We start from the raw sequence: 72,089 nt of genomic DNA on the forward strand, positions 1-72,089 counted from the left end.
AGTGAGTTACGTTACAAAAATGACCCAAAGTTTACTTTTCAACGAGATTTTCACAAAAAAATTATAAACAACTTACCGTATGACAGCAGGGACACGCTTCAGCTTTATTTTCCCTGAGGATGGAGCAAAGACAAAGCTGTTTTGTTCACCCACTCGCGCTCAACACCTGTGTTTGCTCATCGATCTGATTTCAGCATCATCTACTCGGCGCGAACAAGCAGTTGTCTTCATCACAGGTAATTCGGAGGCCACGCCCCTTTGCGAAGCCGATTGGCTGTGGTTGTAGCCATTATCTTGCGCTGGGGATTTTAATTGGCTGTTGTGACTGTCGTTCATTTTCTACTTTAGCCCCAGATGTGGGTAACTTGCGTTGCTCGGAGCAACCGGTGTTTGCACACGTAATGAATAGAGATCAGCGTTTGTATGTCCAAAACAAATAACGTTTATTTAAGCATCAACATAATAACAGCTGACTCATATTCTCAGTAATTAAATAATATGGCTCTGGAATGTTCTTAACAGCTATTATCTTTTCTAAAACTATTCTATTCTGAACATGGTTTTTAATCTTTGAAACCACAGTCATGGAATTAATAAAAAGGGCACGAATGGTATGGAATATAATATTGCATTGTATAAACTGAACCTCTAAAGATGCAGACACTCTGTCTAAGCTGCCACCTAGTGTAAAGGCACAGTATGATCATGCTGTCATAGCTAACAATGAACCAAATAATTATGTCAGTTTTTAAAAACAAAGACATTTGACATTGACACAGAGGAACTGACAAAAGAATATAATCAAGATGGCGAAGTATATTCTTCTTTGTTCAAGAGTACATAGTCAGCTGCAACCACTGTGAACAAAAAAAAGCAAAAAACAAAAGAGAGTTATATAGGAGCTAATTTAGGAGATGATGTTTTTTGTGGTCTTCAATTATAGTTTGCATACAGTACCTCTTGAATGTCGACTTTAATGGTGCCATCGTTGTCTTTATCAAGTGTCTTGAAGGCACCTTTAAAAAAAAAAAAAAAACATTAGTGAGGCAATTTATGCTGAAACTTGAAATACAATGATCTTGTGATAAAAGAATATGTCAACATACGACACATAGCATCCAGGCGCACAAGACACCCGATGTAATTGTCAAAGTCCATGTTGCCCTTTTCATCACTATATCGCCGGACGATCAACTGGAAAAGCTGATCATTGAGTGGGAACCCTAATGGAGGGATGAGAAATTGTATATTAGACCCAGAACTACACTAACAGTCAAACGTTTTTGAACAGTAATGTTTTTAAAAGAATTCCCAGGAATTTTCCGGACTCTTTAATAAATGAGAAAGACTCAAAGATCAGCTTTTATCTAAAATAAAAAGCTTGTTATAGACATTAATACTTTTTTTTTTTAGCAAGGATGTTCTTCTGAACTGTCTATTCATCAAAGAAACCTGAAAAAATCTGCATTATAATAATAATTTAAAAAAATGTTTTTTGAGCAACAAATAAGAATATTATAATGATTTCTGAAGTATCATGTGACTGGTCTAACGATGCATAAAATTCAGCTTTGAAATCACAGGAATAAATTATATTTTAAATATATTTAAATAGAATACAGTTATTTTAAATAGTAAAAATATTTCCCAATTTTACTATTTTTTCTGTATTTTGCATTAAATAAATGCAGGCTTGGTGAGCAGAAGAGATTATTCCATTCTATTCCAATCTGACTTGCTGACTGTGAATAATGACTGGTAGACGTACTGGTATTTTTCCACAACATTAAAAAAAAAAAAAAAAAAAAAAAAAAAAAAAAAGCACACAGCATGCCTTTCAAAATAGCAACGCAAACGGCAACCATTTCAGTGCTGACAACACTACTCACCTGCTGCTTTAAAAGCTCCAGGTAGCTCATCGGATCCAATCAAACCAGAGCGATCAGCATCAAATTTCTTGTAAATGGTCTGGATTAAATAAAAACAGGTTGCAAACTTATTATTAAAGCAATTTTTAAAAACATCTTGATAGTTAGTCCCCCCTAAATATACATTTGTATACAATAAAAGTATAAAATTACCTGCCACCTCTTGATGTTATTCCAAAGATACTTAAATTCCTCAAAACCAAGTTTTCCAGTACTGTCACTCTGAGAGCAGATAGTTAAGGCAAAACTGACATACAGTATTTACAAAATGTAATATTCAGACCCTTTCTGTTAAAGGGATAATTCACTCAAAAATGAAAATTCTGTCATTAATTACTCACCCTCATGTCGTTCCAAACCTGTAAGACCTTCATTCATCTTTGGAATACAACTTGAGATATTTTTGATCAAATCTGAGAACTTTATGACCCTGCATAGACAGCAATGCAACTGACACATTCAAGGTCCAGAAAAGTAGTAAGGACATCAATCAAATAGTCCATGTGACATCAGTTATTCAACCTTAATTTTATAAAGCTATGAGAACACTTTTTGTGTGCAAAGAAAAAAAAACAATGACTTCATTGAACAACTTCTTCTCTTCTGTGTCAGCCGGCGCATTCATGAGAGTACAAGGCCCTGAATGTGTCAGTTGTGTTGCTCTTGGATTTCATTATAAATATCTTAATTTGTGTTAGGAAGATGAACAAAGGTCTTACAGGTTTGGAAGGACATGAGGGTGAGTAATTAATGAAAGAATTTTCATTTTAGGGTGAACCATCCCTCTAACGTGATTATATTGTAGGATACGTCCATTACTGCCACCATGCTTCTGCAGGACTCAATAGAGAAACCATCTGTCTTCAGATCGCCATCTAGAGGTAAAAAAACAAGGGATCATCTTATTGAAATCTTTTATATAACGGCTCATTTATGTCATACATATATGTTAAAGAAACTCACGTTTGCCAATAATCTTGTTAAGGATGCCCATCAGTTCATTAGGGCTCACCTCCATGTCCTATGATTGGAGGAAATGAATGAAAAAGTCAAAACGGCTGGTCTTTCAGGTTTAAAGCAAAATCATTTTTAAAATAATTTAGAGACTAGCAATGTCTAAAACACTAAAACAGAACATAAACTTGCATATATGACATGTATTTTATATCAGTTAGTTCTCAACCCAGGGGGCAAAGGGATGGGAGGACTTAAAATAATTTACATTTATTCATTTACCAGATGGTTACAAATGAGGAATACAGTCAAACCAAAATTTATTCAAACACCTTCAACATTTCTTACATTATCATGATTTATTCACTATAGTTTAGAAAATGGTAATTAAATGAGAAAAACTCAAGAGTTAAACTGTGTCATAACAAATTCATCTTAATATTGTCAGACAACTTTGATAAAAAGGTATGTTACAAAATCAAAGTGTCACATCAAATTTTTGGTACAAAATTTGTATCAATTTTACTGGTAGTCCACTGTATGATTTGTAGGTATAATATGTATGTCACAGTTTACTATATTTTGCACCCACTAGTAAAAAAAAAAATCAAAAATTATATCTGGTGTCTGAATAATTTTTGGTTTGTCTGTATATCAAGTGATTTATCATAAAGGAAGCAATAACATGAGGAACAGTGATTTTTTGTTAATAATTGTAATTACTTTAGTAAATTCATTCAAACATGCTTAAAATGCTGAAACACACACACACACACACACAACCAGTCAAAAGTTTTTGAACAGTAATATTTTTATTGTTTATTTTTTTTATTTAAGTCTCTTCTGCTCACCAAGCCTGCATTTATTTGATCCAAAGTACAGCAAAAACAGTACAATTTTGAAATATTTGTACTCTTTAAAAAAACAACTGTTTTCTATTTGAATATATTTTTAAATTTAATTTATTCCTGTTATCAAAGTTACATTTTCAGCATCATTACTTCAGTCTTCAGTGTCAGATGATCTTTCAGAAATCATTCTAATATACTAATTTGCTGTTCAAGAAACATTTTTATTATTATTATTAATATTTAAAACAGTCAAGTACATTTTTTTCAGGATTCTTTGATGAATAAAAAGATAGGCATTTATCTGAAACAAAAAGCTTTTGTAACACTATACACTATACCATTCAAAAGCTTAAAGTCAGTATTTTTTTTTCTTAGGGAAAGAAATTGTAGAAATCAATACTTCTATTTAGCAAAGATGCTTTAAATTAATTAAAGGTGATGATAAAGGCATTTATAATGTTACACAAGATTTCCATTTCAGATAAATACTTTTTATTCATCGAAGAAAGCTAAAAAAAAAAATCTACTCATTTATTAATAATAATAAATGTTTTTTAACAGTAATGATGCTAAAAAAAATCAGCTTTGAAATCACAGGAATAAATTACATTTTAAAATATCAGTTATTTTCCTGTACTTTGGATCAAATAAACGCAGACTTCAGCAGAAGAGACTTCTTAAAAAAAAAAAAAAACATTAAAAATCTTACAGTTTAAAAGCAACCCACTGTTTGACAGGAAAACACACTTACATGATCTCTCTAATACTAATCATGTTTGGATAGTAATTTTCCACTAGCGTAAAGAGGAAAGAGTGCTCTCTTTAACATTAAAGAGCACTCCTGCATCTAATGAATCCAATGCTCCAGTAAAGCATGCTTCCACACCCCTCTCTGACTCAACACAAACCAAACCCATCGGGACAGTCTACTTCACAATGGCAGGAATGTGAAAAAGAGGAATATCCAGTCATACTTCTTGCCCATGGACTAGTTTTGTACGGTATAACCACACCCACGTTGTCAGTTTGAAGACCAGTAACTCTGAATAACATACACAAGCCTGTATCACGGCAATAAACTTTTATGAAAACAGAGGGAAAGCCTTGCTGGGTGGAGCGAAGTGATGGAATGTAGACAATGCCTGTGGAAGTTGTGGAAGTTTCTGGGTTGAAACAGAAACATCTAACGAATGTGTTGAAGTGCCTGATTTGTAAGACTGTAGTCAAACTTGTAGTTAAATACCTTGATGCACTTTTGTATGCAGGTGTAAGGATCATTAGAAAGGTACGGGAGAGTACAGTAAGTCCCAAATCATTTGAAAAAACAAGAGAATGATGAGCATAGAAACTCTCTAAAAGTGAATTAGGCTCCTGAATGCGTCATTCAGACACTGCAATAAAATGGAAATTAAAAACAACATTGAAAAGAACAGATAAAAGCTCTGCGGCCATGGCAGGTTTACTCACATCTCCTGCAAGTTGTTGAAACACCCTGCGAAACTGCCTCTCTTCATCAGTTTCATTCTGGTTTACATATGCGAGTGGTCTTCTGGGAGGAGGCTGGAAGAGCAGACAAGTACTGTGAGAAATGCATTAAACTTTTTCAAGGTAAGGCAAGCAATCAATGGGCCACTATATTTGACTTCCTGGATCCACCAAAGTGCTTAATGACATGGCACAACCTCAACCATTCAACACAATATAAAATTAATATAGGAATATGCATACTTACAGGGTCAGAAGGAACAAACTGGTCGATGTTGCTGTGATGCATGAAAAAGAAGATATCAAAAATTAGTTATTAAAATTTATTTGTTTTTCTTCGGACAAGCAATAGAGAGAGTATAGGCTTACCTGACAACATCTACCAGCCCTTTAAAAAGTTTGCCGACCATAAACATCTTGAGCACTATGAACAAAATAATCAGACATATGGTTATGCAATATTTTAGATTTTTGGGAGTAAATACACTGCACTAGATACAATAGCTGTGACAGTATGAAACTCCTTATGATTACATAGAAAACAATTAATGGTATTTATCTCTGATTACCATGGTATTTTTCTCTTGACTGACTAATGCACTGAATAAACTAACCATTTCCTGCATTATAAGAACTCTACAGGCCTATGTGAGTTTATATAAACACATGACTTTATCACGCGCTGCTGTCTTGGATTAACTACTGTGAAATCAAATTTAAAGTTAAAGTTTAGCAGGCCGTTGTGGTTAAGTCCTGACGCACTTCAGAACTGAGTGATGTTCTCTGTTAAAACTACGATTAAATGAGAACTTACCGGAGAAAAGACGCTGAATAGGTCCAGCGGAAAAGTACAGAGGAAGAAAAGACTCGCTGCTCAGGTAAACAGATGAAAGCAGAAGCAGTTTACCAAAGGCGATCTGTTCTTTTTGGATAGAGCAGCTCTCCACACCCAGTTTATGATTTGTCAAACTCTGGGTCCTAAAACCAGCCAGACAAGTTTCATGAACACTGAGAGGACGTTATGCGCCAGTACGTCAGTTTGTAGGCTGACTAAACCCGTAGGTTAATTTGCCAAGGCTATTTTAAATAGGTGTGTATGAAGCGCTCCCTAGTGTGCAAATGTTGTATTACATCCTCGATGTTTGAAAGTATTTGTAATACTTTACAATAAGATTCTTTAACTACTTTAGTTAACATGAACTAAGAATGAACTACAGCATGTATTAATCTTAGTTAACATTAATTTCAACCTTTACAAATGCATTATTAAAAGCAAAAGTTGTTCGTTAGCATTAGTTAATGCACTGAACTAATGTAAACTAACAATAAACAACTGCATTTTTATTAACTAATAAATAAAGGTTAATAAGTACATTGTTCTTGTTAGTTAATACTCTAATGTTAACAAATGACACCTTAGTGTAAAGTGTTACCAAAATAAATAATTACAAATAAAATGCAGTGCTTTGCCTGAATAATTTTCTGCTGTTTTTTTATAATAGCACTTTTAGATTTCGGATTTAGTTTTAAAATAAATGTAATTGTTGTAACATTACTTTAAGAACTTTAAGATTTGAATTTTGGAATAACACAAAAATTCCAGAAAGGCTAATAATGGTTTAATATGTTATTCTTATGTAATAAATAAGTAAATAAATAATATAATAAAAAATAATAATTAGTGATCAATTATCAGATTCGACAAAACGAGGAAAAAAATATGAAATCTAAAATACATTTATTTATATATTTTAAAATGACATAAAATATGGTTTGAAATTTTGAGAACTTTTTAAGCTGACTGTAATCTTCAAACTTTCACTTCACAAAAAATCTAACAATACTAATACCAAAAAAACTAATGGTGGTTTAATATGTTATTTTTATATAAAATAGTAATGAATAAAGTAAATAAATAAATATAATAAAATATATTATACACACTGATAAATTATCAAATTCGACAAAAAAAAAAAGCAGGAAATCTAAACTACATGTATTTATTTATTTTTTATATTGATTTAAATGTTTCTTAAAATATGGTATGAAATTAGAGAACATACTTTTAAACTGACTGTAACATTCAAACATTTAAGTTTGCAAAAAAATTAAACAATACAAATACCGAAAAGCCTAATGGTGGTTTAATATGTTATTATTTTATAAAAAAAAATTATTTAAAAAAATTACAAACAGGAGTAAATTCTCAAATTCAACAGACAAAATTGGAAAAAAACACAAAAATCTAAAATGTATATATTTTTTAATTTAGTTAAAATGCTATAAAATATGATATAGAAAAATTTAAGAATTTTAAGAAAATTAAAGATTTTTATTATTATTATTATTATTGCCAATATTTAAAACAGTTGAGTACATTCAGGATTCTTTGATTAAAGGAAAGATCCAAAGATATTTTATTTAGCAAAGATGCTTTAAATTGACCAAAAGTGATGATAAAGACAAAAAGAAATATTTCGAAAGATTTCTATTTCAGATAAATTGTGTTCTTCTGAACTTTCTATTCATCATGAAACCTGAAAAAAATATATGCTTTTATGTTTTCAACATAATAATAATAATAAATGTTTTTTGAGCAGCAAATCAGAATATTAGAATGATTTCTGGAGGGTTTTGTGGAGTAATGGATGCTAAAAATTCAGCTTTAAAATCACAGGAATAAATTACATTTAAAAATAAATTCAAATAGAAAACAGTTGTTTTAAATAGTACAAATATTTCAAAATTTTACCGTTTTTGCTGTGCTTTGGATCATTTATTTTGCCATTGTACTCATTCAGAAATTTTACAATAAATATATTTAGTGTTCAAAACCTTTTTTAAGCTTTTATTTAAATCATATATATTATATTTATATGTATGTATGTATATATATATATATATATATATATATATATATATATATATATATACATACATAGAAAGTCTCTTATGCTCATCAGTGCTGCATTTATTTAATCAAAAATATAGAAAAACAAAACTGTAATATTGCGAAATGTTATTACAATATAAAATAATGGTTTCTATTGTAATATACTTTAAAATGTAATTTATTCCTGTGATGCAACGCTGAATTTTCATCAGCCATTACTTCAGTCTTAAGTGTCACATGATCTTTCAGAAATAATTCTAATATACTGATTTATTATTAGAATGATCTATATTGGATCTATAATGGATTATATATTGCAACAGTTTTACGTATTTATTTAGAAATTGTGATATTTTTTTCAGGATTCTTTGATGAATAAAAAGCTCAAAAGAACAGCATTTATTCAAAATATAAATATTTTCTAACAATGTAAGTATTTGCTATCACTTTTTATCAATTTAACATACCCTTGGTGAATAAAAGTATTAATTTCTTTCAGAAAAAAAGAAGAAATATATATATATATATTTGTTGACATATTTAAGGACTGACATTGGCACCATTAGACGATTTTTGAATGAGAAAGCTATAAAGACTTTTCTAACAAGACTATAAGTATTTATTTAATGTTTATACCTGATTTTATGCTTATTCGTATTTTTATGTTATTATTTTTATATTACTTGTAGTAGTTTTTTCTCTCTTTCTTCTTTTTTTCTTGTTCTATGTTATGTTTGTAGACATATTTACAATATTTTGTGTTTCCGCCCACCAAGTGACGTCGAACAGGATGTAGATTTGCACAGGGAAGTGTAGCTCTCGCAGAAGTTGTAACGTCAACTGCTTCCTTAACAATGGCGACTGTCACGAGCGAGTCATTGGTGTCGACGAGACTTAGAGGAATACTGCTTGTTGTCATTCTTAATTTTGTATTCATACCACCGCTGGCTGCTATTTCCGAGCCGGGAAAATGGGTCCTGGATGTGGCTAACACTGTAAGTGCATCACCACCTGCAGTATCCAGGCTAAGTGAAACCTTGACGCTCGTATTGTATTGTAGTGTCATGACAGTCCATTGTCTTTACACACACAACAGCAGTTGACAGCTACTATATATGAATGAGTAGAATTGAGGAATGTGTTGAATATATATTGGGACTCGATTATGTGATTCGCGTACAGTGAACATTAGTGAGCTAAGCTATAGGCAATAGCTTTACAGGATTTCTGTCTGGTCCTGCCCTAATATAGCTGATTGCATACTAATCTTTTTTATTATAGTTACAGTTACATTTCTTATATAATATGTGAGCATGAAGTATGTCATTTTAAGAGTAACTAGTGAAACCAACAAATTGTGAATCTTCATTTTTGTGTATTTTAGGATATTCCTGAGAGGAAGCCAAAGTTCTACTATTTTCCGAAGACAATGTTTAATAATACTGTCATTGAAATAAAATGTGAGTATGCACTTTACTTTCTATGTTTTCTTTACCATTTTTTTCTACCAGTTTTCTGGTGAATGTTTTGTTAGCACTGAAAAGAATTATAATCTAACAAAGCAAATGCCAAAAGGTCAGTGGGTTAAACTAAAACACAGAATGGTAAGTACACTACCAGTCAAAAGTTTTTGGACAGTAAGATTTAAAATTTTATTTAAAGAAGTCTCTTCTGCTCACCAAGCCTGCATTTGTTTGATCCAAAGCACAGCAAAACCAGTAAAATTGTGAAAAATTTTACTTTGTAAAATAACTGTTTTCAATATGAATATATTTTAAAAAATATAATTTATTCTTGTGATTTTTATTGAATTTTTAGTATCTTTAGTCCAGTCACATGATCCTTTAGAAATCATTCTAATATTCTGATTTGCTGCTCAAAACCATTTATTATTATTGTTATGCTGATTTTTTTCAGGTTTCTTTGATGAAAAGAAAGTTCAGAAGAACAGCATTTATCTGAAAAAATTTATCTTTTATAAAATTATGAATGTCTTTACCATCACTTTTGCTGAATTTAAAGCATCCTTGCGAAAAAAAAAAAGTATTAATTTCTATAACAAAAGCTTTTTATTTCAGATAAATGCTGATTTTTGAGTCTTTCTATTTATTAAAGAATCCTGAGAATTCCAGTAAATATGAATATATTTTAAAATGTAATTTACTCCTGTGATTTGAAAAATGAATTTTTCTGAACATTACTCTTTTTTTAACATTATAAATGTCTTTATCCTAATTTTTGATAAATTTAAAATGTCCTTGCTAAATAAAATTAATTTCTATAATTTCTTTCCCCCTCCTATATATATATACTTTTGAATGTTATAGTATTAAGTTATTCTTTTCATCAAAGAATCTTGAAAAAGATGTACTCAACTGTTTTAAATATCGATAAGAATAAATGTTTCAAATCAGCATATGCATACTGTATAGATTGATCACAAGAATAAATAACATTTTAAAATATATTCAAGTAGAAAGCAGTTATTTTATTTTGGATCAAATAAATGCAGGCTTGGTGAGCAGAAGAGACTTCTTTAAAAAAACATTAAAACATTTTTCTGTCCAAAAAACTTTGACTGGTAGTGTAAATAAATGAAACTAAAATATAGATTTTATTTATGTATGCTCTTTCTTTAATTTATAACACCCCTCCCCCAAAATAATAAAATCCAGTGAATGCAATTTTTTAGCTGCTCTGAATTTTATTTGTATTCTTATGCTGTATATATTTCAGGGCTCAGTGAAGAGTGTTCTGGTTCTGTAAACTTCACTATAGCGTGGTATTTGCGGAGTTCTCCTTGCTACGATGAAGTGTTTGGACTTGATGTGAGTGTTTTTTTTTTTTTTTACCGAAAAGTGCTAATTGTGAATTTACAGCAGTTTAACATGCATTATTCTCTTTCCTCAAAAAAAGCCTGCTTCGGCATCACTCTATTTTAACCAAAACTATGTACAGCGGGATGGAAGCTATGGATTCTACTTATACCACAAGTATGAACCTATAAAGTGCGAATCAAGTATTGCTGGAAATAAGGTACATGGCATCTTCACTCTATCATACATAACTTGTTGAATGAATGTACAGTTTGCCACTGCGTTGGTGAACATAAAGCAGTTAGTGTTAGTTTTTATGTTTTATGATCTGTCATTAAGGCTTTTTTTCTTCTTTTTTTGATTGGACTCCCCAGCTTGCAATAGACTTTGAGCATCCTAAACTGCTGGCAACAGTGGCTCCGGTGAGTTGAACTGATGCTTTTAAACCAGGGTTTTCCCAGAGTCAAAAATGATGGTAGCTTGTGTTGGTTGAGGACATAATTATATTTAATAATTAACACATGAAATGTGTTATGTGAAATAATGATTTGAGGTGATGATTATATAAGATAAAGACTGTGAGATACAGACTTGCCTAATTCAGTGGCACAGAATGCTGTGATTGATCAATCAGAATCCAGTTTTCCATTGAGCCTTGTAATAAGTATTTTATTTTTTAGTCTGATTGTCTGACAAAGATTTTGTCTCACTGTTTTCTGGTTTTCAATGTTAACTTAAACAGCCAATGAGCCAAAGCTTAAACAACCAACAGACTGTGCCATTAATTTGAATGCCTGGTCTAACCAGTCATTGTTTTCATTTAATGACTACCAAGGTTCATCTTTTATAAACATTGCTATTAAGCTATTGAACTATTAGAGGTGTAACGGTACACAAACATGATGATTTGGTATGTACCCTGGCTTTGACGTCACATTGTGGTATGGTTTCGGTACAGCAGGGGGGAAAACATAAGTTTTTTATTTTACTGAATAAACTGCACTTTCTTTAAATAAATTCAGTTTGAATTACATTTTTTCTTAGGGATAAAAATCAACCTCAGCTCAGCTTACGCTCTGAACTATAGTGAATCCTTTGTATGCAACGTGTAAACTGCACATAATGCAACTTCTAAATTCTAACATTTCTATTTGTTGTTGAAAAAAAAAAAAATTTGGAACCCGTGATTGTTTTTTTTTTCAGGATTCTCTGATGAATAACACGTTAAAAAGAACAGCATTTATTCAGAATATAAATCTTTTCTAACAATGTTAATCTATCCTATCACTTTTAATTATTTAACACGTCCTTGGTGAATAAAAGTATTAATTTCTTTCAAAAAAAGAGAATGAAAATTTACTGACCCCAAACTCGAACAGCAGTGTATATTGTTAGAAAACCTTTCTATTTTAAATAAATGCTGTTTTTTTTTTAACCTTTTATTGATCAAAGAATCCTGAGAAGAAAAAAAAAAAGTATCACAGGTTCCAAAAAATATTAAGCAGGACAACTGTTTCCAGCACTGATAAATAAATAATCAATCAACATATTTAGATTTTTAAAGGATCATGTGACACTGAAGACTGCAGGAATGATTCTAAAAATTCAACTTTAATTAGAGATATAAATTAAATTTTAATGTATATTAATATATAAAAACATTGTTTTACATCGTAATAATATTTCACAGTTTTCAGCTTTTTTTATGTATTTTTGATCAGATGAACACAGCCTTAATGAGCATAAAAAAACTTTTAAAAACATTAATAATCTAACAGGTAAAGTAAAATAGAAAGAAAATCGCAAAATTCTTTTCACTACATTTCATTTCTCTAGCAAATTAATAAGCTGTGGACACTGATGACATTTTGTTTACAAGCTGTTTTATTGACATCTTTCCGCTGTTGAATCACTGATTGAGCGATTACCTGAGGCATGAGATGTTTATTTTGCGTTAAAAATAGTAGTAAAGAGGAAGATATGATCACACTCACTTGCGCTCCATGCTGTATGTGTACCATTACACCTTTATAAACTATTAATCCTGCATAGATTTTGTCCAGTTTGGAATTCTGCCTAATTGCCTAAAAAAATCATTTTAGCATTAAATATTTTTAAAACTTCAAAATTTTACTTAGGCTGTATAAAACATCTCGGGAACATTGTTGGCGCTCTGTTGTGTTTCAGCCGACCATAAAATCACAAAGCAGGCGAAGAAGGGATGCGGAGAAGCCAGAAGAGCAGACGAAAGAAGTTGGTTTATAATCTGTTTAATATTTTTCAAGAATTCACTCAAAATTAAAAGTATGTCAACAATTATTCACCCTCTAAACCTGTGTTCAGGTAGAACACGAAGGAAATAGTGATAGCTTTGTTTGAGGAACAGACAGAAATTTAAGTTATTTTTAACAGGTTGCAGTCATAGTCCCATTTACTTTCTTTGAAAGATAAAAAAGTAGCTAGCTTGTATGTTAATGAGAACAATAAGAGAGTGAGTAAATAATGACAGGCTTTTATGGTTGAATTACTTTTAATGCTTTTATATGATTATTAGGCGATGGTACATTTTGTTGTAAATAAAGCCAAAATGTAATATAACATAATTTGTATGAAGTTTCATGCCAACAGTGTTAAAACAATCTTAACAAATGTTTGCATGATCAGGCTGCGGAAGCTGCATCGAGTGCTCCCAAAAGCAAAGAATCTTTACAAGTTGTTAACTCGGTAAGTATTAAAGCACAACATCATGACAAATGGTTTTTACATGTATGCTCTTTTTTTAAAAACCTGCATTACTTGTTACAGCAAAAACAGGTTAAAACAAACAATGGAGTGGCAAAAACCTGGGAAGACAGTCCTTATATGTTCATCCTCAGTGTTGAGGCGAATCCAACTACCAAAGAAACAAAATCAAGCATAAAATGTAAGATTTTTAATTAGGCTTGCCTTATCTGTGATAATGAGAATTATGTAGTGATTAACTACTGTTTCTTGTGAACGTCTGCTTTGGCCCTTTTAATGATCAGTTTTATAAATAAATGAACATTTATATTTTAATATATATTTGATATTTTAATATTAATAGTTTTAATATATATATATATATATATATTAAATATATTATACAGTGGAGATCAGGATGCACAGCACCTATCAATACATCTCAGCATCTGAATGGCCATTGATGATTGTGAGTACACATTGTCTTTGTGGGTTTTTTTTATTTCATTTTTTAATTATCTAACTGCAGTAGTGACAACACAGTATTTTGTGCAGTTTTGGGTAGTTCTTTCATTTACAAACTTCCACTTATATTTTTGTTCCAGTTGTCTGTTTTAATGCCTTTTGTCTTCAGTTCTACATGGTGATGTGCATCATCTATGTGATTATGGGTGTGCTGTGGTTGGCTCTGTCTGCGTGTTACTGGAGAGACCTGCTTCGGATTCAGTTTTGGATTGGAGGAGTGATCTTCCTGGGGATGTTTGAGAAGGCAGTCTACTATGCTGAGTTCCAGAGTATCCGTTACGATGGCCAGTCAGGTAACACAACTTGAAAATGTGCAGTTAAACCGGTTATATGTATTTGTGCAGTTGACAAACAACTTTAACTGAGACCATACTGTGCCTGAAGCTGAAATGTAATATTTCTATATGTATTACATCATAATGCATTGGCATTTAAACATGAGATCACTTACTGCACTCAAAATAGGTTGGATTTTATATGTGAAGACTGAAAACTAAAGACTTTTTTGACTGCACTAAAGCAGAAAAACACCACAGTACATTTGCAGGTATTTAGCAAACATGTTCTAAAAAACAGTTCTTAAACCATTTATTCTACTTTCAAAATGTGCATTCCATGTCGGAATGTCTGTTTTTGTTTTAGTCTGTATGATTTTGCCCACTGACAGTTTACCCAATAATAGTTTGACACACTGGGTTGCCAGTTTTGTATAAAACACAGTGTAATACCACATCAGAAATCCCGCATTCTACCTGATCTAAAATAGATCACCCAACTAAAAAGCTCTATGACCATAGCCTTATTAAAATGCGGTAAATCAACTCATCAGCTTACAGCAGGGGTGCCCAAACTCTGTCCTGGAGGGCCAGTGTCCTGCACAATTTAATTCCAACCCCAATTAGACACACCTGAACCAGTTAATCAAGCTCTTAGTAGACATGCTAGAAACTTTCAGGCAGGTGTGTTGTGGCAAGTTGGAGCTAAACTCTGCAGGACATTGGCCCTCCAGGACCGAGTTTGGGCACCCCTGGCTTACAGTGTAGCGCTCGTTGCCTTTCTTTGTCAATTGCACTCGTTTTCTGTTGCATGTCCTCAATCTGGTAACCAGAGTGTCGAGTCTGAGGACTAAGGGGCAGGAGAAACAATATTTTAAATTTGGACTCCACTAGCTGTCAGTATTACATACTGCACCTTTAACATTTAGTTTTTAATAAGAGGTTCAAGCTTGTAGTGCTAAAACCCTATTGTAATTGTTAGAAAGGCCAAGAATCTCCACATAAAACTGATCGGGCAGACCAAACCGTAAGTCTTAGAGACTTGAAACTTGGAGGGATGGTGGTACTCACCCCAAAACTGGCCCGATGTGAGCGCTAGAGCGATCAAAAGTACAAAATCAAGTATAACTCCTAAACTATTAACCGCAGACTCAAGTGTCTTATGTCGTTGGAATCCTTGGCTCATGACAAAATGCACATCTCGGATTCGTCTGTCAATTCGGAACCAAGCCAGTGCAGGAAGGAAGATTTTCAAAAAAAGTTGAAGTTTCGACTCTCCATCGCAGAGGGGTGCCAAAACATTTAACTAAAACGGCTATAACTTTTGAAAGGAAAGATGTCTTCGCTAAACTCACAACATGTATGAAAGAGCTGAATCTGAGGTCACATGAGGGGGAAAAACAATACCAGCCATAACTATGCAATAGTTTGTCCTATCGACATGAAAATTGGTACACATGGTCTTGGTCCAAAGTGCCACAAGTTGGCATAAGGACATTTGCGTACCTTAAAAAACATTGCCCTATAGGCCGATGAACTTTGAGCACCTATTTGACAAGGTTAACAGAGGTCGTTCAGAACAAAACTCTGTGTGCCTGTTTGACTTACAGTCTCAAAGACCTGTGAGAAATTTGAAAGAAATATCCAATGTTTCAAGGTCGTAAAAAACGATTGTATGTTGTGACGTTTTTCATAAATATGCACAATATTTGTATCATACAATAGAATTTCTCATTCCGAACAACTTTGCCTCTAGAACCCCTGATACCAATCAGACGGTTTGTTAAATGATTGAGAAGATGTAAAAACCCTGCTTTTGCGAACTAGTCTTAGGTTTGGAAAAAAACACTGCAGTACAATTCTCTGTACTCTCTAGGTCAATAATTATCAAAAAATGTTGAGATTTACTTTTTGGGAAGCTTTAAGTGGATCGATTAGAAAATGGGCCTGTCCAAATATACCTAAAAGCCTATAAAGCTTGAACGAAAACTCAAAACTTCACGAAACCTGGTAGGCACATACGACAGGTGATTCTAAACAAGCATGCAACATTTTAAAGAGATTGGACCACAGCTGGTGCTATTACATTCATAAACATTAAAAAATATCAAATTTCTAGGGCAAATTACTTAAAGGTTGTATCAGCGATTTCTAGCCTAAAACATAAAATGTCAATTTCAGCTGACCTTTCTTCACGATCCGCTCGCTGCCTGCCCCATAAATTGTCTGTGAAAAAAACGCGTCTCTCTGGTCAGCCTAGGGTCCGAGATATGCCAAAAAAACAATCAGCGCTATCAACTATTCCACAGATAAACAAACAGTGTTCCAACCAATCAGCGTCAGGGGTTTGGTGTTGTGGACTTTCCTACTGGTGCTGGGATGTGAGGGAGGCGGAGCGAAAGTCCACAACACCAAACCTCTGACGCTGATTGGTTGGAACACTGTTTGTTTATCTGTGGAAAGGTTGGTAGTGCCGATTGTTTTTTTGGCATATCTCGGACCCTAGGCTGACCAGAGAGACGCAGTTTTTTTCACAGACAATTTATGGGGCAGGCAGCGAGCGGATCGTGATGAAAGGTCAGCTGAATTTGACACTTTATGTTTCAGGCTAGAAATCGCTGATACAACCTTTAACCTTAAAATCTTAAAAAACATGGCAGCCATAGGCCGTTAAAATTTGAGCACCTATAAGGTTAACATCGGAGTCGATCGGAATGATACCTAAAAGCCTATAAAGCTTAAACGAAAACTCAAAATCACAACCTGGTTAGCATATACGACAGGTGATTCTAAACAGGCATAGAGATATCGGACCACAGCTGGTGCTATAACAGTCATAAACATTAAAAAACATTAAATTTCTAGTGCAAATTACCTGTATTTGCCAAAACATAATTAATTTAGGTGGTTACAAGCTTGCTAAATAATATGTAATGTCTTTTTTCATGTGCTTAAATGCTTTAAAGCGCTTGAACCTCGGTAATCGCTCCTTGCAGCTGTATTATTTTTATAATTATTTCTAATAATCTAGTGAACGTAAAAATAAAGCTGGTTTATGGTTAGCACAAAGGCAAACTGTTTTGATGTGCAGTATAGTATTGTGATCCATTATATTAATAATACCTGAAGCTTATGTTTGATGTGACTGATAAATGTGCTATAAAGCTTTGGTTACTATAGTGAATGTGGTCATTACAGTGCATCATTTGTGTGTCCAGTTCAAGGTGCAGTGGTGTTTGCAGAGGTTCTTTCAGCTGTAAAAAGAACCCTGGCTCGAGTGCTGGTTATCATTGCTAGCCTTGGATATGGCATAGTCAAGTAAGGTGTTTTGGCACAGTAATATATTGAGGCAGTTGAACAAAATGGATTAAAATCTGGTCTAAGTAATAGTTTTACAAAGCAAGAGTGCATTAAATTGTTCAAAAGTGACAGTAAACACTTTGTTACTACATTGTTACAAAAAAAAATGTCAGCATATTAGAATGATTTCTGATAGATCATGTGACACTGAAGCCTGGAGTAATAAAAAAAAGTTAAAATATATTAAAATAGAAACCAGTTATTTTAAATTGTAGTAATATTTCACGTTGCTGTTTTCTTGTATTTTTGATCAAATGCAGCCTTTGAGAATAAATAGTAGACGTTTAATAACACCATTTGCTATAAAAGTAATCTTCAGCATAATTCCATACATTTCTCATTCAATAACTCCACTTTTTTGCTGCAGACCAAGACTAGGAGCATTGCTGCACAGGGTGGCGGGGGTAGGACTGCTCTACCTTATCTTCTCTATCATAGAAGGTGTACTGAGAGTGAACACGGTAAGGAGAGTCTCAGCTGAAATTAAACACTTTCACTACAAAATGAAAGCGTGACCAGTGCAGAAACATGTCCACCTTTGTGACAAACCTCCTAATTTGACATAATGATGCTGCACCGAATGTCATGTAAAGCTTAATGTTTTTCTCTCGCAGGAGCACGGTGGTTCAAGCAGACTGCTTTGTGACATTGTTATGGCCCTCATTGATTCTTGTATTGTGTGGTGGATATCCTTTCACAAGTTGGTCATCTGTTAAGACTATGTGTTCATTTTGTGCTATAGTTCAAGTGACTTCTCCATGGGATGGATAGATAGATAGATAGATAGATAGATAGATAGATAGATAGATAGATAGATAGATAGATAGATAGATAGATAGATAGATAGATAATGAAAGTAGATTGAACCAGGTGGATCCCAAGTCTAAATGTTTTTTTGTTTTGTTTTTTACGTTACAAATGCATACAATTCACTCCGTGCAGTTCTTTTTAGGAAGCCATGTTATGGAAATTTGCGTCTATCTTTGTTCTTCTCGGTTTCTTTGGCTCATGTGATGGTGGTGGTGCACCGCTGGGAGAAAGCTTTGTAGAATATCTTTTTTCAGTCTTGCCTCAAAGCTAGTAGCATGATCCACCTCTGTTGGGCTGAATGGTGGTTATGGTTTTGCAATGTGTGAGCAACTAGGGCTGAGCGATGTATTACTTATTAAGAAGTATTTGTGATGATTGGTGTTTTAACACTATTTATTTTCTTTTAATCAATTTAAAGGGATAGTTACCCAAAAATAAAAATTCTGTCATTAATTACTCTAATGTCGTTCCAAACTTCGTTCATCTTCAGAACACAAATTAAGATATTTTTGATGAAATCCGAGAGCTTTCTGACCCTGCATAGACAGCAACGCAACACCCATGTTCAAGGCACAGAAAGGTCATAACATCATTAAGTCCATGAGACATCAGTCATTCAACCATAGTTTTATGAAGTAGAGCTGCAAAATGATTACTCTCGATTAATCGATTCAAAATAAAAGTTTGTTTGCATACTATGTGTGTGTACTTTGTATATTTATAATGTGTATATATAAATACACACACATACATGTATATATTAAGGAAAAATATGTTAGATTTATATGTGAAATATTTATATATAAAATGTTTAAAGTATGTTCAAATACATACAATACAATTTTTTTAATGTATACGTGTGTGTATTTATATATGCATAATAAATGTACACACAAATAGTATGCAAACATAAACTTATTGTGAATCGATTAATCAAGACTAATCGTTTTGCAGTTCTATTATGAGGCTACGAGAACTTTTTGTGCAAAAAGAAAACAAAATAGCGACTTTATTAAACTATTTCTTCTCTTCTGTGTCAGTCTTTGCCACGCGAGTACCATGAGTACCATGAGTACCATGAGTACCATGAGTACCATGAGTACCATGAGTACCATGAGTACCATGAGTACCATTTTTGTGTGAAATAACCCACGATTCACTAAAAAGAAACCGGAAGATTGTATTGTTTTAGTACTAAATAGTAATGCATGCATACACTACTTTTAAAACATTTGGGATGATTTAAAATAATAAAACGCAAAAGACTTCCACATTGAAACAAACAAAAAATCTGTTTCGAATAAATTTTATTAGTCAAAGAATTCTAAAAAAGAAAAAAGTCAGCTCAGCTCAGTCCCTCAGCCCTATGTAGGACCCTCTGATGGTTGTGGTGTGTGTGATGGTGCTACTCTTCTCTCTCTTTCTCTGGCTGTCTCTGTCTTTCCCTCTCTCTCTTTCCCCTATATTGTTCTGCCAGGCTGAAGATGACCTGGTGTTGCTGGCTGCCATCCCCTTGGCTGTTCTCGACTCTACCCTCTGCTGGTGGATATCCTACGTTTCTCCATTGCTGTTTGTGTGTGTCCCTCTTTCTCTCTTAATGAGTTGTGGAATAGTGGCCCTGTGTATGTGGGATGTCAATTGCCCCTCTTTTTGTTCTCCTTCCCTTTGCGGTTTCCATGATTTTCTGTAAAGCTCGAGGACACCTAAAGGACAAACCCGTGCACGTTTACAGTCAGGAAGACTCCACAGGTCTCTCTTTTTTTACTGCAAAGTAAGCTGTGCCGTTAGATTTGTGTATGAACAGGAAGTCGCTGAGACCTAGTGATCAGATATAGTCCTTGACTCTCAGTCACATCTTCATTAGCCTGGCCCAGACGATGAAGCTCCTTCGGCTGAGGAGAAATGTGGTCAAGCTGTCCCTGTACAGACACTTCACCAACACACTCATATTTGCTATCATTGGTAAGTACATGCTACACACTATTACATTATTGTGCAATGTGTCTTTGTAAGAGTTACAGTACTGCTTTGAAACTGCCAGTGTTTAATATCTGTGTAATATTCGCATACTGAATTATGATTGGTGTGTGTCAAACATCTGGGTTACATGATTTATTAATGGAAAGTGAGCCGTAATTGGGGGCATTCAATCTCAGTCTCTCTTTCTTGCTATATTTAGGTTTACAACTTTTCAAACTATCATTCTACTAAAAACTCGCAAGCACAGATATTTCCTTAATACACTAGCGTTCAAAGTTTTGGGGTCAGTAAAACGGACGATTTCCATTTTTATTTTCCATACTTTTCTTTCGAACTTCCTATTGATTAGAGAATCCTGTGAAAAATGTATCAAGGTTTCCACAAAGATATTAAGCAATGCAGTTGTTTTCAACATGGATAATCCAGTTAAGGTCAGAAGTTTACATACACCTTGCAGAATCTACAAAATGTTAATTATTTTATTAAAATAATACATGGGGATCATACAAAATGCATGTTATTTTTTTTTATTTACAACTGACCTAATTGAGAGAAATAATAAAAAACTTTTGAACGTCAGATCAGGGTAAATTTAACATATTTTGTTTTCTGCGAAATCTTCTGTAGCTTCTGAAAGGCAGTACCAAAAAAAACAGTCTTTAGGGCAAAATAAGAATAATCTACACATCTTCATTCTGTTCAAAAGTTTACACCCCTGGCTCTTAATGCATTGTTTTTCCTTCTGAAGCATCAGTGAGTGTTTAAACCTTCTGTAATAGTTGCATGAGACTCCCTCAGTTGTCCTCAGTTTGAAAAGATGAATCTTAAAATAAGTGCTGAAAAACCAAAGAATTTGTGGGACCTGAAGGATTTTTTTTGAAGAACAGCGGGCAGTTTAACTGTTCAGGACAAACAAGGAACTCATGAACAACTATCACTAAACAAAACAAAAAAAAAACAGCTGTGGGTCATTCAGGTAAAATCAAGTGTATGTAAACTTTTGAACAGGGTTTCTTTTTATAAATTTAACTCATATTTTCTCTTGTGGACGATATGTAAACGTCTTTATGTAAAATATCTTATTCAGGTCAGTACTAAATAAAAAATAACATACATTTTGTATGATCCCTCTCATTTTGGTAAAATAATTAACATTTTGCAGATTTTGCAAGGTGTATGAACTTTTTTTTTTAAGATTTGAACTTTTTTTAAAGATCAGCATATTAGAATGATTTCTGAAGGATCATGTGAGTGAAAAACTGGAGTAAAAAGTGTATGAAGATAGTTTTTAGCTAGCCTTTTTGCCACATTCACTCATAAAATTCTGCCTTTCTTTCAGCTTCTGTTATATTTATTGTGTGGACCACGAAGACCTTCAAGTTATCCAAGTGCCAATCTGTAAGCCTTCTCTTTTTATACCTAACAAAAATGTTCCTGTCTTTCTAGTTCAGCTCATATACTTTTAATAACACCTACTTGCCTTCACCTACTCTTGTAGGACTGGAGAGAGCTGTGGATAGATGATGCCTTCTGGCGCTTCCTGTTCTCTAGCATCCTGCTCGTCATCATGTTCTTATGGAGACCATCAGCAAACAACCAGAGGTAAAGCGCTTCACCTCTACCCATGTGTCAACCCCATCAGCTAAGAGTGCAAACAAGATTGTCAATCTTTGTTCTTCTGAACCCTTTAGGTATGCCTTCAGTCCACTGGTGGATGAGTTTAGTGAGGAAGAAGAGGGGGAGCAGCTAATGAATGAAGCCTTCGGTAAGAGTCTTAATTAAAAAATTAGCAGGTGTGAGACAGAAGTAGTGGCCTGTATTTAAAGATGATGGAGAAATCATTCTGCACATGGGATCTTCGCAAGCTGCCTTTTATTCTCCACTAAAAATGACAATTCTGGCATTAATTACTTACCCTTTTTCGTTCCAAACCTGTAAGACCTTCATTCAATTTAAGGAGTAGTTCACTTTCGGAAAACAAAAAGAGATTATTTACAGATAATGTACTTACCCCCTTGTCATCCAAGATGTTCATGTCTTTCATTCTTCAGTCGTAAGGAAATTATGTTTTTGAGTAAAACATTTCAGGATTTCTCTCCATATAATGGACTTCTATGGTGCCCCCGAGTTTGAACTTCCAAAATGCAGCTTCAAAGGGCTCTAAATGATTACAGCCAAGGAAAGAAGGGTCTTATCTAGCAAAACGATCGGTTATTTTCTTAAAAAAAATTACAATTTATATACATTTTAAACTCAAATGCTCATCTTGTCTAGCTCTGCAAACCAAGCGTTTGAGATTAAAAAGTATAGAAGTTGTAAATGCTTTTAGAAAATAACCGATTGTTTCACTAGATAAGACCCTACTTCCTCGACTGGGATCATTTAGAGCCCTTTGAAACTGCATTTAAACTGCATTTTGGAAGTTCAAACTTGGGGCACCATAGAAGTCCATTATATGGAGAGAAATCCTGAAATGTTTTCCTCAAAAAACACCATTTCTTTATGACTGAAGAAAGAAAGACATGAACATCTTGGATAACTAGGGGGTGAGTACATTATCTGTAAATGTTTGTTCTAAAGTGAACTACTCCTTTAAGATACTTTTGGTGAAATCCAAGAACTTTCTGACCCTGCATAGACAGCAATGCAACTGAAATGTTAGCAGGCCCAGAAAGGTAGTAAGGACATTGTTAAAACAGTCTGTGTTTCAGTTGCAAGGAAGTGTTCCGAAGGTGGAATGACATGAGGGTGATTAACTAATGACGGAATTTTCCTTTTTGGGTGAACTATCCCTTTAAATAAACACATACATAGAAAAATGTTTACTACAAGATCTATAAAACGCATCCAGAAAATATATAAGGTTGTTTGTCATTTCATGCCAACTTTAAAACATGCAGTTTACATTTCATCAGCACACTTGAATGCTGCCTATCAAGTCTGCAGATCTGGTTATCAGCCTTTGTTTGCGGTGCCTTCATTTGGCTGCGTTTAGCCGGTTCTAACCAGTTATACTTGTATTCACAGAGGGTGTGAAAATGAGAGGGATGAAACCAGAAACCAATGGAAGTGCAAAACCCAGCAAAGTGGTAATTCATAACAATACTTGGCCTGAAATAATGAATCATTTAATGACAATAATCATGCTGTATGCCTTATTAAGAATTCAACATGCCGTTTACATAAAAAACAATTGCTTATTGTTGTGTATTCTCAAATGTGCTGCATATTTTTGGTCATGTCACCTCATGGTAAATTAGTTTTGTACTCCATCCAGGATGAAGATCTCAAATGGGTTGAGGAGAACATTCCCTCATCAATGGCTGATGTGTAAGTCCAGAGATCATGTTAAACTCATACATGAATAGAAACTATGGTTAGAATGACAGACACTAGCACTATTCAGCATGCCACTGATTGTTTGTACACCCAAACACGTGATCGGTTTCCATGTAAAGCGACTAGCAATCTCTGCCGTGTCATTGACGTGTCCTTCTCTTTGTTTTGCAGCGCTCTGCCGCCTCTGCTAGACTCAGACGAGGTAAGTGTCTCATACTCTGATTGGCCAGCAGTGGGCACCCTTTGAGCTTCTAAAGTAGAGCAAAGCGCGCTCAGTCTGTCACGTCACAGTGTTTACCCTCGCTCCCTCTCCGTCCGTTGTTTTCTTTCTGGTTGGAACAAAAGGAGAGCTGAGGCTTTGGAGGTTTTGTCTGACTAATGAGAGCTCACTTAAGCTAACATTGGATGTGTTCGCATATCGAACAGCAGCCAATGTGGACAAATCTCTTAAAAGAGCAGATCAGAGATTACATACTACAATAACCGCAGGCTTTTAATAGTCATCTATGTAACCCTATTAGTTATTTTTCAAATTACTCACTTTGTTTTTTTTTTTTTCTCCCTTAGGAGATCATGACTACAAAATTTGAGATGTCCAAAATGGAGTAGATCTTTGAAGAAGATGTGTGTAATGTATATAATACGTTTAAGACAATGCACAACTGCTTTATCCCAAAATATGAGCTTTTCATAAGCACCGTCTGTAAATACATGGGACGATGAGGGTAATGCACTAAAGGATTTTTGTTTTTATTTTTAATTGCCTGTTTGTATTTATATTTTCTCAGATAATATGGTGTAAGTTTCTTAAAACATAACTGTAAATTGCCTTTTGACTGTTGTTTACATATCTACAGTATGAAATGTGATTAAAACACATTAGTTTGTGCATTGTACTCTTATCACTAAGAGGCTTTTGCACAACAATCCTCTTATTAATTACATAAAGATGGGAAAACATGTAAGATAAAAGCTCTCTTTTGGTTTTCTTTAATTCGTCAGTATGCTTTCTCAAATTAACGGTACCTCTCTGACCTGGTGGTATTTTCAGTGAAAGTGGCCATTAAGTGTCATCTTGTTGGCCTGTGCACCATTAAGCAGATTGCCTTTCAATGGATTTATCTGACGTGAGTTTTTAATGCTCCATGTCATAGTTAATAGACACTCGCCTGCCTTTGGGTACGTGTGAAAATGAGGTTGCAAGTCTCTGTCAACACTGTCTAAAACGAAAGGTGGAGGTTGTTTTGTTTTTTTTTGTTTTTGTTTTTTTTCCCTCCTAGTTGCTGGCCACAGTATATATAGCAGCATATGCAAAAGCCTGTTGCAAATAAAAGTATTTTTATACCAGAAACTGTAAAAAAAAGTTGTTTTGACTACATATGCTAAGTCCATCCCGGTCATGCTGTCGATAAACATTGATTTCTTCTCAAAGCCACATTCAAAAGTCATGCAGAGTGTCAGTTTCACCCACTTGCCAACACGGTCTCAATATCTCTGTCCTGTTTTGTCCCTGTTAAGTCAGCTCATTATCTGTTAATACTTCCACACGGTTCTTCATTAACCCTGACCCCGCGGTTAGCTATAGGGAATGCTCCACCGAAACCTGTTGCTAGGCATTCGTTAATCTGCATTTAACGTGGTGATTTCAGAGATTTAGTGTAAATAGTTGACTTTGTGATCAAGGATGGCAGTTATAATCACCTGAGCTCAATACAAACATCATTGGGATGAAGTGGGATATTAAACTGCAGTTATTGCCCTGTATCCACCTTATTTTTTCCGTAAATTTAATGTGTCTGACTATATTATTTTAATGTATTACCTTAATTATGAACACAGTGCAAACATTTCTACTGTTTACTTCTTATTTATTTACGCCGGCTTATGAACCGGAAGTCTCGCACATTACCAGAAAACAGCTTACTTCCTCATTGAAAAATAAGGTGGATATGTGTGTTCCCATTTCCAAATGCAAATTACGCACTATAATAAAGCAGTATTTTTGGAGGGGAACTAAACAAATTCTCTCCATCGATTTGCATTAGCTGAGTCTATTTTCCAACTACCCCAAATGGCAAATCCAGTTATTAGTCAGCATTTTCTAAAACCTGTCACTGATGGCAAAATCTGCAAGAAAGCCCAGAGAGTTACTTAATGTTTAATGGTGGTTTATTCATGTACACAAGATAACAGTCTAAAAACAAAAACACAGAGATTAGAGCACATTCCGTATTGAATTCACAATTCGGGGGGCAGTCTGGCGGGCTGTTATTTCAAATGTGTCTGTATCACATATATCTAGTCAAAGGAAAGCTACAAACAGAATGGCAATTAATATAAAACTAACAGTCTTTATGATCACGGTACTTTGTGACCACTGAGATTAACATTTTCAAAGGAATGTCATTTATGACAATATAAAATCTCACTAGTAGACAGGCAAAACATTTACAATGATGGAATGGTAGCAAGAACTGCACTGATTGATGAGTCTGAATTATTGCTTTTCAAGATTTTTTTTCATTTAACCTATGTGGATTGCATCTCTCACCATGGTGAATCGTGGCGTAAACATGTGATTACTCCATATTTTGGGGGGAGGGGGGGCAAAGCTCCTCGCTGAACGAATCCCATGCAGATCTAATCCTCTTTGTGTGGCGTCACACGTTTCCCGCCTTTTTTTCTGGTAAATGATAACAGAAGAGATTTCAGAATATATTTAAAATTTTCAATATACACACATTTTTGTCACAGATTAGGTTCACCAAATATAAATTGTGAACTTTATAATACAGAACAGCAAACATTACACAGCACTGTGAAAAACCTCTACCTCAAAAACACTCGATTCTTAGTGGTTCCACATTAACAAAGACATGCTGTGATCTTTAATTTAATAAATTATTATATAGAGAGAGAATACTTTCTGAAAGTACATTAATTACAACTTCACAATTCAGTTAAAGCACCTCAAACTTTCTTTGACCCTAAATTCACATTTTAAAGGGGTGATTAGATTTAAAGGAGTATAGCAATATCTTTTTGACACGTGTTCACAACACCAGAACATGTACCCACAAACACAGATGAAGGTGCTCAGGATCGCCCAGGATCAATACAGAGATCCCTGATTTAAAGTAACTTCTCTGTGACACTAACTGACATCAATATCTGTGTAACTGCTATTGTTTTCAGGCTGAAAACTACTGTCCAGAACGTCCTTCTCCTTGGCTAACTGTTCAGCGGCTGAGGATACAACTGCACGAACGATGGAAGCTGCAACCTCATAGAACATCCTCTTCAAGGCCTCCTCTTGTTCATCTGCATTGGTCTTCGCTGACCCAGAACGGGACCCTTCACATTGAGGGGCCCCACCCCCCCCGGACTCTACCTCAACACTAGCACCTACTCTTACTTCAGACTCCTTTCCATTTTGCTGTGGACCTCTCGAGTCAATTGGAGCTTCACACTCACCGCTTTGGGCAACTGCATTGACAGTATCGCACTTCCCGTCTTGATTGATGATCTTGCCGTCCTTCTGACAAGTTTTGCCACTAGAGTCTATGGTCTCCTGGTTGGTCTCCGCGTCCTTCACATCATTCTGGGTTGTTGCTTCATGATTGTGTGCGGCGATGTCCTCTGATGTAGCATCTGAGCATCCATTCTCACCATTGGCTTTTGGCTCTGCCTGGCCTCCGCACTCTGGTGATGGATCTGCTACATGAGACTTGTCTGATGGCTGACCAGATGGTGCACTAGTGTGGGAGCTTTCCTCTCCATCAGAACTCTTGTGTTCGCCTGCCACCTGAGCTTCATTATTGCTCTTACTCTGAGCCACAGTCTGCTCCTCTGATCCAGCTGCACCATCAAGGCCATCCACGTCCTTAGCCTCGCTCTCACCAGCCCCATCTCCATCTTTCAGGGCTGCTGTACCCTCCCCCATGTCCACGCTGGTGCTCTTCCCCTTTCGCAGTATGAAGTTCTTTAGTGACACAGCACGGTTGAAGTGTGTCCTTTTTGCCTTGGCCGTCTTGCCTGAGTCTTTACCCGCCTGTGGTTCATCAGTCTGGTCTTGCTCACCCGCTGCTTCCTCCTCGACTCCACTAGCGTCAGCTGCCTTCTTGGATTTGGGAATAACCCGTTTTTTGAAAGAGGTCCAGATCTCGTTTGCATGATGGTCCACAGATTTTGCATGCTGCGTAGAAGCAGTGGCTCCTTTCTCCTCCTCACCCTCAGCGTTAGGCTTCTCTTGTGTTTCTACGTCACTGGCTACCTTTACTTCTTCTGTCCCCTGCTCGGCCTCTGGGGCATTTTCGTCTTTTATATCTGAAGAGTCTTTGTCTTTTGGTTTGTGGATGCCAACAACTGACGAATCTCTCTTCAGACCTTGGAATGTCCAGGATCTCTTTAGCTTCCACCTTTTTTGCCCAGAGTGCTCTGACTTTGTAGTGGAATCCAGCGTCCCACTGTCTCCTGCTCCATCTGCACTGGTTCCTTCTGCCCCCTCAGCATCCTTGGACTCATCTGTGCTTTTCTTGTGACTTTTCTGAGCCATGAGTTTCTTAAAAGAGTGCCAGCGTTTTATGTTTTTCGTCGTTTGGGGGTTAGACTTGTCTGGCTCGTCTGCAGTCGGAGGCTCCTCTGCTTGGTCTGCAATGTTTGTGCTGGCATCGGCGTCTTCCAGCCTGTCTAGTGATTTTGACCGAACCTTGCCGTGTTTTTGGAGTGCCCCTGTGCCATCTTTTTTGTCTGTGCTTTTGTGTGAGAAAATTTTAGCAACAGGGTTGCGGATGAAGTCCCTGACACTAGACTTCTCTCCTTGCTTTGGCTTGGCACCCAATGCCTTTTGCTCTTGGGAGGCCTCCTCATTTTCTGGTTCCTTTTCAATAGTCTGCCCATCAGCTGCTGCAGCTTCGCCAGCTTCTGCTGGTGGACTAGATTCCTGCTCTTTAGGGCCTGCAGCATCCCCTTGATCATTCTGGCTGGAGACCTTATCCTGCTCCTCGCCAGTAGTATCCTCAGCTCCCGTCTGCTGCTCCTTCTTCTTCTTCCCTCCCATTACTTTCCCAAGCCCGCTTTTATTTAAAAAAGAGTCCCATATTTTCTCAGAGGCTGGTTTGGATTTGCTATCAGATGGTTGCTCTGTGCTTGGCGGTGCCTCAGTAGTAGGCTGTGTTTCTTCTGTTGAAGCCGGAGCTTCTTCTGTTGAAGCCGGAGCTTCCTCTGTTGAAGCTGGGGCTGGATTTGTGGTTTCTGCCTCGGCCTTGTTCTCAACAATCTCTGCTTGGACAGGCTCTGCATTAGCCTCAGTTGCCGCCATATCGAAAGTAAACTCCAACTATCAGGTCTTCCTCGCTGAAAAATACTTATTTCCTTGAGTTCTTCTATGGAACTGAGTTCATTGATGATCAGCCAACAGCTCTGTGAGTGTTCCTATCCAACTTATTTCCATAAGAAATGGGCAATTCTGCATCATATTCCGTATGGAGTAGATGGACCTCAAAGCTAGAAGGAGAAAAGACAACAATCAGTTTTAAATGTAATACATGTTTCAATCAGCAGATTGTGAAACTTTTGTATTTTAGCTCTACTGCTGTGTTCTACATGGGGTAAAAATAAAGTATGTACTAAACAACCTCATGCTGTTATTAAGTGCCTCCAGCGATTTGTTTTACCATTTAGGCCATTTGATGAGTTTTCTCATTTGTGACACAGGACCACAAAACCGGTCAAGGGTCAATTTTTTAAAATTGCGATTTATACATCTTCTGAAGGCTAAGTGAGCTTTCCATTCATGGTCCATGTATTTGTTTGTTGACGATATTTGTCTGAGATGCAACTATTTGAAAATCTGGAATCTGCAAAAAAAAAAAAAAAAAAATCAAAATACTGAATAAATTGCCTTCAAAGTTGTCCAAATTAAGTTCTTAGCCATGCATATTACTAATCAAAATTAAGTTTTGATATTTTCTACCATAAATATATCAAAATGAATTTTGGCATAAAAGAAAAATGTGTAATTTTGACCCAAACAATGTATTTTTGGCTGTTTCTACAAACCTGTGCTACTTAAGACTGGTTTTGTGGTTCAGGGTCACATTTAGATATTGAGCTGAATACACCACATCTTCTGTTGACATTTAGCTTATTGCGTAAATGCAGACGTATGAGTTGTCAGACAAGAATGTGAAAATGGCAAACGCAAAAATAAGTCTACATACCAAAGCCCATATGACGATGAAAGATCTTATTATAAACCTCTAAACTCCTCACTCTAGGTCAAATTGTATCGCTTAACAGTGGGGTTGCTTTTGTTACTACATAGAAGATCTTTTGTGATTAAAAAAATGATCTTTCGTCAAGCTTTCTTGATGCTTGAAGCAATTCAATGCTTCCTCAGAATGACCCACTTGCGAATTTCACATTTTTACGTTGTATTTGGTCTGAGACGCTAGAGGTGAAACCACATGTGACATAGTTACATAATTGATTTATTCAAGGAACCTTATGACTGTATGCACCGTAAAATTAGTACAGTAAAATACAAAACAGAGCAATATTCTTTGCCTTGTGAAAAGCCTGATGGAAAGAACATGGCTTAATTGGATTTCGCCGTGACTGAGTCTGTTTACTGATGGGGCACAAGACCCTGCTTGCCCATCCGACTGACACTGGGACAATTGAGGCTTGACGGTTTTGTCCCCTCTTTTCATGGACAAAACCCTTGCCCTTTGTTATGCAAACGCGGTAGAAGAGACTTGGAGAAGCTCCCTCCATAAAGCCCTAAGTGTGGGCTCGAACCTTGCTTTGCAGAAGTAGAGCATAATTCTAATGAGAAATGAGGGAAAAGCCAATGCAAATGCTCGAGACAGCAGGTGCCAGTGCTCTTCAAAACCTCATTTGCATTGCTAATGCGCCCCTAACCATCTCCTCCATTTTGTAAAAATGTGTTGATATCAACATCACCCAAGTTATTTTAATTGACGGCGCTGCACGAGTAGTGCAGTATTTGCCAATAAGCGTCGAAAAGACTCAAGGAGACATCCTACTTCTGTTGTGTCTGGAAAACAAGCCTGAACAATGCTCATCCATGTCACTTGATTCGGATCGCCAATTTATAGGACCTCACAATAGTTTGTGAATCATAAAAAAATATTTAGATTCACGAAGCTTCCATTAAGCGGTAGCACGTCTGTCACCGTGTAAATGTGTGATGTGGGAATTATGAAATCATCATGCAGCGGGAAAACAACAACAACCCGCGCAATCCGAGTCTATTGTGGTAAAGCCATGCTTGATTCATTCTCGAAATCTCGTTAGGATCCGATTCGTACTTTTACTTGTAAAAAGGTATCTCACTGATACACAGCCCAGACCACAGACTGGGCGCAATTGGGAGCAAATTCACACTTGAGTGCGTCTGATAATAATATGCGAGAGGACAGTCTGGCACGTTTGGCGAAGTTGATCGCATGAATGAATTAACTCGTAACAGTTGCTTGAGCAAACACGCAATAGTGAAGCAGATGTCCTTGTTCATAAACACAAAGCAAGACGAGCTGGAAACGGATTCATTGAAGCAAATACAAAATTTCACTACGAATTCAAATCCAGGGCGCAGTCGTTGCGCGCCTATTGTCCTTTCCAAATAAATCTCTGCACTTCCTTATAATATCCATTGTTGAATGCATTGCCTAGGCGAAGCGTTCAAAACAGCACGTATGCATTTTAACAGCTAATCAGATCTAGATTACGAAATTAAGTTCTGCAAGGCAGAAATACTACAACAATAACATTCTAACTATGAAAAGAGTCTGCAAACCTTGTTCCTCGTGTGTAAATCCGTCCCGTGTGCTGGAGGAAAGGTAATAATCTGCTGCAGACTGGAAAAGACACTGAAACTAAATCCCCGCTCGCATCCTCATGCCTTGACTGAAGAGAGATCAGTGTGTCTGAGTGAGTGAGTGAGAGAGAGTGTATGTGTGTGTGTTTGTGTGGAGAATTGCGCGCTCGGGGACGTTGAGGGTCGAGCGCTGGTATTAACAGACGCGCAGCTGCGGCTCCATCTATCTCACCCTGTTGCCCTTAGCAACCAGGGAGACCACCCCCACCCTGCCGCCACCACACACACACACACACACACACCCGCCCCCAACACTAAGAGGGTTACTGTACGGGGTTAAAATGGTAACTTTAATTTCAGCCACTTCCACTGATTTGCGGGAAATGTGGTGATGTTGCATCACGACCTTTCAGATTGGCTGCGGCAGGTCCGCAAATTGTTTCTCTACCTCTGTGACGCAGGGCAACAGAGCGAGTGGTCGGGGAGACTGGGGCGTGTTGTGACGTTTAGTTTCAACGTCTGTAACTCTTTGCTTTTGCTGTGCGTCTTCAACTTGGATGTGGTTTGTCTGCTATAAATTGAAGTATACGACGAATCCGTAAACTATGTAAATCAATGTCAAGTACAAAGAGTTGATTCAACACTGCCTATAGGTGAGACTTCTGGTTCATTAAAGCGAAGAATAACATACTACAGTAAATGTTTAAAACTGTTTGCACTACAAACTAGTCTCCTCATACTTAAGATAATACTACATTAAAATAATATGGTAAAACACACAAGTTTGCAATATCAAGCCGCAAACAACTGTTTTGTGCAGCTAAAAATGGCTGGACGTGGATAAGACCAAAAGCCAGACCCGTAAAATTAAAAAATGGCTGCGCTTACTCTTACGGGAAGAAAAAAGTTTTGTATAGAGAGATTTTCAATTTTGTTTTGTTGTTAGGGTTTGTAGGCTATATAGATAGATAACGTGCAATGGTGGAATGTAAAACTATTTTTTTTAAAACATGGACGTTTGAAATTTTGTGCATAGTTATTATGATAAAAATAGAAAGTTTTTTTATGTACAGAGCCAAGAAATTAACAAGTTATTGTGTTAAAAACAGAAAGAAAGAAAAAAATACATTAAATGCATAGATAGTTACGGTTGAAGTCAAAAGTTTACATACACCTTGCAGAATCTGCAAAATGCTAATTATATAACCAAAATAAGACGAACCATACAAAATGCATGTTATTTTTTATTTAGTACTGACCTGAATAAGATATTTCACATAAAAGATGTTTACATATAGTGCACAAGAGAAAATAATAGTTAAATTTATAAAAATGACTCTAAAAAAAGTTTACCTTGATAATACACTTAATACTATATTGTTACCTGAATGATCCACAGCTGTTTTTTTTTTTTTTTTTGTTTAGGTTGAGTTCCCTGTTTGTCCTGAACAGTTAAACTGAATGATTTTTCTGAAGAACAGCAGGCAGAGCCCACAAATTCTTTGGTTTTTCAGCATTTTTGAACCCTTTCCAACAAGGACTGTATGAGTTTGAGATCCATTTTTTCACACTGAGGACAACTGAGGGACTCAGTTACAGCTATTACAGAAGGTTCAAACCCTCACTGATGCTCCAGAAGGAAACACGTTGCATTAAGAGCTGGGGGTGAAAACTTTTTGAATTTGAAGATCAGGGTAAATGTAACTTATTTTGTCTTCTGGGAAACAAGTACGTATCTTCTGTAGCTTCTGAAGGGCAGTACTAAATGAAAAGCAAATATTTAGGCAAAATAAGAAAAACATACACATCTTCATTCTGTTCAAAAGTGTTCACCCCCAGCTCTTAATGTATTATGTTTCTTTCTGGAGCATCAGTGAGCATTTGAACCTTCTATAATAGTTGCATATGGGTCCCTCAGTTGTCCTCAGTGTGAAAAGATGGATCTCAAAATCATACAGTCATTGTTGGAAAGGGTTCAAATACACAAAAATGCTAAAAAAAAACAAAGAATTTGTGGGATCTCAAGGATTTTTCTGAAGAACAGCAGGACTCTTGTACAACTATCACTAAACAAAAAAAACAGCTGTGGATCATTCAGGTATCAACACAGTATTAAGAATCAAGTGTATGCAAACTTTTGAACATGGTCGTCTTTTTTTAAATTCAACTATTATTTTCTCTTGTGGACTATTTGTATGATCCCTCTTATTTTGGTCAAATAATTAACATTTTGCAGATTCTGCAAGGTGTGCGTAAACTTTTGGCTTCAATTAGACAGATTCAGATGCTAGTTCTGTCATTTAATGTTCATTAATATGATCTCAAATCAATTTATAATCCACAGTCTACTGTTTTGACTCTCACCTGAGAAAGCTGGTATGATAATGATGTCACCGCTGTAGCTAATTTCTAATTGGTTAAAGTGATGGTGTTACATCTCACCCTGTTACACACTCCCTTACAGAATGAAAAGACGTTTGCACGGGCTCCACAAATAGAAATGTGAACAACTGACCTCATTATCTGAAGCTAATTGTTGGGGAATCAGAACAAAGGCCCGTGTGCATGTTGGGTTGATGCATCTGGACAGTAAGAAAGATTATTACAAGTATCTGCATCACAGAAATTGCTCTTGAGACCCTTAAGCAGCAGGGATGAAATGGAATATTTAGGAGTGTGCCAAGGCCAAAATAGTGTTTTATTGTGCGCCTGTTTAAGATATCGGACGAAATTTGCCCCAAGGCCAGAATAATATGTGCGTTCCACTGGAAATGCATCGCTGTGATGAATATTTCATACGATCGAGCATCTGCAAGAGAATTCTGCGCTCCTTCACTGAGCTTTAATTTCCTCATGGAGGATGCCACATCTGTCTGGAGGCATCATCGAGTCAGACATTCGGTCTCGGTCTGGTTCATGGCGCAACTGAGCGACGCTGAAGGATTATCAAGCTGCCAAGGAATCATAGTAAAATCATCCTCATTCAAGCGAAGGGGAGGAGCATGAGGGATTGGTCAGTTTGAAGGAGCGATCTATAAATAGCAGGATAACAGCGGATTATTTTTACAGGATATGAAGTAACTCAGTTATGATTGTGAATGTGGCTATGTGTGTGATGAGCAGAGGTTTTATCTGACCTTCCACTGCACTTCAGAGATGATAGATCACTTGGCAGGTATAGGCTACTGCCTTTTGATAACACATGGTCAGGATAGGAAATAATGTATGTAAAAACAATATAGTACAAATATATCTGCATTTGAAAAGTGAATGAATTAAAAACGAATCAGTAAATCAAATAATAAATGACTGATTGATTGACTGAAATATTAAGGCAATGCAGTGTCTTGCCACTGTGACTGAAAGTTGATAAATAAATAAATAAATAATAAATAAAATTATAATTAAGACAATCCAATTTCTTACCACTGTGTATGAAATGTGATTAAAATAAATAAATACATTTTCAAAATTTTTACTGTTAGACAACTGAAAGAATCAATCAACCAATAATAAATCAATAAATTAATCAATAAATGAATGATTGATTCAATTAGGAAATGCAACATCTTGCCACTCTGTCTGGAAAGTGATTGATAAATAAATAAATAAAATTATTAATAAGACAATCCCATGTCTTACCACTGTGTATGAAATGTGATTAAAATAAATAAACACATTTTCAAAGTCTTTTGAAAAGTGAATGAATACAGAAATTATGAATAAATCAATCAATCAATAAATGACTGATTGTTTCAATATTGAGGCGATGCAATGTCTTGCCACTGTGTTTGAAAAGTGATAAATAAATAAATACAATTATTATTAAGCCAGTTCCATGTTTTACCATTGTGTATGAAATGTGATTCAAATAAATAAATAAATAAATAGACATTTTTGGCATGCCTTTTTACCTTTTTAAAAGTAAACTAATTAATAATGAATCAATAAATCAATCGATTAATCATTGATTGATTGGTTTAAATATTAAGGTAATGCGATGTCTTGCCCCTGTGATTAAATAAATAAACCAAAATTATTACTGAGACAATCCAGTGTCTTAAATAAATCAAATGTAATTAAAATAAATAAATACATTTTCGAAATGTCTTTTTACTGAGTTTGAAAAGTGAATCAATGAAGAAATAATGAATCAATCAATCAATGACTGATTGATTCAATATTAAGGCGATGCAATGTCCACTGTTTGAAAAGTGATAAATAAATAAATAGACAATTTTGGCATGCCTTTTTACTGTTTTAAAAGTGAACTAATTAATAATGAATCAATAAATCAATCAATCACTGACTGATTGGTTTAAATATTAAGGTAATCCAATGTCTTGTCACTGTGTCAGAAAAGTGATTGATTAGATACATAAATAAACTAAAACTATTACTGAGACAATCCAGAGTCTTAAATAAATAAAATGTAATTAAAATAAATAAATACATCTTCGAAATGTCTTTTTACTGTATAAAAAGCGAATGAATCAATCAATAAATGACAGAGATGGCATCTGTAATACATAAGTCATCCAAGAGCTTCTTCCTTCAACAGCCCACGAAATCCTGCCACCAAGCCTGCAAATGCACATCTGATGTCACATAGGCTCTAGCATGGGGATGTGAAGATGTTGTGCCGCTGTTGAGAAATGCCCATGCAGGCTTGGGATGAAGCGGAAGGAGCAAGTGTGTGTATTTGTGCCACGCTAATGCCTTGCGACAGCCCGCGCTTGTGTGAGCAGAGGGGTGGGGTGCTTCTGGTCTTACACATTCAACCAAAGGCCGCGTCAAGCTCATGGCTCCGACTGTCATCTCCATTTCCCACGCTCTCATCCTCCACAACCGAGGTCTTATTTTAAGAAGCCGGTGTCGTGGCGGGTTGACCAGCACGTGCTTCCCCACGCAGCTGTTAGCACCGGGATCAGAAGTGAGCCGATCAACTTCTGTTAGCCCCCCAACGCCAGGTCCCTGACGGTTAGCTAGAGAAGTGAGGGTAGTTTAATCAGTCTGGCATTTGCACACTAAACAGGTAAGATGTAGGAACGAAATCAGTAATAAATGATACGTTTAGCCTTTCGCTCTACTACTGGCAGGCCTGGTTAAATATTTCACGTTGGAGAAGGCGGGGAGGAGACTTATCCTGGCTTACTGTCATTGTCAAGAGAAGTGCCTGCAGAGGGGGAATTAAAGGCTGCACAAAATCTTACTCCAGCAGCAGACTGGAGAAAGTCAAGACGTACATATTCGAATCTAGATCTGAAGGATCCATTAGCATTTAAAGCGCATATTTGGGCTGAAGCGAAGTCTCCTCCTTTTTTTAGAGGCTATTTAGGTAATGGCACCTTCCATGGGACATTAATCTGTGTAATTAGGTTTCAGCTGCGCCGTGTGAAATAGATTGCTCTGGCATACTTCACTCCTCTGCAACCTGTACCTAGGAGAACTTTTGGTGGAATGAGCATTTTTTTGGCTGTCCACCTCCCTATTTATTTCCTCGCCAGCCCAAAACATCCATCAGCTCCTGTAAGGGGAGATTGCATCAGGCCTGAGCTGATCCAAAACGAGACCTGACCGTGCTAGGCCTGCTGCTGCTGTCCGGGTGATGACACAGCAATATCAGTATCTTGCACTGGAAGACTGAGAGATGCTCAAAGAATAAATCGTCGCCACTAACTGAAAATTCACTCTAGTATCATTTTTGTTCATATTTTTTACTTTTATTTTTGTATTTTTTGCTGTTTATTTTAACTTCAGTTAAAGTTTTAGTAATTTTGTGTTTTGTCATGTTCATTAATTTTTTTTTATTAAAGGGATAGTTCACCCAAAAATGAAAATTTGATGTTTATCTGCTTACCCCCAATGCATCCAAGATGTAGGTTACTTTGTTTCCTCAGAAAAACACAAACGAAGATTTTTAACGAAAACCGGTGCAGTCTGCCAGCCTTATCTTGGATATGATGGGCACCAAACCTTTAAAAGTAAACAAAAACATGCACAGACAAATCCAAATTGAAACGATCGATTTTTGTGAGAAACTGAACAGTATTTATATCATTTTTTACCTTTGACACACAGCCACGTCCATCTGTCATGTGCACGAGTTTGGCATCAGTCACGTCACATGAGCACGCGCTCTGTCGTAGAATACGCAAACGCCGTAAGGGGAAATCAGTGAAAAGTCCCGGATGAGTTTGCGCAAACTAATGTAATCTTTTAGCTTTAAATCGGTTTAAACAATCAGGATACGCGCAAGTAATTACCATTTTGAATAGCCGCTATACCCACAATCTCTGTGCTCTGTGTAAACAATGAGTGTCGTATACATGCGACAGATCGCTTCCGGCGTTTGCGTATTCTACGACAGAGCGCGTGCTCATGTGACGTGACTGATGCCAAACTCGTGCACATTACAGATGGACGTGGCTGTGTATCAAAGGTAAAAAATGATATAAATACTGTTCAGTTTCTCACAAAAACCGATCGTTTCATGTCTTAGGACATCAATGTATCATCACGAGTCGCAGGGTGTAATTTGGATTTGTCTGTGCATGTTTTTATTTACTTTTAAAGGTTTGGTGCCCATCCATTTGCATGATAAGGCTGGCAGACTGCACCGGTTTTCGTTAAAAATCTTCGTTTATGTTTTTTTGAGGAAACAAAGTAACCTACATCTTGGATGCATTGGGGGTAAGCAGATAAACATCAAATTTTCATTTTTGGGTGAACTATCCCTTTAATCTTTAATTTTCATTTATTTATTTTAATTTATTTCGTTTTATTTATACTTAAACTAAACACAAATGAGAAATGTTGCCTTGGTATGGAAGCCCGTTTCCACCTGTGAAAAAAGGTAATTGCGTTTTTTTATCTCACAATTCTGACTTTTTTCCTTGTTATTGTGAGTTTATATCTAATTGTTTTCTCTGCAATTGTGAGAAATAAAGTCCGAACTGCGAGTTTACATCTTGGAATTCTAATTTATTTCTCGCAATTGCTCCGAAAATATTTGTGAGATATAAACTGTCAATTACGAGGAAAAACGTCTGAATTGCGAGATACAAACTCACATTAGCTGCATTTCCATTACCTTTTAAACTGGCAAACTGAAATTGCAAATTGAAAATACGCCTAATGGAAGTCGGTCAATTGCGCAAAAACTCCCATATATCGCAAAAAAGTTTTTATGCTCGTATGAGGTGGTTTTTCAGGCAATTCAAACAAGAAATATTTAGCAGAACAGCAATGGAAACGTCTTTTTTGCATTTACAGGTCACATTCGATTAAATATAACCAAAATCCCACAAAAATCAGTTGCCATGACTTATCGCGAGAGAAAAACATTACGTTTTTACGTTGCATAACATCAATTAATATAAACGCCGTCATTTCGCAATACTTTTTAATTGACAGTTATAAAAAATCGTCAAAGTTTTGCGCAAATCTGTAATGGAAACGAGCCTATTTGTGAGAAAAAAAAACATTGGAATTGTATCTCGCAATTCTAACTTCTTTTCCTCGCAATTGCGAGTTTATATCTTGCAATTGGACTTTTCTAAGCAATTGCGAAAAAATAAAGTCAGCAATTGCGAGAAATAAACTCGCAATTCTGACGTTTTTTCTCACAAATGCGAGCTTGTATCTCGCAATTCTGACTCTTTTCTTAGCAACTGCGAGAAGTCAGCAATTGTGAGAAATAATAGTCAGAATTGCAAGATATAAACTCACAAACTCGCATTTGTAAGAAAAAAACATCCGCTTTGTGAGTTTATATCTTGGAATTCTGACTTTATGTCTCGCAATTTCTGCGAAAAATATTCATGAGATATGAACTTGCAATCACGAGGAAAAAAAGTCAGAATTGTGAGATACAAACTATTGTATCTTGCAATTCAGACTTTTTTTCTCACAACTGAGTTTATATCTCGCAATTTGACTTTTTCTTAGCAATCGCGAGAAATAAAGTCAGAGTTGCGTAATATAAACTAGCAGTTCGGACATTTTTTCTCACAATTGCTGACTTTATTACTCGCAACTCTTTCCTCGTAATAGCGAGTGTATGTTTTACAACTTTTTTTCTTAGCAATTGTGAAAAATAAAGTCAACAATTGCGAGAAATAAAGTCAGGAATGCGAGATATAAACTCACAGTTTGGACTTTTTTTCACAAATGCGAGTTTGTATCTTGCAATTACGAGTTTATATCTCACAACTTTTTTCTCAGCAATTGCGATAAAAAAGTCAGAAATGTGAGAAATTAAATCAGAAATGCAAGATATAAACTCACATTTGTGAGAAAAACAAAAAACAAAATAAAGTCTGCAATTGTGAGAAATAAGAACTCTGTAGTGCATTGGCCCTCTAGAGCAAGATTTGAGGAACCCTGGTTTATATCTTATTAGTCAGAAAAAAAATAGGTCAGAATTGAAAGATATAAACTCACAATTCTGACATTTTTTCTCACAAATGCGAGTTTTTTCCTTGCAGTTGTGAGTTTATATCTTACAATTCTGAGAAAAAAGTCAGAATTGAAAAATATAAACTTGCAATTCTGATGTTTTTGTTCTCACCAATGCGAGTGTGTATCTTTTCTCCTTGCAATTGTAAGTTTATATCTTACAATACTGACATTATTTTTCTCAGCAATTGCAAGAAATAAAGTCAGAAATGCAAGATATAAACTCGCATTTGTGAGAAAAAACGTCCGAACGTCCAAACATTTTTTTTTTTGCAGTTGCGATTCTCAGATAGAAACTCGCAATTGGACATTTTTTTCTCACAAATGTGGGTTTGTATGTCGCAATTCTGACTTTTTTCCCGCAATTGCGAGTATACGTCTCACAACTTTTTTCTTAGCAATTGCAAGAAATATATTTAAAAATGTGAGATATGAACTCGCAATTCGGACATTTTTTCCTCACAAATGCAAGTTTGCATCTCACAATTCTGACTTTTTTTCCTTGCAATTGTAAGTTTATATCTCACAGTTCTGACTTTTTTCTCAGCAATTGCGAGAAATAAAGTCAGAATTGCAAGATACAAACTTGCCTTCATGAGAAAAAGTATCTGAGTTGCATTTCATATCTCACATTTCTGACTTTATTTCTTGCAATTATCCCGCAATTCTGACTTTAGATTTCACTATACTGACTTTATAACTCCCAATTGTGAGTTTCTATCACGCAATTCTGGAAAAAAAAAGCCAGAATTGCAAGTTTACTTCTCGCAACTGCAATTGCGAGAAATAAAGTCAGAAATGCAATATATAAACTCATAATTCAGACATTATTTCTCACAAATAAGAGTTTTTAATCTCAAAATTCAGACTTTTTTCCCTCGCAATTGCGAGTTTATATCTTACGATTCTCAACAATTGCGAGAAATAAAGTCAGGAATTGCAAGACTGAGTTCTGAGCTTATAACTCCCAATCGTCCCATTACACTCTGATGTATGTCACATTCTGAGGAAGAAAATTGTTGCTACTTTAGTTTCAATGTGACTTTAAAGGTATAATTGACCACAAAATAATAATTTGGTCATCATTCAATCACCTTACTGACTGTATGACTTCTTTTTTTTGGGGGGGGGGGGGGGGGGGGAGGGGTTCTATTTGAGTAAGTTATACAAGTTTGGATCAACATTAAGGTGAGTAAATGATGACAGAATTGTAAACGGTCCCTTTAAATTGTGATTATTTGAGGGTAACAAGCAATTTTTGCGCCTGACAGCCATTCATTTGTGGGACATTTGTCGATTAAGCAAGTTGAGATTCTTCGTCCCACTGCCCCAGTGGACAGCTTAGACAAGCTGCACTGTGGTGACCTTTTATAGTATAATGCTGATTGGTTAATGTGTCCCTTGCGGCCTAAATGTAACGCTAACTTCACGCATGGCCAACCTTTGAGGTGCAGCTGTTCTAGATATCCGAACGAGCGCTGTCCTAAAGTGTTGGCTTCAAGGGATTTCCATGTAATCTCTTTATTAGCGCACAGCCTGTCAGTCTCAATCACTGGTGTTGTTGTGACCGAGCCCTGCTGTGAGGGAGGGAGGGTTATGGGAGCCAAGGTCCCAGCCAATGGTGCCCTATCCTGTCGATTAGCTCCATGCTATCTCATTAAGTTACTTTACCCACTTTTGTTGGCAGGACACAGAAATGGTATCTGAAAACAACAGCTAATCATTGCGAAATGCTTCTTTTAGTATTGATCCAAGAGGCTTCGCTGCAGCCGCTGTCCATCATGGAGAGCATGAAACGTGTGCAGACATAGTTTTGTGCCCAGGCAGTGTCTGAATATTGAGTATAACCAATGAGTCAATCAACAAATGAGCCACACAGATGGTTTCTGTATAGGATCATTAGTACATTAAACTTGGCATATTAAAGGAAACAAAAACAAAGTTCAATAAGTAGTGACATTTCTTAATACATTAGGGACACTAAGACATAGTATAAGCATACGGTTTAGTGACCAGGTACCGTATATATTATCAGAACTCCAACTGTTTCACCGTTTGTATCGCTCCGTTTGCATTATTTCTCATAGGGAATGTCATGGCGGACACCCAAATCCACTGTAATTTTATAAACAATACTGTTTTTGTGTCACGGAATGTAGTTTTAAGAGTTTTTTTAGGCAAGTACGTTTAGACTTCAAATATGCTGTTTGTTAATAAAGATAATGTGTATTTGAAAAGTTTAATTTTTAGCTAATATCTAGGAGATCTACCGTTGACCCGAATTTGATGGAGTTTGGCCTTGGCTCGGGCGACCTATAGCCAGTCAAAGTTTAAATTTTTGGGGGAGTTTCAAGTCGCTAGGCTTCGCGGTTCCCGTTTAGGCTGGGGTCAAACTTCCACCCCTCTCCTCGCTGGCTGCCTTACCCGGAAAAGTGCACCTTTCCTGGCTAAGGCTTTGATCTAGCCCACGATGATGGTCTAGAGGCCGTTAGGAAGGGGATGCTTCGGGGGCTATTCTAAGGCACGTCCAGGCTACTTACCCTCACCCCTGTGGGCATGGGTGTAGGCTGGCACCCCTACTCTAGTTCTCCATATCTATGAAAGCTAAGATCCATGGGCTTTTTTGAGCAATGCCAGCCCCACGTACCCTCACTCTGGCAGGCATGGGAGTAGGGTGATGCCCCATACTCTGGGAATTGACTGTTCTCCATAACCATGAATGCTTAACTTCAGGGGCCTTTTTGAGCAATGCTAGTCCCACGTACCCTCACTCTGGTGGGCATGAGGAGGGTGACGCCCCCTACTCTGGGAATTGACAGTTCTCCATAACCATGAATGCTTAACTTTAGGGGCCTTTTTGAGCAATGCTAGTCCCACGTACCCTCACTCTGGTGGGCATGAGGAGGGTGACGCCCCCTACTCTGGGAATTGACAGTTCTCCGTAACCATGAATGCTTAACTTTAGGGGCCTTTTTGAGCAATTCTAGCCGCACGTACCCTCACTCTGGTGGGCATGAGAGTAGGGTAACGCCCCCTACTCTGGGAATTGACGGTTCTCCATAACCATGAATGCTTAACTTTAGGGGCCTTTTTGAGCAATTCTAGCTGCATGTACCCTCACTCTGGTGGGCATGAGAGTAGGGTAACGCCCCCTACTCTGGGAATTGACGGTTCTCCATAACCATGAATGCTGAGCTGCAGGGGCCTTTTTGAGCAATGCCAACCCCACATTACCTTCACTCTGGCGGGCATGGGAGTAGGTTGACGTCCTCTACTCTGGGAAATGACGGTTCACCATAATTACGAATGCTGAGCTCTAGAGGCCTTTTTGAGCAATGCTAGTCCCACGTACCCTCACTCTGGTGGGCATGAGGAGGGTGACGCCCCCTACTCTGGGAATTGACAGTTCTCCATAACCATGCATGCTGAACTCCAGGGGCCTTTTTGAGCGATGCTAGCCCCACGACGTCCCCTTCACTCTGGCAGGCATAGGAGTAGGGTGACGCCCCCTACACTTGGAAATGATGGTTCTCCATAACTATAATTGCTGAGCTCCAGGGGCCTTTTTGAGCGATGCTAACCCCACGTCCCCTAACTTTCCTCAGCGGACATTAAAACCATTTTACTACTATTTATTTATTAATACTTATAAGTATACTTTAGTCATAATAAAATAATATACATAAACATAGCATAATTTTTTTATACTTTATCTTATGTACACCACTACATCATACCACATAGCTTTTAATAATGCAATATATAAGAGTCCACATTTAAAATGGATCAAAACCTTTCATCAAAGTTGTCCTAAAACCAAAACAATACCTGTTCTTGTCTTAGGACAACTTTGTTTACCTTTTTTGATCCACTTCAAATGTTAACTACTGTATTTTAGTCTGATATACAGTACAGACCAAAAGTTTGGACACACCTTTGAACCAAAAAGTTTTCTTTATTTTCATGACTATGAAAATTGTAGATTCACACTGAAGGCATCAAAACTATGAATTAACACATGTGGAATTATATACATAACAAAAAAGTGTGAAACAACTGAAAATATGTCATATTCTAGGTTCTTCAAAGTAGCCACCTTTTGCTTTGATTACTGCTTTGCACACTTTTGGCATTCTCTTGATGAGCTTCAAGAGGTAGTCACCTGAAATGGTTTTCACTTCACAGGTGTGCCCTGTCAGGTTTAATAAGTGGGATTTCTTGCTTTATAAATGGGGTTGGGACCATCAGTTGTGTTGTGCAGAAGTATATATAGAATTAAATATTTTATAGAATTAAATATAATTCCACATGTGTTAATTCATAGTTTTAATGTCTTCAGTGTAAATCTACAATTTTCATAGTCATGAAAATAAAGAAAACTCTTTGAATGAGAAGGTGTGTCCAAACTTTTGGTTTGTACTGTATATAATAATGCGGTGTTGTGTTCACAGTATTATTAATGTTAATGGTGTTACTAACATTATGAAAAGCACTGGAATGCAATTTGCTGGACATTCGTTCACATTTCAGCTGAATGGTGCACTAACAAAATGTTCTTTCTGTTCTCAAGTGTGGCAATTCCCCTGACATAAGCAAGGCCTGTTGTGGTCAGTGGCATCATATTAACTCTAAGTAACCATTGCAAAACTGAGTTAGTGATGCTGCCTAATCAGAGTCAGGTTGGCCCAACTCACATTTTTTGCATTTTCTGATACACAGCTGCCCTGTCAACTTCTAATGCCACATTTAAAGGACAGCAAGCGCAAGAGTTAGAAGCCTAAATGAAACTGCATTTACACTCATTAAAAAATAAAAAGCCACATTTGGTTCGAGATTATGCAAGTTACACAGCCCAAATAACTCCATATGCATGTTTTATTAAAAAGCAGTCTTCTCTCCTTTCATAAAAAACATTTCCTCATGATCTTTTTCAACCCAATCCAAATGCTTTTTATATCAGCAATTACTGATATTGTAACAGCAGCACTGACCTTCAATACCTTGGCAGAGTTCAGAAAAGCCTATTTCCTCTAAAGGTTTTATTGCCACAGAAATCGTCCCTGTTTGTTCATGTCCACCACAGGTGGATACCAGAATTTATTTGCTTCCGGTTTATAGGCCCTAGGCTCGCAGAGGTATATGGTTCAATTTGAGGCTGTGTTTTTGCCAAGTAAATAAACTCATCATCAAACAAAGACAGGCTTGCTTACCCATGCAGACAACACTTCATTTTCTGCAGCGCTGACTGTAGTTCAACTCCCAAGAGCTCTGAATGAATCGAGATGAGGTTTAAAGGCCATCTGCAGACTTTTCCAGCGACGATCATTTGTGTGCTAATTGAATTTGAAACATTCTTTCATAATCTTTTTGAGTGTTCGTCTCTGGCAGCAGCACAAAAACCTCTTTCAGCATGTCCAGCAAGCCAGATACACAGAGAAAGACACTGACTGCTTCCCCCCAATGAGAATCACACGGCGTGTCGCTCTACACGCATTCCAATGTCACCATCCACAGCCAACCACTTGTTTTCACTCATCTCTTTTATTTTACAAGTCATAAAAAGTGAATAACAGTGCAAAACCCATGCTTGATGATTACAAGGACTTGCTTTAAAGCTTAGTTGTGTGACTTCTTCATCGGATTGATGCAATCAATCTAGTGATTACAGTATACAATACAATGGTTCTTGATTGAATATTGCATATTGTGACAGTATGAAATGTTCAAATATATTCTCTCTCTGTACAAAATTGTTTTCAACTACAAATTTTTTTACTTTTTTTAAACAAACAAAATCCTAAAGGGACAGTACACCCAAAAAATGAAAAATCTGTCATTATGACCCTAATGTCGTTCCAAACCCATAAGACCAAAAGAGATTTTTCCACTGGTGTCACATGCAGTATTTCAATGATGTCCTTACAACCTTTCTGAGCTTCGAACGTGTCAGTTGTGTTACAGTCAGGGTCAAAAAGCTCTCAGATTTCATAAATATCTTAATCTGTGTTTCAAAGATGAACAAATGTCTTATGGGTTTGAAACGACATGAGGGTGAGTAATTATTGACGGAACTATCATTGTTGTGTGAACTACCCTGGTGAAAAAAACAGCTAAAACCAGCCTAGGCTGGTTGGCTGGTTTTAGCTGGTCATAGCTGGAAGGCAGGCTGGTTTTAGAGGGGTTTTGTCCACTTTTCCAGCCTGGCCAGGCTGGTCAGGCTGGGAAACCACCAGCTAAAACCAGCCTGGGAGACCAGCTAAAACCAGCCACTTTCAGCTTAAACCAGCTAAGACCAGCCAACCAGCCTAGGCTGGTATTAGCTGTTTTTTTCAACAGGGTATCCCTTTAAAACAAGCACTCACATACACACACTTTCCATTCATAAACATCTGCTTTTTACTTTTTTTCTTTTCTTCAAATTTGCCTCTAACAAATCTATAAATAATTAGTTAGCCAAAAAATGCTTAATCGGTCAAAAATTCAAGTAAACATGTTTGACAAGGCCGTTTTAAATAAAGATGCTTCCAGAGCTGTCAAATCATTTCAGTTGTATACGATTCACTCTGACATTGTGAGAAAATTAATGTCAGAGCAAAATTAAATGCACTTGTTATATTAGTTTGCACTCATAGGCTTCGATGTCCCCGAGTCCAACCATATTTAAATCTTGTGGACAGCACTTAAGGACAGCCTTGTACAATCCATGACCAACGGATAGAGCAAAACTCAGTATTCAGGTGACACATGCTTTCATAGAAATGTTGAAAAAACACATGTGAAAGCCTGAAAACAATTCCACGTGCGGTAACTAAAGTGCTGCTGTTACTGCTTTTGTCCTCAGGTGGGAGGGGGTCCGTTGTAATGTAGGGCCAAGTGAAATGAGCGGGTCATAGTATTGGACCGATGGCATGAGGTGCTATTGTGCGAGATGAGGGACCAGATCACCACAGCAAGCAGGAGGGCAAACAGGAGGACCAGCAGTGGTGCTGAGGCCTTTCGCACGTTAAAAAACCTTAGGGGCCTCAAAAACCAGGTGCCAATGCGCCATAAGCTGCCAGCGGAAGCCTTCGGTCCACACAGGTCACTGGAAACAGAAATACATCATGACAAAAGGCCAAGTAACAGACATTTTCTCTGTTATGATGATAGTTGGCAAAAAACAAGAGTTTAGCTACAACCTGGCCCAGAGGTATTTTCTAGTAATCCAAAAGGCCTTGATTAGATGCTTCAGGTGTGTTTAATTAGGATTGGTGCTTAACCTCACAGGGTAGTAGCAGGATTGGACATCCTTGGCATAAATCAAATGTAATTTGCACTATTTAAGTTTGGTATGCATTGGTAAGGAAGATCTGCTTTAAAAGTTAACATTTCTGCAAGCCAAGGACCTGACCTTAAAGAAAAACTACTGAGAACGGTGTGTGAAAATAAGCAACATTTAAATATCTGTGTCCTTGCTTCATGTTTAAGTCCATTTAAATTGATTTCTTAGACAAAATTGGCCTCACTGGTCAGGGAAGCATATGACTTCACTTTGTCAAATGATTCTCATTGCATTTTTGCAGTCTAATAGACCGTTTTTTGGACACTTGCCAAATCACTGGCTCAATGGTAAGAATCTTGGGTATGAATGAATGAATGATGCATTTGTATAGCGCTTTCATTGTGTATTTCCGTACACCCAAAGCGCTTTACAATCATATGGGGGATCTCTCCTCAACCACCACCAGTGTGCAGCACCCACTTGGATGATGCGTCGGCAGCCACAGGACAATGGCGCCGGTGCGCTCACCACACACCAGCTACAGGTGGAGAGGAGAGAGTGATATAGCCAATTGAATGGAAGGGGATTATTAGGAGGCCATGATTGACTAGGGCCAGTGGAGGGAATTTGGCCAGGACACCGAGGTTACACCCCTACTCTTTTACGAGAAGTGCCATGGGATTTTTTGTGACCACGGAGAGTCAGGACCTCGGTTTAACGTCTCATCCGAAGGACGGTATAACATTAAATATGTTGTACAAAACAATAGTGAACTCCATTAACTTTCTTTGTATGGAGAAAAAAAATGTTTCCAAATAAATGTGTCAGGTTTGGACAAACACGATAATGAGAAAAATTAGGAAGTTTTCATTTTTGAGTGACTTCTCCATTTAAAAACCGTAATATTGTGAAATATTATTAAAATAACCCTTCTATTTGAATACACAGTTGAGGTCAAAAGTTTACATAGACATGCATGCAGAACTTTCAAAATGTTAATTGTTTTTGCAAAATAAGAGGGATCATACAAAATGCATGTTATTTTTTTTTATTTAGTACTGACCTGAATAAGATATTTCAAATAAATATGTTTACATATAGTTTATAAAATTTATAAAAATGGCCCTGTTCAAAAGTTTACATACACTTGATTCGTAATACTTTGTTACCTGAATGATCCACAGCTTTGTTTTTTCTTGTGTTTTTTTTATTTTTTATTGTTTGTCTATTGTTTGTCCTGAGCAATTAAACTGTCTGCTGTTCTTCAGAAAAATCTTTCAGGTCCCACAGATTATTTGGTTTTTCAGCATTTTTGTGTATTTGAACCCTTTCCAACAATCACTGTATGATTTTGAGATCCATATTTTCACACTAAGGACAACTGAGGGACATATCTGCAACTATTACAGAAGGTTCAAACGCTCACTGATGCTCCGGAAGGAAAAACAATGAATTAAGAGCCAGGGGTGAAAACTTTTGAACAGAATGAAGATGTGTACATTTTTCTTATTTTGCCTAAATATCATATTTTTTTCATTTAGTACTGCCCTTCAGAAGCTACAGAAGATACTTACATGTTTCCCAGAGGACAAAGTAAGTTAAATTTACCCTGATCTTCAAATTCAAAAAGTTCTCATCCCCCAGCTCTTAAATGCATTGGGTTTCCTTCTGAAGCATCAGTGAGTGTTTTAACCTTCTTTAATAGTTGCATATGAGTCCCTCAGTTGTCCTCAGTGTGAAAAGATGGATCTTAAAATCATACAGTCATTGTTGGAAAGGGTTCAAATAGACAAAAATGCTGAAAAACCAAAGAATTTGTGAAGAACAGCAGGCAGTTTATCTGTTCAGGACAAACAAGGGACACATGAACAACTATCAATAAAAATTGATAGTATGTAAACGTATGTAAACTTTTGAACGGGGTCATTTTTATAAAATTCATTTATTATTTTCTCTTGTGGAATAAATGTAAATGTCTTTTATGTGAAATATTTTATTCAGGTCAGTACTAAATAATAAAAATACCATGCATTTTGCATGATCCATCTTATTTTGGTAAAATAATTATTTTGCAGATTCTCCAAAACCTTTGCCATCACAGGAGTCAATTGTAAATTGATTTCAAAGCCGAATTTCAAGCATCATTACTCCAGGCTTCAGTGTCACAATCCTTCAGAAATCATTCTAAGATGCTGATTTGCTGATCAAAACATTTCTTATTTTTTATCAATGACAACAGTTGTTCTGCTTAGTATTTTTGTAAAAAATAAAATAAAATACAATGACATTATGAATGTTTTCACTGTCACTTCCGATTAACTTAATACATCCTTGTTGAATAAAGTTATGAATTATGTATAAAAAATAAACTTGTAAATGCTAATGCATTTCTAATGACTATATTTCCAGCTGTTCACAGAAAAAAAATTAGTCAAGGTGCATACATAAGCTGCTTGATTTACTATGGTTGGCATTATTTATTAAATTTAATGAAGTCTGCATAAACACTTTCTCACCGACTCGACTCTGCACGGGTGTTGTCCTCCAAAGAGTCGGGGAAACAAAGTCTCTCCTGCTGCCTCTAGTGACAGAGAGGGACAAGACGATAATAGCTTGAGATTAACAAAGCCCTGCAGGGACTCTATTGTTTACCAGTTCTTTGGCACCGGAGCACATTACAACTGCAATTATGTGCGGGGTGTGTCGAGAGGTGTAAAGCACATCATAAAAATCATGCGAGGCGCTACATTTGCTACACATTAACAGGCCTGGCTTTAATTCGCAAACCCCAGGTGATCAAAAAAGCAGTTACGGTGTTTGTAACACACATTTAGGTTTATGGAGAGGGGGCGTACGTGTCTGTGCGAGCAAGATATACCTGTGGGTCTTCGTGACGTTGGTAAGAGTGATGCTGGAGGTCACATGACGGGGACGGGCGGGGGGTGGAGCACGTGTGCGGAGCTCGCTGTGGGTGGGGGTGTCTCTGGGGGAGCACGTTCTCTTGATACTCAACTCCCTCCTTCTCCTCCTCCTCCTCTCCGGATGGCAGAGATGAAAAACTGGAGCGCGCCTATAAAGATTCACAGAAGCAACAAACACTTTCGATTGCCAAAAAGTGGACAGCAGAGTTCTCACTACATGTGACAGCTTCGCTATGCTACAAAAGGCGCTTGTAAATCGAAAGAGACGGGCTCCATTAACTAATAAGGATCGAGGCGGCTCTGTCTTTTTGTGTTCTCTGTTTTGCTCTCATTCTTTGAGCCCTTTAATGGGACCAACAGATTCGCTGCCTCATCCACCTTTCCGTGTGACACATTACACAGGCGCTCTTGGCCATTTCGCAGCGCCAGTTTCTCCCTATGTTTGTGCCCACAATTACGGCAGCCATTATAGAGCCTGTTAGAGCGGCAGGTCTTTTCCCCATCCCTGTAAAGCTGCCAATTAGCCATGAGCACTGAGAAATTACAAGAGGCTCTTTGAAATGGAAATGGCGAGTTTTTCCAAGGCTTCGGCAGGCAAATCTGCCTTTGCATCAGTGCAGAGGATTCTCTTTCCCAGAAACCAACATTGCCCCTCTTCCATCTCAGAAAAAAAAACCCCATTGAGCTTTTTAAGTCAGAGTCATTTGAGATGGCTTAATTAGCATGGCTGAATAATATCTGCTTCATATTTTTTGTAAACATTCTCTAAAATAAGCTTTTACCCACCAAAATATTGATAAACGTGATGGATTTATGAATATGCACTTTGAGGCTGTAAACAGGACTTCAGCAAGTCAATGTGACATTTATTAATGGTGGTAAAGCCTCATGATGACTATAACAGAGTGGAGATTGTTATAATGTGCACAGACTGCGACTGCAGTGTCTAGTCTTAATGAGATTTGGCAAAAATTTCTCCATGCGCAATTGCACCAAGTATCCATTCTGCATTTATGACTGCAGTACTAAATATGTACACTGATGAAGCAGAAATCAATCCAGAACAAAATCAGCAAGTTATGAAGAACACTGTAGATACAGTGCAGTGTTGAAGGACATACAGTAAACTGAGGTCCCAAAAGCCCACTAGTGCATTTTTGTGATTTAATATAATTTATATTATGTTTTCCTATTTAAAAACCTTATTTCCAGGTTTTTTTTTAAAAAGTATACAGTTGAGGTCAAAAGTTTACATACACCTTGCAGAATCTGCAAAATGTTAATTATTTTATCAAAATAAGAGGAATTATTTTTTTAGTTTTGACCTCAATAAGATATTTCACATGAAAGATGTTTACATACAGACCACAAGAGAAAATACTTGAATTTATAAAAATGACTGTCCAAAAGCTTACATACACTTGATTCTTAATAATCTGTTGTTACTTGAATGATCCACAGCTGTGTTTTTTGTTTAGTGATAGTTGTTCATGAGTCCCTTGTTTGTCCTGAACAGATAAACTGCCTGCTGTTCTTCAGAAAAATCCTTCAGTTCCCTCCAAATGCATTTTTGTGTATTTGAACCCTTTCCAACAATGACTGTATGATTTTGAGATCCATCTTTTCACACTGAGGACAACTGAGGGACTCATATGCAACTATTACAGTAGGTTCAAATGCTCTCTGATGCTCCAGAAGGAAACACAATGCATTTAAGAGCTGGGGGATGAGAACTTTTTGAATTTGAAGATCAGGGTAAATTTAACTTACTTTGTCCTCTGGGAAACATGTAAGTATCTTCTGAAAGGCAGTACTAAATGAAAAAAAAAAAATGATATCTAGGTAAAATAAGACAAATGTCTACATCTTCATTCTGTTCAAAAATTTACAACCCCCGGCTCTTAATGCGTTTTTCCTTCAGCATTTGAACCTTCTGGAATAGTTGCATATGAGTCCCTCAGTTGTCCTCAGAGTGAAAAGATGGATCTTAAAATCATACATTGTTGGAAAGTCATTGTCGGAAAGGGTTCAAAAACACATGCTGAATACAATGCTGAAAACCCAAAGAATTTGTGGGACCTGAAGGATTTTTCTAAAGAACAGTGGGCAGTTCAACTGTTCAGGCCAAAAAACACAGTATTAAGAATCAAGCAAATGTGAACTTTTGAACAGGGTTCAACTATTATTTTCTCTTGTGGACTACGTGTAAACGTCTTTAATGTGAAATATCTGATTCAGGTCAGTATTAAATAAAAAATAACATACATTTTGTATGATCTCTCTTATTTTAGTAAAATAATTAACATTTTGCAGTTTCTGCAAGGTGTATGTAAACTTTTGACCTCAACTATAAATCAAAGGGATAGTTCACCCAAAAATAAATGAAAAACTGATGTCACATTGACTATTTTGACGATGTCCTTACTACCTTTCTGGGTCTTGAACATGTCAGTTGTATTACTGTCTATGCAGGGTCAGAAAGCTCTCGGATTTCATCAAAAATATCTTCATTTGCTTTTCAAAGATGAACAAAAGTCTTACAGATTTGGAACGACATGTGGGTGAGTAATTAATGATGGTATTTTCATTTTCGCCTGAACTATCCCTTTAAAACAGTGTATTTTGCAGTCTCAGGCTTTCGGAATATGAATCTATCAACATCGATAGCTAAAACTAAAGTCACGTGAAAAGTATAAATTCATTTTCCATCTAGACATTTAGTGAGAGACCGTTCCATTGATGAAATGTTCAATGATTTTATATAATTAATGGCTATATAAATGGCATCTAAATCTAGTTGAAAGTCTAATGATTTTATGAGCTGTAATTCATTAAACACATGGGCAGCAGCAGCAGCTGGTCATTTATTGCCGCTGAGTAAGTGACACTGATGTACCTCTGGTATTAACACACTTACTTTGCATCCAAAAAATTCAATAATATTGACATCAAACTAATGTCAAAAGCAATCTACAAGAGCCATTAAACCATTTTGACAGACAGCGTAATGAGCAGCATTACTCACGGAGCAGCCTAAAGGTTTATATACACTACCATTCAAAAATTAAAATGGTTATATTTTATATTTTAAAAGGATAGTTCACCCAAAAATGTTATTAATTGCTTACCTTTATGTTGTTCCAAACCCATAAGACCTTCATTCATCTTCAGAACACAAACTAAGATATTTTTGATGAAATCTGAGAGCTCACAGACTGACACGAAAGAGAAGAACTTGTTAATAAAGTCATTATTTTTGTTTTATTTGTGCACATAAAGTATCTCTTTCTGGGCCTTAAATGTTGCATTTCTGTCTATGCAGGTAGACAGAAGCTCTCAGATTTCATCAAAAATATCTTTGTGTTCTAAAGATGAACAAAGGTCTTACGGGTTTGGAACGACATGAGTATGAGTAATTAATGACAGAATTCACATTTTCGGCTGAACAAGTCCTTTAAAATATCATCAATTCCGGTAATGGGAAAGCTGGATTTTTAGCAGGCATTAGATTTTAGCATTACATTAGAACTGAAATAAAAATGTTTAATGCATAAAACATTATATATGTCAGTCACTTCCGATCAATTTAATGCATTTATATGAATTTCTTTCTTCTAAACAAACAAAAATTCTTTCTGGCCCCAATTTTTTTAAATGGTAGTGTATAATATAGGACCTTAGTAAGGCCTCCATAATCATAGGGCCCCGGACAACATTCCTGGGTTGGAGGAAAAACCATGTATACTGTGTGATTACACACAAAAAAAAAAAAAAAAAAAAAAAAATTAATAATAATAATAATAATATAATAATAATAATAATAATAATAATAATAATAATAATAATAATAATATTATATATATATACCTGTGGATCATGCTCCGTCTGGACGGCTTTAGAACAATGTTGATGCGCCTGGCCGAGCCAAGCGCTGATGCGCTCAGGGTCAAAGGTCATACACTCAGGAGACCTACTTTCAGGTGTGGAAGTCTTAAATGGTTCAGCGTACTGAGGCTTGCCAGCTCTGTCTGTATCCACAAGAAGCACAAGCAAAACAGATATTAGCAAAGTCTCTTGGCACAAACAAATCAAGATGAAAAAAATCCTGAGGTTGACTAGATTAGACTAGATGTATACCATAAATTCCTGCATATAAGCACTAGTTGCTGCTTTGAATGGAGTGAGGCTGAAAAGTTTTGAGATATTTGCCCATCATGAACCTCATAAATGGAGGTTTTGATGGCTCTTGGCTATTTTTCAGGGATATTAGAAAACAAGCCAAATTGAGAGCAGCTCTTCCATGATTATCGAGTGATTAAGCTGTGAGAGGGACGCTGCCTTCAGTGGCTGGCACCAGTTACACTGACCAATCGGGAGGCACGGCTTTACCTGGCACTGGCGTCTGGGGTGGGGCCGCATACTCTAAGCTCTTCTTAATGCCCTGAAAAACACAGCAGATACGTTTCAGCATTCACCTACATTACCGAAATACACACATTCATGTTATTCATAGTTATAGGCATCAAGGCTTCTATGCATTAAGATGTGCTTATTTTAAAAGTAATGTACTTTCATGCAGGGTTTTTAATCTTTAAGATGCCATGGTTTCCCAAATTTTAAAGGCAGCTATTTATTTAAACTAAAAATGTAAACACAATAATAAAAATAAAAGTAGGTAAATAAATACATAAAATGTAACATCATATATAAGTATAAAAAATAAGCAAAATATTATTGTGAGATTTAACATTTTCTTTGTATTGTTTCTTTTTCCTTCACCTTTTTACTATAATACTGTTGTTTTAAATGTTAGATTTTATTTACTTCCATTTCTTTTATTTCTATTGTTTCAATTTCTTTATTTTGATTTATTTCCTTGTCTTTTATTTTATATCCATTTATTTTATTTCCATTTTGTTATTTTATTTCCATTTATTTTATTCATTTTTTCTTCTACTCACTATAGTACTGTTATATTTTAATGTTAGTAATGTTAGATTTATTTACTTACATTTTTTATTTTATTTCTATTTCTTTTATTTAATTTTTTTCCATTTCTATTATTTTATTTTATATCCATTTATTTTATTTCCATTTTATGTTACTTTATTTCCATTTATTTTATTTTTATATTATATTATATTTTATTTCCATTTTTATTTTTATTTTATATCTGTTTTATTTTATTTTATTTCATATCAGTTTATTTTATTTACATTTTCTTTTGTATTGTATGTTATGTTTTATTTCCATTTATTTTATTCATTTTTTCTTCTACTCACTATAATACTGTTATGTTTTAATGTTAGTAATGTTAGATTTATTTACTTCCATTTATTTTATTTCTATTTCTTTTATTAAATTTTTTAATTTTTAAATTTATTTTATTTCCTTTTATTTTAGTTTATATTCATTTATTTTATATACGTTTTATTTTCATTTTATTTTATTTCAATTTATTTTATTTTCATTTTTAGTTTATATTCATTTATTTTATTTACATTTTATTGTATTTTATTTTATATCTATTTTATTTTATTTAAATTGTATTTTTTTGTTATTTTATTACCATTTTTAGTTTATATTCATTTATTTTATATACGTTTTATTTTAATTTTAATTTTATTTTATTTTATTTCAATTTATTTTATTTTCATTTTTAGTTTATATTCATTTATTTTATTTACATTTTATTGTATGTTATTTTATATCCATTTTATTTTATTTAAATTGTATTTTTTTGTTATTTTATTTCCATTTTTAGTTTATATTCATTTATTTTATTTACATTTTAATTTTCATTTTGTTATATACCTATTTTATTTTATTTACATTTCATTTTAGTTTATATGCATTTTTTTATTTACATTTTAGTTCAGTTTATTTTCATTTATTTTATTTCCAATTTATTTTATTTTATTTTGTTATTTTTTTATAGATTTTATTTTATGTTTTATTTTATTTTCATTATATTTCATTTTACCCCATAAAATTCCCTTGCAGACCCCTGTGGGTCCTGGACTCTAATTTGAAAACCCCTGCATTAATGCACTTTTTGTGCACTATTTGTGTTAAAGTTCAATTTGACGCCAACTGTGTTTAATACAGAAAAAAACACACCAACTAACAAACCTGTAACCGTCTATTTGCATGTTACATACCCTGCATGCTACAACATGTGCAGGCACACGTGTGCTCACATCTATACACGCATACAAACACAGACACCACATTGTGAATTTTTCAGTTGGAGGCCCAAAAAAGACCTCATTTGCATTTCAATTACATTTCGTTGCTGGATGGAAAATGTATGCAAATACGCTATACTATACATTAAAACATTGGCTGTGGTTTCTCGGTCCATGATGTAAATAAGGATAGCATGAAGTTTGAGCTGTCAGATGGACTTACTGGCTGCTTGACGCTGACAGCAGCATTGTCTGGTTGCAAGTCCACAGGACTCATGCAGACTCTCCTCCTCCGAGGATATTTGGCTGGTTCATCAGTGCAAGGCACACCTGAGAAGATGAAAGAAGATGTTAATTAATGCTCCTGATGGGTAAAAGCTAACATTTCTGTGTTTTAGACAAGAACTGCAGGGGCTAGAAAACCCCGAAAACTCATCAGTCCTCATTTGGGGTTGTGAATATTACATAATCGCCTAATTGTAATTCACACATGAAGCATAAATGCCTCTGCAGCACCTGCGGTGATTCACACCACATGCACACAAAAGCATAAACAAGTTGTTAATATGCATACTAAGTGCAAAACACTCCAGTTTTACTTCATTTTAATATTCACTTCAAATGATGTGTAGAAAGTGAATTCAGGACAGAAATATATTCTAACATTCATCAATAATAGATGAACAGCAAAACACAAAAATAAATCAACATTACTACAATGTAATATTTACATTAGCTGGATTTCAAAATGTGGACCAAAAGAAATGTAATAGGCAATCCCTACCTGCAGCTGCACTGAAGGAGGACGAGTCTGTGTCATCATGGGATATTGAACCACCAATGTCCACCGAGGGGTCCCACTCCAGAACCAGGTGATCTTGACTGGACTGAGGAAGACAGGCCTGAGACTGAGGTGCTGTGGTGCGGTCTATAAAACAATCATCCTCCAGCATACTCTCAGATGGACAGCCAGAGTCAGGAGTACACAGAGCCCAGTCCTCTTCAAAAACCTGCCATAGCACATAAAACGTAAGTTAAACATCTCAAAGAATTACAATTTAGTTTAAAGGCACTAATTTAAATGAAAGAATGTAAGGATATTTTAAAGAAGTCTCTTATGCTCTCAAAGGATGCATTTGATCAAAAATACAGTAATATTGCAATATTGTAATATTGTAAACAGAGCTGTCAAATCCAAAATAAAGGTTTGTCTACATATAAATACATATAAATATTCACAGTACACAAACTTTTATTTTGGATATGATTAATCACAATGAATTAATTTGACAGCACTAATTGTAATAATAGTTTTGTAGGACTATAAATTATTTGGATAATTAGATAAAGTTAAATCTAATTCTGTTATAAAGATTGGTATTTAATATATTTTTTCCAATTTTATTGGGCTATTTTCCGTAAGAGTGTGGTTATTTTAATGGTTTGAGTTTTTTATTTTTTATTTAATATCATTCAAATTATTGAGTTACATAAAATAAAAAAATACTTTGTAATAATTATTTACCATTTTATTAATTAATATAAAGCATTTTCGGATTCGTTTTTGGCCAAGCGCATCCAGAATGTTCAGGTTCGGTTTCGGCCCAGAATTTTCATAATTATTATAACCTAAAATAACTGCTTTCTATTTGAATATATTTTAAATTTTAATTTATTCCTGTGATCAAAGCTAAATTTGAAGCATCATTACTCACAAGATCCTTCAGAAATAATTCTAATATGCTGATTTATTATCTAATATCTAAAATTCCTCATTATTATTATTATTAATGTTGAAATCAGCTGTGCTGCTTAATATTCTTCGAAACTGTGACAATTTTTTCAGGATTCCTTGATTAATAAAACATTTAAAATAACAGCATTTATTTGAAATAGTAAAGACTCCAATTGTTACCAAAATTTTTACATTTTGTTGATCAATTGAAAGCATCCATGCACACACACACACACACACACACACACACACACACACACACTACCAGTCAAAAGTTTTTGAACAGTAAGATTTGTAGTGTTTTTTTAAAGAAGTCTTTATTGTTCAACAAGCCTGCATTTATTTGATCCAAAGCACAGCAAAAATAGCTAAATTTTTAAAATATTTTTACCATTTAAAATAATGTTTTCTATTTAAATATATTTTAAAATGCAATTTATTCCTGTGATTTCAAAGCTAAATTTAAGCATCATTACTCCAGTCACATGATCCTTCAGAAATCATTCTAATATTCTAATTTGCTGCTCAAAAACATTAATATTATTGTTATGTTAAAAACAGCCGAGTAGAACTTTTCCAGGTTTCTTTGATGAATAGAAAGCTCAGAAGAACAGCATCTATCTGAAATAAAAATCTTTTGTAACATTATAAAGGTCTTTATAATCACTTTTGATCAATTTAAAGCATCCTTGAGTATTAATTAGTAAAAGTAAAAAAACTAAAATAAAATTAATAATTATACCGACTATATTCTATAATGTTACAAAAGCTTTTTATTTAAGATAAATGCTGATCTTTGGATCTTTCTATTCAAAGAATTCTGAAAAAAAAAAAAAAGTACTCAACTGTTTTAAATATTGATAATAATAACAACAATAATAACAACAATTTGCTGATTTAATAAGCAAACCAGCAAATTAGAATGATTTCTGAAAGATCAAGTGACATTGAAGACTTGAGTAATATTGCTAAAAGGTTAGCTTTGATCACAGGAAAAAAAAATTACATTTTAAAATATATTCAAATAGAAAGCAGTTATTTTAAACAGTAAAAATAATTCACAATATTACTGCTTTTGCTGTATTTCAGATCAAATAAGTGCAGGCTTGGTGAGCAGAAGATAATTCTTTAAGATTTTTATGGTTTTATTTTTTTTTTTTACTGTACTGTTTTGACTGGTACAGTAAGATTATAAATTTAAGCATCTTAAATCTATAATGCAATTATCTATAAATGCAATTTCCTCATTTTTAAGTGCGACAAAACCATGAAAATTCTGAGAACATACTCATCGGGGTGTGGAAAAAAATAGCTACACATTATTAGACATTGTGTGTTTCATCTAAGCTATGGAAAATATGCTGTGGCAATTCATTATGAGACGTCTGGTGTGGGACTCTATAAACGTCCTATATCCGACAACAGCATAGAGAACATAAGCACGCTACATTTTTAGCATGTCTTTACGTGATCCACTTGGACCTAAAGAGACAAAGGCCCACACAAGGAACTTGTTCAAATGGACAGTACATGTATTGTACAGTGGCTGCTTGGCTACAAAACAACCATTCAGGCTATTCAGGGGGTGTATTCATGACTTTTCTGCCAGAACGTATGAAGTCGGATGCCTGAGTAGCTTTCCCTTGGGATACTTTTTCCGGAAAAATGCAACAGCCCTGCTCTGAGCAAGCAAACTTGTGACGGCACAAATTAAATTATCAAAAACGCTATCAGGGGAATATCAGGGACTCTTTGAGGTTTCATAGTCAATTGTGCATATGGTGTGTGATAATACCGATCTATGGAGGACTGACCATAAACACTGGCTGTAAGTAACAGTACCACTGCAGAAATATAATCTCTCAGCTGCTTGGTGAGCAAATATTCAGGCTTGAAATGATCATACGCACCTTGATTTTATTCCAATATAATTGTGCAATTGAATTAGATGCCAGTTCAGAAGAGACTATGAGAAGTGTTTGAGGCTTTAAATTTAAATTCTTCCCACCTGGAATGAACTAATTTGTGCAAATGCATGGATTTATACCAGTCTCATGCTGAGCAGGCGCGTGTGCAGACGGCCCAGGCCCTGAAAGACGCGGGTACAGTGGAGCAGGAGCTCATGTAGTTGGTTTTCGATGGCCTGGGCGTCAGCCGGCTCGCTTCTTTGGATCAGCTCTTCTCCGTGCTGGAGCAAATCGTTTAGTCGACCCGCACTTTCTCCAACTGCCTCTTGAAACCCCTGAAAGACAAAAATACACAAAAATGATCAGTCATATGTGTGAGATCTTTTCCTGATGTTACTTTTATAGGTCAAGGCCATTCAATTTTATTCCAAAGATGACCCAGAGAGTTTCAAACCTAATTAAACGCATCAGAACCACATAAATCAAGGTTTTCAGAATTACTTGACTATTACAGGCAAGTGTTTGATTAGGGTTAGAACTAGGGCTGGTCCGAATACCAGTTTTTGAGCTTCGAAGCTTCGGTAGTAATCAACATCGAATATTCAAAGCTTCGGTGGGAGGGTCTGAACATATTCTTCTCTCTAATAAAGGCAGGAATCTCTGTATGCCTTTCTGTTTGCATTTTTATTATGTCGGGAACAGTACATCCAAACGATTTTTGCTGTGGACCCAAAGGAGTGCAGTGTTGCATTTTGGTGTAATATGGACACACCACACGTTCAGAATTAATAAATTGTAATAGATCATTGCTAGTTGGATGCGGCGCGCCTCACGCGGGCAGAGCTTATGCTTCATGAACGGACACCGCGCTAGTGATACAAAACACACAGGTCTGTTAAGTGCAATAGCCTACTTTTAATAAGGTAGCCTAACATTTTTTAACAAACAAATCACTCCCAAATCAGAAATTATCACAGTAATTATGGCACCGTAAAGGGTAGGCTGTTTAAAAAAGAAGAACGAAAAAAATGGCGCGGTGTTAACATATAAATTATTCATATCTAAATTATTTATTCATAAATATATATACATTATATATAATGTTTGTGTATATAAGCCTATATAAAATACAAATAGCTCAGTATATTATTTTGAAACCCAAAATAAATGAGGCCCAAACATTAACAAACCTGCGTGTTTTTTGAGCACTTCAGTCAGTGAACAATCAGCCTACAAAACGCGAAAATAAGTCAAATAAATAATACATTTAAATATGAATCTAGCCTAAATAAGAATGTTAAATCGGCTATTAAACAAACATTCGTTGCAAACATTACTAAAACTTCGCCCGGACCTTCTCCGACAGCTCATCAGAATTACTGGCCCGAGTCTGACTGGAACCGGTCTGTTTTCTCTTTCTCTTCTCCATTGCACAGCTGTTTTTAATAGCAAAGTGATTACATTTATTTTCGTTTACTTAGGTTATAAAGTTAATTTAGAAATATATTTGGAACACTTTTTATTTGTTAAATTTAAGTTTTTGTTTTTTAAAGTAACGACCAAGTCATCACGATTTCAATTAAAACCCATAGATATAAGCACGCTTTGCAGAACATGAAGCGCAGCCGCCAGCGCTATGTGAAACTTCATTTTTGCTCATAAAGGTAAGACTAATATATCATCCGAAACTATAAAAAAAAATAATTTAAATCGAAAACAAAACTCTTCCTTTAGCTATAGGCCTAATGCATATGCATTTAGGTATTAAAGGCGAGTCCAATGAGCAAATGGCATCAGGGTCGTCCACTTCATCTTTTTGTCAAATACTAGTTTATTAATAAATAATTCAAATATCTCTTTACTTTTTCCCGACACATTCATGGTAATTATTTTTGCTGGAGCTTTGCGGCCAGCTTACTGCGTGCATTTAAATGCAGAGGCGCGGTTGTAATTACGACAGTCACAGCCCTAGTTTTGCTTCAACCATTCAAGTGGGTCCGACAGTACTTTATAGTGTCTCTTAAATATTACTCAATTTCTCTCTCTCTCTCTCACTTTTTTTTTTTTTTTTTTTGCTGTTTCTGTGTTAGTGGCGCAGCAGTCTGATCTTCTTCATTCATTTAAGCGCGAATGAGAACCGTTTCGCGGGGGATGCAAGGTGTATGAAAAAAAAATGAATATTCGAATCTCAAAATTTAAAATCGAATGCCAACCCACCGAACGAATATTCGAATATTCTGGTCCAGCCCTAGTTAGAACTAAACTCCAGAAATTGAATTAAATAGCCCTGCTATAGGTAAACCCCAATTAAAATGTCACAATGTTTAATATATAAAAGCTTATATACATTTTATAACAGCAATGCAATTTTTCAGTAATGATGACTATGTATAAATAAATAAATAAATACATACAAAAAAGTATTCATACATTATTATTATTATTATTATTATTATTATTATAAAGTACTATAAAAATACTGATTAGTTAGCCTATATATCTAAGTTATAAATGAATATGTTAAAAATTAATTAAAATATTAACGTATTTATCAAATATTAATTCTTAAAAATGAAACATTAAAAATAACATTGTATCATAAGCTGATGCAGTAAAATTAAATTACTTGTTAAATGTATTTAATATTTTTGTCGGCGCCGATAGCCTTGTGGGCAGCGCGCTGACATACAGGCATCCCGTGTTCGAATCCCGACTCGAGGACCTTTCCCGATCCTGCCCCCTATCTCTCTCCCACTTCGCTTCCTGTCACTGCTGATCTGTCCTATCAATAAAGGCGAAAATGTCAAAAATAAATCTTAAAAAAAAAAAAAAAAAAAAAAAAAATGTATTTAATATGTTTTTTTCTTAACTACATATACCATATTTATAATTAATTTTTCACTACAACATGATACAATATATTTTTTTATAAACCAAAAAGTAAAAATAATTAATTTGCTAACTTTTAATGTATTACATTATGTCATTTGTTAAAGTAAATTGAACTATTTGAATTAATATTTCACTACAATAACTTGATGCAATATTAAATGTAGAACATTCAACTAATTCTTGATTTTAATTGTTAACGTTAATGTATAATTACTTTGTAAATGTTCAAGTAAAATATTAAAATTGTATGCGTGTCTGTGGTGTATATATATATATATATATATATATATAATTATTATAATATATATATAATTAATTTCTCACTACAAATTGATACAAGATTATTTTATTAAAAGATTATAAAAGATTATAAGTTATAAAAATAAAAGTAAAATTAATTTAATTCTTTACATTTAACAATGAAAGTAAAATCTTCAAATCGTAAATAGAATTAAAAACCTACATATTTAATAGTTTAATAATTAATATTTGACAACAACAACAACCTGGTACAGTATTTTTTTTACTAAAACAAAGTATTGTTCATTTATTCAAGTAAAAAAAAAAAAAGACTGATTCAAGAAGGGGGTCTTTAAAATGGCCAAAGAATATTACTTTACTAACTTATTAATTTTAAAGTTAAATTGTGCTTTGTTAGAAGGCTATAATGCCTACTAGAATGTTAAAAATGTTCAGTATTAAGTATACATTTTTAAATTGTTGTTTTGTAATTGATTTTATTTTTTGAAAAGCAAGACAAAACTGTAAAAAGCACATTGGCTATTTCATTTATTAATTTATTGAATTCATCTTTCACTACAACTTGATTCAGTATTTTTTTTATTTTTAAAAAGTGAAATTAATTAAATTCACTTAATTCTTGAATTGTATCGTTAACTTGAACATATTACTTGAACAAATTAACACACAAAAAGTAATAATTTATGGTAAAAAGTCTGGATTTTATATTAAATATATTAAAATTTGGGTGAAATGTGACTTTGACTTGGACTTGTTTTCGTGAGACTGGCCCAACTTGGCCTTTCTGAGATTTGTATCTGCAGCCTCGGGGTTAAAGAGCTGCACTTGTAACCCATAAACCACGCTGCATGGACAAATCCGTCGATCAATGTTCCCTGAACGTACCTGAAGCTGGTGCATCTTCGAGCAGGTGTCTTTGCCTGAGAAGTGCTCCACTTCAGTCAGCCTGAGGTCCATATCAGCGAGCCACACTGCCATCTCTTCCCTCTGCCTCTCAAAATCCTCCCGCTGGCAGACGAAATGCTGTTGCGCACACACACAGACAGATAGAGCATGATTCTGTCTGACCGTCTACACCCTGATGCTGTTTTTAGCATAGACGCAGACTGACAGGGAGACACATCAAAATCACAACAGGGACGTCAATGTGGCAGACAGGGAGCGGAAATGGTATAAACAAAACACAGAAGCCCATGCTAAGGGGGGCATATGCAGTGCAGTCGAGCACAGACCAACAGTGCACAGGGGTCACTGCGGCTTGCAAGGACAGAATTATGTAAGATGAACACGGGCAGAGCAGAAGGCTGTGTGGATAAAGAGTTTATGGGATTAAAATGAAGGCAGGAAAGGGACAAGAGAGAAAGTAGCAACGAAAACATCTTTTAAAAACAAGCTTTTTGTGGTTTTCAGCTCTGAAAAAAAAAAAAACGTTTTGAGAAGCAAAAGCATTTGTACACAGTCTATTCATGTATATATTTTCGGTCAGTTACACAGATGTGCGGCCATATTGGCGATACTCGGATGTACTGTAAACAACAGCATGGATTGCATGGTTAATGTACTACTGAATACGTTTTTCTGCTAATTTATGCGGTCTAAACCATGGAAAAAAAATGTGTGGAAGCTGCTAAATCATATAGAGAAGGAATATTTTGACAAACTAAAGTTAATAGGTGGTAACGATACATACAAGCAGTATTTTTTTAGAGAGATATTAGCCTAATATTTCGCCTACCTGACCGAAAATGCTAAGAACACAAATGTTATCAATGTTCTTGCCCTGGAAATCCTGGTCCACTTTGGCCAACCATAAACGCTTTTTGTTCATCAGACAGTTTTTTTTCCCTCTTTTCCTTGATTTGTTATAACTAACGCAAGTCCTTAATACTCTTTTACTTTTTTTCCTGGTACGACCGATTAGTACAGCCCAGAATATGACAATAATTGACCATTTTCAGCAGCAGTAATCAGCAAACTATAAGTTTTGTTCAGCTCAGTGGTTCTGTTTACATTCAGAATGACCGATTGATGACGCATCGTGACACACAAATACAAATACTTACCTCAGCTTGTGGAAAAGCTACTTGTGATGAGCTTTGATTCATCATGTGGCTTTTTCATTAATACCTTTTGGTGTTTTTGGTGGTTGTGAATATATTACAAAAGTACAAAACAGATTTTAGTACTTCAGTAGGTCGTAGGGTGACCATACATCCTCTTTTATACCCCAGATATTTCAGTTAGAAATGTATGGTTTGGCTTCGTTTTCTCATTGTTTTCATACTTACTGAAGGTAATTACTGAAAAGTAGTTTGACCAATAGTGTGCAAACATTGTACATGATCAACCAATAATGGCATATGAGAAGGCGGGATCTACAGAGAACTGCCAAAGCAGTGCAAATACATGCAAAACTCTGACATTAGGCAATTTAGAAATGCATGTTTTAGCACTGACCTGAATAAGATGTCACATAGAAGACGCTTACATATAGTCTATAAGAGAAAATAATAGGTGAATTTATAAAAATGATCCTGTTCAAAAGTTTACATACAATTGTGTTGTTACCTGAATGATCCACAGCTGTTTTTTTGTTTAGTGATAATTGTTCACGAGTTCCTTGCTTGTTCTGAACAGTTAAACTGCCCGCTGTTCTTCAGAAAAATCCAAATTCTTTGGTTTTTCAGCATTTGTGTGTATTTTAACCATTTCCATCAATGACTGTATGCTTTTAAGATCCATCTTTTCACACTGAGGGACTCATATGCAACTATTACAGAAGGTTCAAATGCTCATTGATGCTTCGGAAGAAAAACGATGCATTAAGAGCCAGGGGGTGTAAACTTTTGAACAGAATGAAAATGTGTACATTTTTCTTATTTTGCCTAAATATCATATTTGTTTCATTTAGTACTGCCCTTCAGAAGCTACAGAAGATATTTATATGTACCCCAGACGACAAAATAAGTTGATCTTCCCTGATCTTAAATTGACAAAGTTTACACCCCCTGCTTGTAATGCATTGTTTTTTCTTCTGAAGCATCAGTGAGTGTTTGAACCTTCTGTAATAGTTGCATATGAGTCCCTCAGTTGTCCTCAGTGTGAAAAGATGGATTCTTAAGGGTTCAAATACACAAAAATGCTGAAAACCCAAAGAATTTGTGGGAGCTGAAGGATTTTTCTGAAGAACAGAGGGCAGTTTAACTGTTAAGGACAAACAAGGAACTTGTAAACAACTATCACTAAAAAAAACTATTAGAACTATTATTTTCTTATGTGGACTATACGTAAACATCTTTTAGGTGAAATATCTTATTCAGGTCAGTACGAAATAAAAAAAAAAATAACATGCATTTTATTTGATCCCTCTTATTTTGGTAAAATAATTCACATTTAGCAGATTCTGCATGGTGCATGTAAACTTTTGACTTCAACTGTATCTCCAAAAAAAAAAAAAAAAGCTTTTAGTAAGGTTTTGTTTGGTCGCAGTACCAATTCACTTCCCATATGCGGTCCTTTTTGACAAGGAAAAGTACACTATTTTTTTCAGGGCCATCTATCCTTTTTAAATCATGTCAATGATATTTTGTGTGTGTGTGTGTTCACATAGCAAGTGGCAAAACATTTTGCATGTATTGTAGTATTTCATTGTAGTAAAAAAATGACTGAACAGCACCAGAGGGTTAAAAGATGACACCTTTGAGCAGTTTGAGTGTCTTTTATATACCTTCAACCTGCGGCACACAGTCTCCAGAGTGTTGGTGAGCTGATCCCAACGTTGTCCGCAGTCTTTCGTCATTTCTACGAGTCGTGCGCCCATAGCACCCCTGAACAGGCCGACCAGAGTTCGACTCCTCTGGGTCAGTCCGTCCAGCTGGATTAAACGTATCCTGGCCTCAGCACGCAAGTTCTGGAAGAAGACGAAAACAAACAGTGAGTTCAAGTGATTAACCAAGAGATAACACCATTCTAAACTCTAAAAGTAACCACCGGAAGGTAAAAAAAAAAATACATCCCACCGGTTCTCTAATTAGCTAAAGCGGGTTATTTTAAGAAATTAGTGTGAGGGGTTAAGACGGAGGGAGGCGCAATGGTGCTTAGGAGGAGAGCCAAGGAGTTTGACGACCATTTGGTGTCATTTATCTTCACTGGCACGGGTCCCGGGCTTCTAGACAGTCTGAGTAAATGCGCTGTCTGCGCGTTTGTAAGTGTGTCTATGTGTCGTTGATTACACTTTCATTGTAGAAAGCATCAAGACCCTGGCTGGCATCCACTCGGCAACAGACACCTGTAATGACTAATTGGAGATTGTCTTGCTCTCATCTTATATAACACAACTGCCAGAGTTTGGAGGCAATTTGTCTTTTGGCAACTCCGTTTTAGAGTTATCATCCTCAGATTTAAACTAGAATATGGGCAGACTTGTAGCTTTAGACCTACTGCATTTCTAGGCCTCAGCATAGCAAGTGAATATTTTTGTAACAGCATTAAATTGGTAATAATTTAATTTTTTTTAATGATTTTTTTTAAATTACTTTGGTTGTTGACCAAAATTGTTACAACTACCTAAAAGCCTTATTTCAATAAGATTTGTGACCCTGGACCTCAAAACCAGTCTTAAGTAGCACGGGTATATTTGCAGCAATAGCCAAAAATACATTTTATGGGTCAAATTTATCTATTTTACTTTTATGCCAAAAATCAATATGCATTGCTAAGAACTTCAGTGTATGTTTTGTTGACCTTTGATGTATCACCTGTTAATAGTATATTTGTTGGCAATAAAAAAAAACATTTGGACAACTTTAAAAGGGAATATTCTCAACTTTTTGCACCTTCAGATTCTAGATTTTCAAATAGTTTTTTTTTTTTCAAATATTTTACCTTTTTGCATCCAAAAATATATAGATATAAATACATGTAAATATTTTTTTTATTTTACATAATACACACACATATGTAAACAAAAACATTTATTTTGGATGCAATTAATCATTTGACAGCACTAAATAACTACTACTACTACCACCACCACCAACAACACAATTTTTGGTACACATTAAAATGCTATGTATACATCCAAATCACTTGAACACTTGTATAACTTAAAAATGTTATTAAGTTTTAACTTGTTTACAATGTTATATTTTTTTATTTTTATTTTTTACATTAGTGTTTTACTAAATATTTGATAACTTTTTTTATGGTTTGTTCAGGTTGTAAAACATCATGTGACTCCCAAAAACTTATATTTTTGAACTAATAGACCAATTATCTGTTTGTTAACATCCGGGATGCGCGCGCATCTTGGTTGCAGAAAACCCGGGAGACATAGCGTTTACGGATAGGAAATTACACGGATACGATACAAAACAGTTAGATTCTAAAAGATTATATTTTATTTTGATAAGATGTTATTTTAAAAATGTTTACCGCATATTACAACAGCTTGATAAGAACAGTTATTCAACGAAATTAACGTTAGTGAGTGGGATACGTCTGACAGATCCGTTTGCCATACCGCCTTGCCAATGGGTAAATGATGAAACAACAACTTTGTTCTTAAGCCAGAAAGCCAGGTAAGTAATGCTAAATCAGACACATCACTCGGTTTGGCTTACAGCAGCAAAATATGTGACCCTGGACCACAAAACCAGTCATAAGGTTAAATTTGACAAAACTGAGATTTATACATCATATGAAAGCTCAATAAATAAGCTTTCTACTGATGTATGGTTTGTTAGGATAGGACAATATTTGACTGAGATACATCTATTTGAAATCAGAAATCTGAGGATGCAAAAAAATCTAAAAGACTGAGAAAATCACCTTTAAAGTTGTCCAAATTAGGTTCTTAACAATGCATATTACAAATCAAAAATTACATTTTGATATGTTTACAGTAGGAATTTTACAAAAAATCTTCATGGAACATGAACTTTACTTAATTTCTTAATGATTTTTGGCATAAAAGAAAAATCAAAAATTTTGACCCATGCAATGTATTTTTGGCTATTGCTACAAATATACCCCAGCGACTTAAGACTGGTTTTGTGGTCCAGGGTCACATATAGGTAAATAATGAGTTAACAATAAAACACGGCTAGTCTCGTAAGCTTGGCTAGTAATGTTAGAACTTGGCTAATAAGTTATAGCAAACTATCGTACTGTCAATCACTAACGTTAGAATACACTTATTGTACAGGAGAGGTATCCATGGACTTCAATAGTCCCGACTTCGTCCCTTCTGTCTTTTCCTAATCAACCCAGTGTGAAATAACTGTATGTCTTGGACATGACCACACAGAACAAAGTTGTACGCATCAAGAGACTCATACGCTTTTAACTTCTCCCGGGTATATACACTTGGAGTGTCGATGAGGTAATTATATATTTCAGGCCACTGGATTCTTGGCCATTTCGTTTCATCGTTTACCCATTGGCAAGGTGGTATGGCAAACGGATCTGTCAGACGTATCCCACTCACTAACGTTAATTTCGTTGAATAACTGTTCTTATCGTTGGGTGACAAGCTGTTGTAATATGCCGTAAACATTTTTAAAATAACATCTAATCAAAATAATCTATAATCTTTTAGAATCAAACTGTTTTTTACTGTATACGTGTGATTTCCTATCCGTAACCGCTATGTCTTCCGGGTTTTCTGCAAAGAAAGATGCGCGCGCATCCCGGGTGTTTACAAACAGGTAATTGGTCTATAATTAATAATTTGTAAAATAAATAAATAAATAAATAAATAAATAAATAATACTTTCAACTCTAAAAAAAATATTTAATTTTGTTTTTAAATACTGATCAAGATGTCTACTCTAACAAGTCTACACTGAGGTTTTTTTTGGAATATGCTTTGAAATGCATCAAATATTTCCCTAATAAAACACAATAAATGCTTTTTTTTTTTTTCTTTATCATGGACACTATTATTTGACATGGACACTTAAATTAAAGGATTCGTTCACTCCGGAGTTAAAATTTCTTGATAATTTAACCTCCATGTCATCCAAGATGTTCATGTCTTTCTTTCTTCAGCTGGAAAGAAATTAAGGTTTTTGAGGAAAACATTCCAGGATTTTTCTCCATTTAGTGGATTTCAATGGGAGCCAATGGGTTGAATGTCCAAATTGCAGTTTAAATGCAGCTTCAAAGGGCTGAACACAATCCCAGCTGAGAAATACGTGTCTTATCTAGCGAAAAGATCAGTCATTTTCGCTACGTAAAGTTGAGCTACTGAAAGATGAGCATTTGTAGTTAAAAAGTATATAAATTAATTTTTTGGACATTCAACCAGTTGGATCCCCATCGAAGTTCACTATATGGAGAAAAATCCTGGAATGTTTTCCTAAAAAACCTTAATTTCTTTTCACCTGAAGAAAGAAAGATATGAACATCTTGGATGACATAGAGATTGTAAATTAAAATGATCAGGAAATTACCAGGACATTTTTATTCTGGAGTGAACTAATCCTTTAAGCATCTAACTGTATTGAATTTAGACCAAATGTCTCATTACCTCATACTTTCGTAGCTCCTCCTTTGCTGTAACATACAGCACATGGCTGGAGTTCGGGGATGCTGCCATTTTCTCAGCCGATCGAAGCCAGTCATCTAAACAAGAGATTTCTTTCTTGAACTCATACCACAGCATCCACCTCCTCTCCAGCCTGATGGACCAGTGAGAAACAATTAGGTAGAACAACCTGTACAGATCAGTTATGCAGACAGGACGCCAATACACACGGACAGCTACTCACTTGACGCAGCTCTCGAGGGAGAAGGAAGCATCTTGGCTCAAGTCTCCAATGGACGAGCACTCATTAGAGAACTCATTCAAATCATCATGAAGTAAAGAGCTTCTCGTGGGAAAGCTGGTCTCAGAGGACTGCAGGTAGAGACCACTTTGGGGGTTCGTATTGACACATGTTTGCTTGTCTTCTCTGTCTTCATCACTTCCTCTGGGGCCTACTCTGGTGTTTCCATGGTGACTGGCTTTGAGTGACGTCTCTTCTAACATCCTGGCATCACCAAGTGCCACCTGTTTACAAGAACACAAAGGGAGGCCAGTTCATTAGGCTCAAACACAACATGATGCACAGACATATTGTGACCCTGTTGTCAAAACAGAGCTCTTTTAGTAATGTAGTCTTCCTTATGAGGATGTGAATGTAAGGTATTTTCATTTCTGTGCATGTGTGCATTAAAAAGAGAGGAATATATAATTATATATTATATATATATATTATATTTTGTTAAGTATTTTGGGAGGCATCTAAAACTGTTTTTTTAACAGCAATTTGCTATTTTTTTAAGATTATGCACGCAGTTTCAAATATTATTGAGAGACAATTGAGAAACAGCTGAAATTAAATACAAATTAAATAAAATAATAAATGATTATATCATGCATACATTTCAAAAACATTCATAAAGTAAAAAAACTAATAAAATAAAAACAAAATAACTGAAAATCATGCATGAATTAAAAAAATCATAAAATCAAATACAATAAACACATAATCAAATAAAATTAATTCAACAAAAAATACTTACAAAAGTAAATTTCAGAAATATACATGAAAAATATTGCAAATCTAAAAAGATAAAATAAAATAAAAATAAATGCATAAATTAAAAAAGTATTTAACTAACAAATACAAAAAAATAAA

At 35.5% G+C, this 72,089-nt stretch overlaps 4 protein-coding genes across 5 annotated transcripts in view; 1 reads left to right on the top strand and 3 right to left on the bottom strand.

The window, feature by feature from the left end:
• Positions 1 to 418: 418 nt before the first annotated feature.
• On the bottom strand, positions 419 to 5,691 carry capns1b (calpain, small subunit 1 b). Its single transcript, XM_073817879.1, has 10 exons — positions 5,588 to 5,691; positions 5,466 to 5,496; positions 5,201 to 5,293; positions 2,892 to 2,949; positions 2,739 to 2,803; positions 2,082 to 2,150; positions 1,890 to 1,968; positions 1,107 to 1,223; positions 958 to 1,016; positions 419 to 857 (listed from the first exon to the last, which is right to left on the bottom strand). Exons 1-10 carry the CDS (start codon positions 5,632 to 5,634, stop codon positions 831 to 833), a joined length of 645 nt encoding a protein of 214 aa, XP_073673980.1. The 5' UTR covers positions 5,635 to 5,691; the 3' UTR covers positions 419 to 830.
• A 3,218-nt stretch (positions 5,692 to 8,909) lies between these two features.
• Positions 8,910 to 25,208, top strand: LOC141284680 (transmembrane protein 87A). Of its 2 annotated transcripts, none has more exons than XM_073817679.1 (21): positions 8,910 to 9,106; positions 9,496 to 9,571; positions 10,848 to 10,939; positions 11,028 to 11,147; positions 11,302 to 11,349; positions 13,115 to 13,180; positions 13,592 to 13,651; positions 13,733 to 13,850; positions 14,056 to 14,117; positions 14,283 to 14,466; positions 17,667 to 17,766; positions 18,176 to 18,269; positions 20,096 to 20,164; positions 20,472 to 20,580; positions 21,938 to 21,996; positions 22,097 to 22,200; positions 22,290 to 22,363; positions 23,626 to 23,687; positions 23,876 to 23,928; positions 24,109 to 24,139; positions 24,505 to 25,208. In XM_073817679.1, exons 1-21 carry the CDS (start codon positions 8,966 to 8,968, stop codon positions 24,544 to 24,546), a joined length of 1,764 nt encoding a protein of 587 aa, XP_073673780.1. In that variant the 5' UTR covers positions 8,910 to 8,965; the 3' UTR covers positions 24,547 to 25,208. The 2 variants fall into 2 exon arrangements, with proteins under 2 accessions (XP_073673780.1, XP_073673779.1); XM_073817678.1 differs by lacking the exon at positions 20,096 to 20,164 and adding an exon at positions 18,423 to 18,494 and having other exon boundaries at positions 24,505 to 25,206.
• Positions 25,209 to 26,088: 880 nt separating this feature from the next.
• On the bottom strand, positions 26,089 to 32,036 carry LOC141284811 (uncharacterized). Its single transcript, XM_073817828.1, has 3 exons — positions 31,760 to 32,036; positions 27,412 to 29,442; positions 26,089 to 26,620 (listed from the first exon to the last, which is right to left on the bottom strand). Exons 2-3 carry the CDS (start codon positions 29,255 to 29,257, stop codon positions 26,598 to 26,600), a joined length of 1,869 nt encoding a protein of 622 aa, XP_073673929.1. The 5' UTR covers positions 29,258 to 29,442; positions 31,760 to 32,036; the 3' UTR covers positions 26,089 to 26,597.
• A 13,748-nt stretch (positions 32,037 to 45,784) lies between these two features.
• Positions 45,785 to 72,089, bottom strand: part of LOC141285172 (nesprin-2) — a 95,432-nt gene continuing 69,127 nt past the window's right edge. Inside the window, exons 2-13 of the mRNA XM_073818220.1 lie at positions 71,178 to 71,458; positions 70,937 to 71,087; positions 67,133 to 67,315; positions 64,291 to 64,428; positions 60,393 to 60,587; positions 57,395 to 57,620; positions 56,834 to 56,940; positions 54,812 to 54,863; positions 54,290 to 54,450; positions 50,380 to 50,571; positions 50,018 to 50,082; positions 45,785 to 47,324 (exon numbers count right to left, since the gene is read on the bottom strand). Coding sequence (XP_073674321.1) covers positions 47,078 to 47,324; positions 50,018 to 50,082; positions 50,380 to 50,571; positions 54,290 to 54,450; positions 54,812 to 54,863; positions 56,834 to 56,940; positions 57,395 to 57,620; positions 60,393 to 60,587; positions 64,291 to 64,428; positions 67,133 to 67,315; positions 70,937 to 71,087; positions 71,178 to 71,437 — 1,977 coding nt within the window. The 5' untranslated portion in view covers positions 71,438 to 71,458 and the 3' untranslated portion in view covers positions 45,785 to 47,077. The remainder of the gene's footprint in view (positions 47,325 to 50,017; positions 50,083 to 50,379; positions 50,572 to 54,289; positions 54,451 to 54,811; positions 54,864 to 56,833; positions 56,941 to 57,394; positions 57,621 to 60,392; positions 60,588 to 64,290; positions 64,429 to 67,132; positions 67,316 to 70,936; positions 71,088 to 71,177; positions 71,459 to 72,089) is intronic.

This window comes from Garra rufa, chromosome 14 (genome assembly GCF_049309525.1).
Source record: "Garra rufa chromosome 14, GarRuf1.0, whole genome shotgun sequence".
In the NCBI taxonomy this organism is placed as follows: Eukaryota; Metazoa; Chordata; class Actinopteri; order Cypriniformes; family Cyprinidae; genus Garra; species Garra rufa.

Bases quoted from the DNA above. Each gene is read 5' to 3' on its own strand.
- capns1b (XM_073817879.1), bottom strand. From the start codon at position 5,634: ATGTTTATGGTCGGCAAACTTTTTAAAGGGCTGGTAGATGTTGTCAG. The intron at 2,151-2,738 runs GTATCCTACAAT...ATCTGCTCTCAG, and splicing joins GCATGGTGGCAGTAATGGAC to AGTGACAGTACTGGAAAACT. The intron at 858-957 runs GTACTGTATGCA...TTTTGTTCACAG, and splicing joins TTAAAGTCGACATTCAAGAG to TGGTTGCAGCTGACTATGTA.
- LOC141284680 (XM_073817678.1), top strand. From the start codon at position 8,966: ATGGCGACTGTCACGAGCGAGTCATTGGTGTCGACGAGACTTAGAGGA. The intron at 9,107-9,495 runs GTAAGTGCATCA...TGTGTATTTTAG, and splicing joins TCCTGGATGTGGCTAACACT to GATATTCCTGAGAGGAAGCC. The intron at 10,940-11,027 runs GTGAGTGTTTTT...CCTCAAAAAAAG, and splicing joins ATGAAGTGTTTGGACTTGAT to CCTGCTTCGGCATCACTCTA.
- LOC141284811 (XM_073817828.1), bottom strand. From the start codon at position 29,257: ATGGCGGCAACTGAGGCTAATGCAGAGCCTGTCCAAGCAGAGATTGTT. The intron at 26,621-27,411 runs GTGAGTGTGAAG...ATCATTTACCAG, and splicing joins CAATGCAGTTGCCCAAAGCG to AAAAAAAGGCGGGAAACGTG.